This window comes from Aquarana catesbeiana, linkage group LG09, assembly GCF_042186555.1.
Source record: "Aquarana catesbeiana isolate 2022-GZ linkage group LG09, ASM4218655v1, whole genome shotgun sequence".
Taxonomy (NCBI): domain Eukaryota; kingdom Metazoa; phylum Chordata; class Amphibia; order Anura; family Ranidae; genus Aquarana; species Aquarana catesbeiana.
In genome coordinates this window covers 311,139,241-311,200,188 of record NC_133332.1, presented here as the reverse complement: position 1 = coordinate 311,200,188, position 60,948 = coordinate 311,139,241, and the positions used below count along the sequence as shown (strand labels likewise).

General features: G+C 46.8%; 2 protein-coding genes across 3 annotated transcripts; one reads left to right on the top strand and one right to left on the bottom strand.

Annotated features, from left to right (window-relative positions):
- Positions 1–816: 816 nt before the first annotated feature.
- Positions 817–42,795, bottom strand: MORN5 (MORN repeat containing 5). 2 transcript variants are annotated; one of them, XM_073600663.1, is made up of 6 exons: positions 42,542–42,795; positions 39,384–39,531; positions 36,790–36,901; positions 34,593–34,724; positions 9,442–9,556; positions 817–967 (listed from the first exon to the last, which is right to left on the bottom strand). In XM_073600663.1, the coding sequence occupies exons 1-5, from the start codon at positions 42,586–42,588 to the stop codon at positions 9,447–9,449; spliced, it is 549 nt and encodes a 182-aa protein (XP_073456764.1). In that variant the 5' UTR covers positions 42,589–42,795; the 3' UTR covers positions 817–967; positions 9,442–9,446. The 2 variants fall into 2 exon arrangements, with proteins under 2 accessions (XP_073456764.1, XP_073456763.1); XM_073600662.1 differs by lacking the exon at positions 817–967 and having other exon boundaries at positions 9,315–9,556.
- A 15-nt stretch (positions 42,796–42,810) lies between these two features.
- On the top strand, positions 42,811–53,980 carry NDUFA8 (NADH:ubiquinone oxidoreductase subunit A8). Its single transcript, XM_073600664.1, has 4 exons — positions 42,811–42,942; positions 45,769–45,932; positions 51,069–51,234; positions 53,737–53,980. Exons 1-4 carry the CDS (start codon positions 42,892–42,894, stop codon positions 53,872–53,874), a joined length of 519 nt encoding a protein of 172 aa, XP_073456765.1. The 5' UTR covers positions 42,811–42,891; the 3' UTR covers positions 53,875–53,980.
- Positions 53,981–60,948: the final 6,968 nt, after the last annotated feature.

The window sequence follows — 60,948 nt, the reverse complement described above, 5'->3', positions numbered from 1 at the left end:
GTGGAGATGGGTTTTGCTGCATGTTATTACCAGGCCACAGTCCTCAGGATCGCCCCAGTAGAAGGTAAGCAAGCTGGGGTCCAGTAGCAGATATAGCAGGTAGTGATCAAACAAAAGCGTAGTCAGTAAACAAGCCAAAAGTCAGTAACAAGTGGTTGGAGGTTGGGATCAAGCAGAAACGAAGTCAGTAAACAAGCTAAAGCTCGGTAACAAGTGGTTGCAGGTTGGGATCAAGCAGAAACGAAGTCAGTAAACAAGCTAAAGCTCGGTAACAAGTGGTTGCAGGTTGGGATCAAGCAGAGGCAAAGTCCGTAAACAAGTTAAAGCTCGGTAACAAGTGGTTGCAGGTAGGGATTAAGCAAAAGCGTAGTCAGTAAACAAGCCAAAGGTCGGTAATGAGTGGTTGCAGGTTGGGATCAAGCAGAAGCGTAGTTGAAGAACAAGCCAAAGGTCGGTAACAAGTGGTAGTAAAGAAACAGCAGCAGGAGTGACAAGAGCGAAATATTGCCTGGAAAGAACACAATAATCTGGCAAACAGGAAGCACAAAGGCGTGGCTTAAACAGGAAGTTCAAGGGAGGAGCGAAGAGTTCAAGGTTCATCAGAAACAAGGTACAAGGTAATATTGTCCAAGGAATTGTTCGGGGGGCTGTCCAGCATCTCAGGTGGCTCAGCAAGAATAGATACTGCCAGACACAGCAGAGGTTGCAGGTTCAGAGATGGGTCCTGACACAACCGCTCTATGCGTGAGCCCTGTCAGGTGAAATGTATTAGCGGGGAGGTCCCATGGGTGGGGGACTGTTATTGTGGTGGTCAGTTCCAATAAACCAGAATCTCTGTGATTTTATCGGTGTGTGGAGGCTTGTATCTTTCTTCCTATGTGTTTGGAGTGTGGAGGGCTCCGTATACTGCCGGCACCCGGAACTCGAAGCAGTGTAAGAGGATTCAGCTTGGTGCTGAAGAGGAAACCTTCAGGAAAGAAAGAAAGAAAAAGAAAGAAAGAAAGAAAGAAAGAAAGAAAGAAAGAAAGAAAGAAAGAAAGAAAGAAAGAAAGAAAGAAAGAAAGAAAATAAAATAATTACACAATTTTCTAAAAAAAAATGTAGATAAAAATTATTTTAAAAATATACAGATAGTCTTTGGACCTTTTAGTTATTTTTTATTATTTTTTTTGTGTGTATTTTGTTTTCTTTCATTCTGTCTTAAAAAAATCCTCAAAAATTATTTAAAAAATATACAGATAGTCTTTGGATCTTTCGATTGTTTTTTTAAGTCTTTTTTGTGCATTTTGATTTCGTTCTTTCTTTAAAAAATCCTCAAAAGTTTTTTAGAAAAAGTACAGACAGTCTTTGGACCTTTTAGTTGGTTTTTTAAATCTTTTTTTTTTGTGCAGTTGTTCTCTTTCTTTTCTAAAAAAAAAATGAAAATAACCCTGAACAATAATTTTAAAAATATACAGATAGTCTTTGGACCTTTTAGTTGTTTTTTTATCTTTTTTGTGCATTTGTTCTCTTTCTTTCCTAAAAAAAAAAAATCTCCTGAAAAATTATTTGAAAAATATACAGATAGTCTTTGGACCTTTTAGTTATTTTTGTATTATCTTTTTTGTGTGTATTTTGTTTTCTTTCATTCTGTCTTAAAAAAAATCCTCAAAAATTATTTTAAAAATATACAGGTAGTCTTTGGACCTTTTGAATGTTTTTTTTTCATCTTTTTTGTGCATTTGTTCTCTTTCTTTCTTTAAAAAATCCTCAAAAGTTATTTAAAAAAAAAATACAGACAGTCTTTGAACCTTTTAGTTGGTTTTTTAAATCTTTTTTTTTTGTGCAGTTGTTCTCTTTCTTTCCAAAAAAAAAATAAAAAAAACCCTCAACAATAATTTTAAAAATATACAGATAGTCTTTGGATCTTTCGATTTTTTTTTTTTTTTTTAGTCTTTTTTGCGCATTTTGTCTTCTTTCTTTCTTTAAAAGAAATCCTCAAAAGTTATTTTAAAAAAATACAGATAGTCTTTGAACCTTTCAGTTGTTTTTTTTTATCTATGTTTTGTGCATTTGTTCTCTTTCTTTCCTAAAAAAATTAAAAATAAATAAAAAAACCCTCAAAAATTATTTTAAAAATATACAGATAGTCTTTGGACCTTTTGATATTTTTTTTTTTTAGTCTTTTTTGTGCATTTTGTTTTCTTTCTTTCTTTAAAAAAATCCTAAAAAGTTATTTTAAAAAAACATAGATAGTCTTCAGACCTTTTAGTTGTTTTTTTTTTTATCCTTTTTTGTGCATTTGTTCTCTTTCGTTCCTAAAAAAATAAAAAATAAAAAAAAATAATGTTTTTTTTTTTTTTTTTGAGGATTTTTTTTTTTTTTATCATTACAGCATTCATGATCAAGATCTCCAAGTTTTACTAATTTTGCCTTGCAGTTCTGGGATTTAAAATAAGAGGGCAATTTAGGAAAGGTTTTAGCGAGAGCAAAATCTGCAATTTTGCAGCAAGATCAATTTTCGACTGAAATCCACCAATCATCTTTTAGCGGGTGATGAATCTTTAACTCTATATTTATGTCAGACGGCCTCTGTTTTTGATTTATTCCTCCCCTCTGATATGTCCATTTGTTAGAGGAGTAAATAATTGTAGTGACTGGCGGGGGTACTTTTCCTGTGCTGGGGTAAGCCCTATAATATTTATGGTGGTCTATTCGGCGATAAGACGCTGCTCCTTCTGCTCTGCGAGGATTTACCCTGAAATTATAGGATTAGCCTGTCAAAAAATTCAGCTCACTTGGATTTAGGGTTCAAATCACCAGGCTCGCACGGCGAAACATCTCGCCGCAGACAACGCTAATTAAAAAAAAAAAAAAACGATGCCGCCGTTTAAAAAGTTGTATTTTTTTTTTTTTTGAAATGACTAAATTATTAAAATCAGTGCTGGCTAATTTCCGAGAGCTCGGGGAGGTTGGATGGAAGGTCAGCGGAGGTTCTTCCTCTACGAGGATATAGACGGCGGGGTGATTTAGAGGAAGGTTTCCAATTACATGAGGTCAAGGTCTACGCATTCTGATTTTCTCAAAAGGAAAAAAAATCCTGAGGGGGGCCTATAATAAATCCCAACACACTTATTACATGGTGGGTAGGATAACCAAGAATAAACAAGCCATCAACAAGCGAAAAGAAATGATTATGGGCAGGCCGTACCATTAAAGGCTGATATCGTTTTACAAGGTAATGTGGTAGTACCGTGAAAAATGATTGTGCCTCTAAACCCAAGAGCAATTATGTAATGCAGGGCACTCCAAACTTTTTTTTAAAAAAAAGGGCCATTTTACTGTCCCTCAGACATTGGCCAGTGGGAGTGCCTCAGTGTCGGTGGGAATAAAAAAAAAAAAGACTGCCCCATCGTTTCTGTCAGTGGGAGGAATAGTGCCTCATTATTGGTGTCATTGGGAGGAATAGTGCCCCATCATTCGTGCCTGTGGGAGGAATAGTGCCCCATCATTGGTATCAGTGGGAGGAATAGTGCCACATCATTGGTGCCGGTGGGAGGAATAATGCCCCATCATTAGTATTAGTGGGAGGAATAGTGCCCCATCATTGGTATCAGTGGAAGGAATAGTGCCCCATCATTGATATCAGTGGGAGGAATAGTGCCCCATCATTGATATCAGTGGGAGGAATAGTGCCCCGTCGTTGGCATCAGTGGGAAGTATAGTGTCCCATCACTGGTGTCAGTGGGAGGAATTGTGCCCCATCATTGGTATCAGTGGGAGGAATAGTGCCCCATCATTGGTGTCATTGGAAAGAATAGTGTCCCCATCATTGGTATCAGTGGGAGGAATTGTGCCCCATCATTGACATCAGTGGGAGGAATAGTGCCCCATCATTGGTGTAATTGGAAAGTATAGTGTCCCATCATTGGTGTCAGTGGGAGGAATTGTGCCCCATCATTGGTGTCATTGGAAAGAATAGTGTCCCATCATTGGTATCAGTGCGAGGAATTGTGCCCCATCATTGGTGTCAGTGGGAGGAATAGTGCCCCATCATTGATGTCATTGGAAAGGATAGTGTCCCATCATTGGTGTCAGTGGGAGGAATAGTGCCCCATCATTGGTGTCATTGGAAAGAATAGTGTCCCATCATTGGTATCAGTGGGAGGAATTGTGCCCCATCACTGGTATCAGTGGGAAGAATAGTGCCCCATCATTGATGTCATTGGAAAGGATAGTGTCCCATCATTGGTATCAGTGGGAGGAATTGTGCCCCATCATTGATGTCATTGGAAAGGATAGTGTCCCATCATTGGTATCAGTGGGAGGAATTGTGCCCCATCATTGATGTCATTGGAAAGGATAGTGTCCCATCATTGGTATCAGTGGGAGGAATTGTGCCCCATCATTGATATAAATGGGAGAAATAGTGCCCCATTGTTGGTATCAGTGGGAAGTATAGTGTCCCATCATTGGTGTCAGTGGGAGGAATTGTGCCCCATAATTGGTGTCATTGGAAAGAATAGTGCCGCCATCATTGGTATCAGTGGGAGGAATTGTGCCCCATCATTGGTATCAGTGGGAGAAATAGTGCCCCATCATTGGTGTAATTGGGAAGAATAGTGCCCCATCATTGGTGTCATTGGGAAGACTAGTGCTCCATGATTGGTTTCAGTTGGAGGAATAGTCCCCCACTGTTGGTGTCATTGGAAGGAATGGTGCCTCATTGCTGGTATCAGTGGGAGGAATAGTGCCCCAAGGGCCAGGTAAAGGTATGAGAAGGGCCGCATCCGGCCTACGGGCCACAGTTTGGAGAACACTGATGTAATGTTTTACAGCTTACCAGACCTTAGATGTGATGGCTGCATTTATTTTCTTTTTTTTTTCCCCTAGGGATCCTGCCAGTAACACACCTCCTGTCCTAGGGTAACAACACTAACTCTGCAGCCTTTCTCAACCAGAGTTCCATAGAACACTAAAGCTCCTTCAGAGGTTGCTAGGGGTTCCTTAAACTGTGTCTAATTGACCTTCCATTTGATGGTGCCTTCATAGATCCATGATCATTACCTCTTAGCAAAGCCAGTAGAATGACACCAATGATCTTTAAAGCTGTCTGTAAGGGTGGCATTCCAACCACCACTGTAATGGGGGCATTCTTTCCAAAGGCCACCAATATAGGGGGGGTATAGGGGGAATTTTTCTAATGAACCAATCCATAGTAGGGGTTCTCGGAGACGTGACAATAATTTCAAAGGTTCCTCTGGGGTAAAAAAGGTTGAGAAAAGCTGCTCTATTACATCCTTTCTCAACTCTTTTTTACCCCAGAGGAACCCCTACAATAATTTTCAGGTCTTGGAGAACCCTTATTAAAACCAATTCATCGGGGGTCAATGGCAAAACTGCCTCTTATGCCCTGCACACACGGGCGGACTTTTCGGCAACAAAGGTCCAACAGTCTTTCCGATTGACTTTCGAACGAACGGACTTGCCTACACACGATCACACCAAAGTCCGATGGATTCGTACGTGATGAAATAAGGAAGTTCACAGCCAGTAGCCAATAGTTGCCCTAGCGTCGGTTTTCGTCCGTCGGACTAGCATACAAACGATCGGATTTTTCGATAGGAACTGGGTCCGGCGGAGTTCCGACGTAAAGATTTGAAACACGTTCCAAATCTAAAGTCCGTCAGATTTTCGACAGAAACAGTCCGCTGAAGGTCCGATGAAGCCCACATACGGTCGGATTGTCCGCCGGATTCGGTCCGTCGGACCAGTCCGGTCGAAAAGTTTGCTCGTGTGTACAGAGCATAACATTGGTGGTCAGCAGGAAGAATGCAACCATAACAGTGGCGGCCAAATTGCCACCCATACAGATAATTGGGGTCACGCTGCTGGCTTTGCCAAGTGACATTGGTCCCACATCCGTAATTATACAAACACTACAGAAAAGCTACAAGAGGTCTTTACTGGTACCACATAGGAGACAAAAGAAATAATTTTAACAACTTTTTTTTCCAGGAGAAAAGTTTTGGTTCCAAAAAACACAAACAATCTTACTCACCTAGGTGGATGCAGCATCGGTCCGAGATCAAGAACTGAGTAATCAAACACCAATGATCGCTCAGTTCTCGGTCTTCAGTCTGCAGAGAGCCGGTGACTGTCTTTGCTCTGCCCCTCCAGAGCTAAATGGACCACCGGGCTGTGCAGGGTTTGGGAACGGCTGGCTCAGCTTCTCAGTGGCTCGCTGAGAGGCTGAGCCAGCTGCTGGTCCAGGCATCTGGGTGGACCGCGACATTAAAGTCGGGATCTTTCCAGAGACTGGACCGTCTGAGTGACATCAGCCGACAGCGGGCTAAAAACAGGTAACAGGAGTGTACTGGAACGAAGTGCGCGCCTGTGAGCCATAGGAGAAGTACGGTAGCTTTGGTCAGACTTCTTCTTTAATGACAATATTTAGAAATATGTTGGACCAAATGACAATATTTAGAAATATGTTGGACCAAATGGCCTAAAAACATCATACATTGGTACATGGTAATACTGTACATACGTACATGTAAAGAAATTCTAGTCCAGATGGAAAGCCAACAATCTTTCACCAACCAAACATACACTACAAGTAAGCGCTTGTGTAGGTTCACTTGATCCCAAGTGAGGCATCTATTAATTATTCAATCGGTTACTATAGCTCTTTGGAATGGATATATCCTTATGGTGATAAAGGGAACTCAGGCAAAGACAATCACATATTCCAGGGGGTAAAAAGAAAACCCAAAGTACAAAAAATAGGACCCACGATAAGTCCTATTTTTTGTAGTTTGGGTTTTCGTAGTTTGGGTCTCCGCTCAGGCTAACAAGATCTGAGGAGTTGGATGCCGCTGATTAGTGAGGGTGCAGGCTAAAGAGAGGTCCGCCCAGACCCAAAGTACGAAATAGGAAGAGATAGCCCGACTGCCCCACACATCACCCGGCCCGGGTGGTTAGCAGGTAAAAGCAGCCTCAGCTTAGGCCACGGCCCCAACACGTTTCGCCCCCACCTCTCCATGATTAAGCCCCGGGGGCGGGGCGAAACATGTTGAGGATGTGGCCTGGGTGAACCATGCTGAAGTTGCCTTTACCTGCTAACCACTCAGGCCGGGCAAGGTGTGTGCCAGCCGGGCTATCTCTTCCTATTTCTACAAAAAAGAGGAGCCTGCTAATACGATCATACATCTCTCAAATGTGGGAGTCTGATCTACTCCAGGTGTCTGCTGGTGGCATTGTTCTGGAACGAGACAGGCACCATCAAATATAAGGTTGATCGGTTTCAGCTCAAGGAACCCCTGGCAACCTCTGGAGCAACCCTAGGCTTTTGCTGAACCCTGGTTGAGAATGGATGCTCTGTATCTATGGAAGAGCAGTTGTTGTGTTGTCCACCAAGGACAAGGTTACAAAACAAATCCCTGACTTCTCTTCTTTATAACATGAGGGGGGAGGGGGTCCGTACTCTACTGAGATAGCTGACAAAAATATAATTGATACTTGCCAGAACAGACAGGCAAGTTATCGGTTCACAAGATTTCTGGCAGGATCAACAGGTATTTTAAGGTACTTGTAACAAAACTATTTTAATGGTATATTGTACAGACCAGATTGATCTTCCACCTGACTTTGCACCAACATCACTTGTCAGAGCTAGTAAATGGGACCAATGAAGCCTTTCTCTTTATCTATAAAGGTAAGTGTAGCACAGACCTCTGATGGGCCCCGCAGATTTGGCCCAGATTCTGCTCCCAAGTGGGTTAAAGGCAGCCAGGCACACAGCAGCATGGACAGTCTCGCAAGCTCAATAACCAGGCAGGGAATGTCTTTTTAAGATTGAATTCTTGTTGAACTTGGTTGGGTCAGCAGGGTGAACTTTGGGATACTCCACATTCAGTACACTAAGTAGCAGAGGACACTTACTGCCTTGACTACACTCTTCAGGATAATTGCCCTCTTGACTGACAATAGGAGAAGAAGCAATTCAGGGACTCAATACAATACAGCAACACTGGAGCAAATACTCAAAGGATTAAGGCAGCGAACAGTCACTAGGATCTCACACTCCGGCCTACACTCACAATGTCCCTGTGTTCTTGGATACCTCCATCCATCACCAGCCAGACACTTCTCCCGTGAGCTCCCAGGCCAGATCCTCAGTGAACCCCCTTTTTGATTTGGCTCCAGCTCATCTCAGAAAGTAGTCCGCCAGCTCCCACTGAGCTGGGACCTTGATGAACTCCTGCAGACGTCAGCTATTCTGCCCAGAAGGGCCCTCCTGGACAAGAACCTTGCTGCTCCAGGCGCTAAACTATTTATTAATTCCTCTGCCACTTACTGGGCATCCTCTTCCCCAGGGATTGGCTGTGACCACATGAATATTCAGGCCCAGGGTCTGCCTCTTCCAGCCCACTCCATTCTAGAATCTACTAGAAGGCTGGGGGAAGCAGTTGACCCTGCAACCAGTGAGACCCAGAAAAGCCAAAAAAAAAAAAAAATCACACATTGTTTAATTATAGTGGAGCTAAAGAACTACATTTACCTGAACCTCCCTAGCAAACTAAACTAGGAGGGTGCTACATAAGTAACCGCTGACACCAGTGATATTTTTAGTTATCTTAAAGGATGGCATTCTTTCCACTGACCACCAAGGTAAGGGGTTACTGCTCCCACCAATCCAAGAGGACACCTCTTCCGCTGACCTTTAACTTAGGGGACCCTTCCCGACTGACCACCAAGGTAAGGGGGTCCTGATCCCATTGACCACCAATCCAAGAGGGTACCTCTCCCGCTGACCTTCAACTTAGGGGGCCCTTCTCGACTGACCACCAAGGTAAGGGGGTCCTGATCCCATTGACCACCAATCCAAGAGGGCACCTCTCCCGCTGACCTTCAACTTAGGGGACCATACTCGACTGACCACCAAGGTAAGTGGGGTCCTGATCCCATTGACCACTAATCCAAGAGACCACCTCTCCTGCTGACCTTCAACTTAAGGGACCCTTCTCAATTGACTGCCAAGGTGAGGGGGTCCTGCTCCCACTGACCATCAATCCAAGAGGACACCTCTTACGCTGACCTTCAACTTGGTGGACCCTTCTCCACCGACCAGCAAGTGATCATTGCACTAACCACTAATGTAGGGGGCACTTTTCCACTGACATCCAATGTAAGGGAGCACATCACCAGTGACCACCAATGCACGGTAGCACTTTTACCAATGGCCAAGCCACATTGTATGTTCTACTGATCAGACGCACAATACCTAATACACAATATACAATGTATTCAATACACTTGATACACTTCAAGAATTGTTTGAAAATTGCATATTTATTGAAACGTCAATACTTGTGTACGCTAGAGACAACATATATTTGGTGGTATGTCTGATCTTCAATATGCAGAAGATCAGTTCGTACATTTACGAACATTGCTTACAATAACTACTGAGATGACGTTGAGGTAGTGGTTGGATCATGTTTAAGTTTGTATCCTGTAATTTCGTCCCATCCCTTTCGACACGTCCGGATAATCCACTCATGTTCATCATCATCTGTAAAAACAAAAAGATTTATTCCAAAAACACCAGTGCAGGTATATAGTGATTCAAATACTATAAGTAGGGTATAAGAGGCATCAAAATATTCACAAATGTACCTAGAAAGTTCAATGAGAATTATGTAGATCGGCCTTTCCCGTTGGATATATTTCGGGGAACATTTATTTTTTGTTTTTTATTTAGTTTTTTTTAAATAAAGGACTTGTCAAAAACTGGTGTTGTATTTTTTATTAACGCTGACCTTTTTGTTTTTTGGTGACAAAGGACAGGGTTGCGGGGAAGAGGCCCTTGTTCCCATCAACACAGGGACAAGGTGCTTTGCCCCAAAGCATCCCCCACCCTATGTTAAGGGCATATGCCCTGGTATGGTTCAAGAGGGTGGGGGCTCACTTGCCCCCCCCCATTCCTGGCCTGCTGGGCTGCATGCTCGGTAAGGGTCTGGTATGGATTTTGGGGGAACGCCACACACTTTTTATTATTTTGGCATGGGGTTCCCCAAAGTACCCTCCCATGTTGAGGGCATGTGGTCTGGTATGGTACAGGAGGAGGGGGGCGCTCGCTCGTCCCCCCCCTTTCCTGGCCTGCTGGGTTGTATGCTCAGAAAAGGGTCTTGTATGGATTGTGGGGGACCCCACACCATTTTTTTTTTAATTATGAGGTTTCTCTTAAAATCCATACCAGACTTGAAGGGCCAGGAGACTTGAAGGGACGGGATCTGGGGGCCACCTTGTTAAAGGGGGCTTCCAGATTCCGATAAGTCACCCCCCCCCCCACATCCTCACAACCACTGGGCCAGGGTTGTGGGGAAGAGGCCCTTGTCTCCATCAACATGAGGACAAGGTGCTTTGCCCCAAAGCACCTCCACCCCATGTTGAGGTTATGTGGCCTGGTATGGTTCAGGAGAGTGGAGCCCCCCCCCCTTTTCCTGGCCTGCTGGGCTGCATGCTTGGTAGGGGTTTGCCTTTAATTTTAGGGGGGGCCCCATAGCATTTTTTTTTGGCATGGGGTTCCCCAAAGTACCCCCCCATGTTGACGGCACGTGGTCCGGTATGGGACAGGAGGAGGGGGGTGCTCCCTGGGTTGCATGCTCGGAAAAGGGTCTGTTATGGATTGTGGGGGGGACCCCACACCATTTTTTTTTTTAATTATGAGGTTTCTCTTAAAATCCATACCAGACTTGAAGGGCCAGGAGACTTGAAGGGGTGGGATCTTGGGGGCCACCTTGTTAAAGGGGGCTTCCAGATTCCGATATCACCCCCACAACCACTGGGCCAGGGTTGTGGGGAAGAGGCCCTTGTCCCCATCAACATAGGGACAAGGTGCTTTGCCCCAAAGCACCCCCCACCCCTTGTTGAGGGTATGTGGCCTGGTATGGTTCAGGAGGGGGGGTGCTGGCTCGTTCCCCCCCTTTCCTGGCCTGCTGGGCTGCATGCTTGTTAGGGGTCTGGCATGAATTTTGGGGGGAACCCCACAGCATTTTTTTTAATTTTGGCATGGGGTTCCCCAAAGTACCCCCCCCCCATGTTGAGGGCATGTGGTCTGGTATGGGACAGGAGGGGGGTGCTCACTCATCCCCCCCTTTCCTGGCCTGCTGGTTTGCATGCTTGGATAAGGGTCTGGTATGGATTGTGGGGGGTACCCCACACCATTTTTTTTTTTAAATTTTGGTGTGAGGTTTCTCTTACAATCCATAACAGACTTGAAGGGCCTGGTATAGATGGAGGGGGACCCACATTAAATTTCTGAATTTTAATTTGCCGGCAGTTCTGTTTTCATTCAGCTGTCAGTGGGGAAGCCCGCTGACAGCTGATGAGTCATCGGTTGTTAAGGACGTGGCGGCCGGACTTCCAGCCCGCTCCTTAACAACCAGCTATTCTTCTCACAGAATTTGAAACGGACGATCATTTTTCAACCGATCTGAATTCAAATTGTTCTGATCATTTGGAATTAGAAAACGAAACAAAATGAATGTCAACGAAATTAGTTACTATTTCATTCAGAGATTCGGATACATCCGAATCTCTGAATAACCAAAAATTCATCCAAATTTATATTCGGACCAAAATGAATTGCACGTCCAGCAATTTATACACAGTGGTGGTTACCATACGGAGTCACCAGATATCTGTGTATCCTATGTGGGAAATTGAAGGATCTACTTCCGAATTACCTTTCTAGCATATGCAAGTTCTACAACTTGAGGAACAAAGTGGCTTCTGGGGTGGCTGGCTCAAGCTGCCTAATTCAGCGCTACATTTACAGCTGTAAATTAGGTGGATTATTTATTGTATGAATGCTTATTTTAATGTCTGTCAAGATAGCGTATCTGGAAACTTTATAGCGAACATCTGGGATTCATATCTGTGTTTGCGGTGGAATCACATCTCAAGCTCCAAATCCCAATTTTTTTAGAAAAAGAAATGTGGCTTTTTTTTTGTATATTATCTGAATATAATTATTTTATACTTCTGAGCATAGTAGACTTTATTTTATCTCCGTATATGGGACTCAATATTTGTATTGAGTGCAACGGAAGGAGTTTCTTTTTAAAATATCATTATTATTATTTTTTATTCTCATTGAATGACACATTTAAAACATATTGCCATTTGAAATACAGAGCCTATCAGACTTAGCAACAAATTAGGTTATATAGAAAGTCATCAGAAATTCACATTGAAATTCACACACAAATCAGAATATTATATAAATAAATATAGCAGGGCCCTCCGTTCCCTTCTGTATTGAACTCTACAGAAATTGTGCTCCCCCCCCCCCCCCCTACATTGTAAAGCGCTGCGTAAACTGTTGGCGCTATAAAAATTGTGTATAATAATAATAATAGCAGCAGCTTAAGGGGATCTACTTAGGTTGGACTTGATGGACTTGTGTCTTTTTTTCGACCTCACTTACTATGTATTGGACTTTGGGACCCAGCAGAGACCTTCACACCCGCAAATGTGCAGGTCTCCCTGCACATGTACATGAGGAGTGGACGGCGTAATCAAGGAGGTCCATGTGCATGAATGTAAAAAGACGCACCACTGGGCTCTGCCTGGTTCCTAAAGGCCGCATCAGTGCATCTGTACACATTCTAGGCAATCAAAAATGGCAGCACAGTTGAAGGGGGGAAGGCAAATGTAAGGGGACTGAAGTTCCTCTTTAAGGGCCAGACCAATCCCCAATGGTGTCTTTAAACAGTCCACAGTCATTTGTAAGCAAGCTGTCTCCAGTGAACGTTTCCCTTAGTTTAGTTCAGTCGTTTTGAAGCACTGGACCATGGCCTCCCTCCACCCGGGGTCTCCAGCCAGCTTGCTCATCTCCTAACCTTCCACAGTGCCTCCCAGCTCCCATAGTGCCCCTCACCTTCCCACAGTGCCCTCAGGCTTCCTGAGAACCCTCAGCCCCAACAGTGGCCCTCTACCTCTCACAGTGCCCCCCCAGCTCCCATAGTTCCCCTCAACTTCCCACAGTGCCCTCAGGCTTCCTGAGAACCCTCAGCCCCCACAGTGGCCCTCTACCTCTCACAGTGCCTCCCCGCTCCCATATGCCCCTCAACTTCCCACAGTGCCCTCAGGCTTCCTGAGAACCCTCAGCCCCCACAGTGGTCCTCTACCTCTCACAGTGCCCCCCAGCTCCCATAGTTCCCCTCAACTTCCCACAGTGCCCTCAGGCTTCCCGAGAACCCTCAGCCCCCACAGTGGCCCTCTACCTCTCACAGTGCCCCCCGGCAGTACCCCCAGATTGCTGCAAAGCCTCCAACCCACCGGAGTGCCCCCAGCCTCCAACAGTTTCCCACAGTGCCCCTGGAATTAAATTGTCACACCTCATATGTTGCCAGAACACCACAGATCTTTGAGACTAGCATGATGATGTAGTCCTGCGAGGCTCCTAAATGTTGCCGTGATGTAATCATTTGAATAAACCTTTGGACACTATCTCAAAGATCCATAGTTTGCTGCCAATGTATACTTCCCTATTCAACTAAATGGGGTCACACTGCAACCAAACCACAGCGGTGTGAAACGTGGCGGAGGGGGCCGTCCCTTCCGGGAGAACACACAGTGATTACTTCTGCTGGCTATAGCCACTGGCAATAATCGTATGAAAAATCTGACATGGTGATTGTATCTAAGTTGATTGATCAATCCGCGTGGGCACAATTGGCCTTCCATACAGGATTCAAACCTCGGTCAGTCCTGCTGAATTGGCTGAGATTTGAACCATCTATGGCCGGCTTTAGGGACCTTAGATTGTAAACTTCTTGAGGGCAGGGACTGATGTGAATGTACAATATATATAATAACTCCATTCTCCCACTAAAGCATGGAGGGGGTAATATCCTGTTATGGGGGCATTTCTCTGCAGCAGGGACTGGAGCACTTATCAGGATCGAAGGAAAAATGGATGGGGCAAAATACTGTCAAATTCTTGAGGAAAATCTGCTGCCCCCCCCCCTGCTAGCAGAAAGTTGTCAATGGGAAGAAGATTTACCTTCCAACATGACAATGACCCAAAACACACAGCACCAATGACCACACAGTGGTTGAAGGAGAAAAAGGTAAATGTCCTAAATGAATTAACACCCAAGAGCTTGACGCCTGTAAAAGCTCCTTAAGCTTGTAAAAGGCTTAAGGCTTACCTAAAGGTATTGAAAATATCTCCTAAACCTGTACAGTTTAGGAGATATTTCCAGTGCATGCAGCCGATGACATCACTGGCGCATGCGCTCTGAAGGAACGGCCCACGTGTGCCGTTCCTTCTGAGCTGGTGCCAGGAACGGCGGCTCCCGTGCGCGGGAGTAACTTCATCGCGGTTCTGGCCAATCACAGCGTCGGAGCCCACGAACCCAGAACAACTCCGGGAAAGATGTTGGCCGTGACAGTGGTGTTCCGGGATCACTGCAACAGCTTTGTTTTAAGGTAAGTATTTCATAATGAGCTAGTAGTAGTAGTAGTAGTCTTGCAGGGTCTTTTTTTTTTTTGGGGGGGGGGGTTGCGGAGGTTTACAACCTCTTTAAGGCCTGGTTCCCAACTATGCATTTTTTATTGTGTTTTCAGTTTTTCAGAAACACACTACAGTCCATTTAACATGGTTTCCTATGGCTGTAGTTCACATCTGTGCATTTTATGGAATAGGCAAGGGACTTTTTTTCTGGTTTTTGGTTCCATAGACTTCAATGGATCAAAAGCCTGTATTGAAAAATGCAAAATGCACCTGCAATATGCAAACTGCAACCTGCATAGATGTGAATCAGGCCTTAATAAACTTCCTGTGTGCATGAGGCCTAATAGTTGTCCTGTGGACAGATTCTCCCACCTGAGCTGTGGATCTCTGCAGCTCCTCCAGAGTTACCATGGACCTCTTGGCTCTTCTCTGATGAATGTTCTCCTTGCCCGGCCGGTCAGTTTAGGTGGACGGCCATGTCTTGGTAGGTTTGCAGTTGTCCCATACTCTTTCCATTTTCGGATTGAACAGAGCTCCGTGAGATGATCAAAGCTTGGGAGATTTTTTTTATAACCTAACCCTGCTTTAAACTTCTCCACAACATTATCCCTGACCTGTCTGGTGTGTTCCTTTGCCTTCATGATGCTGTTTGTTCACTAAGGTTCTCTAACAAACCTCTGAGGACTTCACAGAACAGCTGTATTTATAATGAGACTAAATTACACACAGATGGAGTCTCTTTACTAATTAGTTGACTTCTGAAGGCAATTGGTTCCTCTAGATTTTAGTTAAGGGTATTAGAGTAAGCCCCCGTTTCACAGTGGGGGCTTACGACATGACATGTCAAATCGCATGCCAAATCACAGCCTATTGCCGGCACGGCACTGTCCCAATCGGGACCACACCGGCGCCGCACCGATTTCCAAAAGTAGTTCCTGCACTACTTTTGACGACCTCGGGGGTGATTTCAATAGACATCTGTGCATGAACCCGCACAGATGTCTTTCAAATCGCCCCCCACCCCGAACTCGCACTGAAATGCGGCTTTGAAATTGTGCGAGTTCAGCTGAACTCGCACGATTTCAAACCCGCCCTTCAGTGTGAACGAGGGCAAAAAGAGGAGCTGAATACAAATGCACGCCACACTTTTCACATATTTATTTGTAAACAATGTTGAAAACCATTTATCATTTTCATTCCGCTTCACAATTATGAGCCACTTTGTGTTGGTCTATCACATAAAATCCCAATAAAATACATTTACGTTTTTTGGTTGTAACATGACAAAATGTGGACAATTTCAAGGGGTATGGATACTTTTTCAAGGCACTGTATGTAAAGCACTGCGCAAATTGACAGCAATATATACAAGTGTGTCTTGCCTACAGTCAAGCATGGTGGTGGGAGTGTCATGGTCTTGGGCTTCATGAGTGCTGCCGGCACTGGGGAACTACAGTTCATTGAGGGAACCATGAATATCAACATGTACTGTGACATACTGAAGCAGAGCATGATCCCCTCCCTTCGGAGACTGGGCCGCAGGGCAGTATTCCAACATGATAACGACCCCAAAACACACCTCCAAGATGACCACTGCCTTGCTAAAGAAGCTGAGGGTAAAGGTGATGGACTGGCCAAGCATGTCTCCAGACCTAAACCCTATTGAGTATCTGTGGGGCATCCTCAAACGGAAGGTGGAGGGGCGCAAGGTCTCTAACATCCACCAGCTCTGTGATGTCGTCATGGAGGAGTGGAAGAGGACTCCAGTGGCAACCTGTAAAGCTCTGGTGACCTCCATGCCCAAGAGGGCTAAGGCAGTGCTGGAAAATAATGGTGGCCACACAAAATATTGACACTTTGGACATTTTCACTTAGGGGTGTACTCACTTTTGTTGCCAGCGGTTTAGACATTAATGGCTGTGTGTTGAGTTATTTTGAGGGGACAGCAAATTTACACTGTTATACAAGCTGTACACTCACTACTTTACATTGTAGACAAGTGTCATTTCTTCAGTGTTGTCACATGAGAAGAGAGAAGAAAAGATTTACAAAAATGTGAGGGGTGTACTCACTTTTGTGAGATACTGTAAGTACCTGCAATAAATAAATAAAATATTATTATGTTAAATGAAACTCTCTATCCAGAATCTCTTTAAAATGCAGCGCGCCCTGCCGAACGATCCATTACAATGGCGGTGCCACTGCAAAGTATGCCTATCCTGTAGCCCATACATACACCAGAACTTAAACAGTTACTGTTTGTATATAGTGCTTCCAGGCAAAGAGAGCGATTGCCGGGGTAATTGCTGCAGTTCCGAGGCTATTCGAATCCGTGCAGCTGCAACCTCTTCAGCGGTAACCCGTGAAACAAGACAAACTGGGCTTATTATACTGAATAAGCCTTCAAGCCACTCCCTGATTGTTAGTAATTGGTGGCAATGGACTTAACAGCCACTTGACTATCCTTTTCACATTACCTGGTGGTTCAGCCAACAATTTGAATGACAAAATGTATGTTTCTTACTGCAGCTGTCTCTGCTCTGATCTCCTTGCCTTTGAGCCCCCCATAAAAAAAAAAAAAAAAGAAAAAAAAAAAAAAAACCATCACAAACTATGCCTGGAAAGCAAACAGCATCAATGTTTAAGGAGCAATTATTTCCTAGGTATTGATTAGCGCTGGCAAATGTAAGTCTTATAATGACCGTTCAATTTTCAATATGATAATGGGGTGACATGGACTGCTTTATAATGCTTTATTCCTAAACAGCGACGGTTTAAGGTTTATTATAGATGGGAATTCTAACCTCAATTTTCCAGCTCTAGTGGATAATTCCAACAACCAGCCTGTGTACCTGTTCTATCCAATTCTATTTAAAAGATAATCGGCACTTTGTTTAACATTTATATGCGACGGACCGGCTAGGAAATATCAGACATTGTGTTCTGCCAATTATGGCCGAAGGCCAGACTGAGCGATCATTGTGCAAAATAAAAATGGAAATCATTTTTACTGAAGAGCACGTAAAAAAAAAAAAAAAGGTCCCCTTCTTCATGTACAACTCACCTACTGTTGGGGCCCATTCACTCTATGAGGTTGGCGCATAAAACATTTGCTGTATGAATGTCAGGGCTGAATTTAGCCGAACTGATCTGGGGGTGCGGTAAAGAAACACTAGTATGTATTAGGTTGTCATTAGGTTGGGATGATTAAACAGAACATGTGTCCCCTTATATCAGGTGTCCCCATCAGAGTGCCCCCTTACAGCAGGGTCCCCATCAATGTCCCCCCTACACCAAGTATCCCCATCAGAGTCCCCCTTTACATCAGGTGTCCCCATCAGAGTGTTCCCTTATATCAGGTATTACCATCAGAGTGTTCCCTTATATCAGGTATCCCCATCAGAGTGCCCCCTACATCAGGTGTCCCCATCAATGTCCTCCTTACATCAACTTTTCTAATCAGCGTGCCCCCTTAAATATGAATAGTTACCCCATCAGAGTGCTCCTTTACATAAGGTGTCCCCATCAATGACCCTCTTACACCAGGTGTCCCCATCTGAGTTTCCCTTTACATCAGTGTCCCCATCAGAGTGCTCCCTTACATCAGGTGTCCCCATCAATGTCCTCCCTTACATCAACTGTTCTCATCAGAGTGCCCCCTTAAATACGATTAGTTACCCCATCAGAGTGCCCCCTTACATTAGGTGTCCCCATCATAGAGCTCCCTTACATCAGGTGTCCCTATCAGAGTCCCCCCCCCCCTACATCAGTTGTCCCCATCAGAGTGCCCCCTACATGAGGTGTCCCCATCAATGTCCTCCTTACATCAACTGTTCTCATCAGAGTGTGCCTTAAATATGATTAGTTACCCTGTCAGAGTCCCCCCTTACATCAGGGTTCACATCAGAGTGTTCCCTTAGATCAAATGTCCCTATCAGAGTGCCCCCTACATAAGGGTCCCCATCAGAGTGCCCTTTAAATCAGGTGTCCCCATCACTGTCCCCCCTACACCAAGTATCCCCATTAGAGTCCCCCTTTACATCGGGTGTCCCCATCAGTGTTCCCTTATATCAGGTATCCGTATCAGAGTGCCCCTACATCAGGTGTCCCCATCAATGTCCCCCCTTACATCAGGTGTCCCCATCAATGTCCCCCCTTACATCAGGTGTCCCCATCATAGAGCCCCCTTACATCAGTGTGTCCCCTTATATTAGGCGACCCCATCCTAGAGCCCACTTACATCAGGTGTCCCCATCAATGCCCCCCCTTACATCAATTACCATCAGAGTGCCCACTTAAATATGATTAGTATAACCCCTTTACTATGGGTATCCCCATTAACCGTGCTCTCCTACATAGATTGTCCCCATCAGAGTGCTCCCTTACATCAGTAAGTCCCATCACAGTGCCCCCTTATGTGGATTGTCCCAATCAAAGTGCCCCCTTACATCAGGTGTCCCCATCAGTGTTCCCTTATATCAGATATCCCCATCAGAGTGCCCCTACATCAGGTGTCCCCATCAATGCCCCCCCCTTACATCAACTGTTCTCATCAGAGTGTCCCCTTAAATATGAATAGTTACCCCATCAGAGTGCTCCTTTATATCAGGTGTGCCCATCAATGCCCTCTCCCCTACACCAGGTGTCCCCATCAGAGTCTCCCTTTACATCAGGTGTTCCCATCAGAGTGTTCCCTTACATCAGGTGTCCCCATCACAGTGCTCCCTTACATCAGCTGTCCCCATCATAGAGCCCCCTTACATCAGGTGTCCCCATCAGAGTCCCCCCTTACATCAGGGTCCCCATCAGAATGCTCCTTTATGTCCCCATCAGAGTGCCCCCTACATCAGGTGTCCCCATCAATGTCCCCCTTACATCAACTGTTCTCATCAGAGTGCTCCCTTAAATATGATTAGTTACCCCATCAAAGTGCCCCCTTACATCAGGTTTCCGCATCAATGTCCCCCCCTTACATCAACTGTTCTCATCAGAGTGCCAACTTAAATATGATTAGTATACCCCCTTTACATTGGGTATCCCCATCAACCGTGCTCCCCTACATAGATTGTCCCGATCAGAGTGCTGCCTTACATCAGTAAAGCCCATCACAGTGCCCCCTTATGTGGACTGTCAAAATCAGAGTGCCCCTTACATCAACTGTCTGCATCAGAGTGCTCCCTCACATCAAATGCCCCCAAAAGGCTGGCTCAAGGATGGGTGGATCCACTCTCAGTGACCTGAGGGGCTCATCTAAAATCTGTCTCTTTGAGTCATCAGTTGTACGTGTCAAGACCTTAGACCAATTAGAGCGTAGGGCAAAAGACGCTCTGGAGACTGGTCTAGCAGTGTAGAAGAACGGAGGATTGGGTAAGGAAATCTTTAACAAGTCCTCAGACCGAAACAGGCAATTAACCATGGCAGTGTGGGAACAGTCCCAATGCAAGAGAGAGATTTCAAGGTTTCCAGGAGTGGGGCTTTAAAGCCCCACCCATGGCCGATAATAAACTTACCCATGCAGTGGGACCCTCTTGCACTGCATGCGTAAAATGCTTGTCTGGCTAGGGAGCATAGGAATAAATACAGATTTTTAACGTATTCCTTGCTCCTCTGACAGCTTGTGCCCTCCTCTGCTGCCCAACACTTCCAGGATGTGCCCAAAAGGATCCCAAGGGATCATTTTCAAGTTTCCCTGAGTTAGGCTTCAACACGAGGGCTGTACCGAAAGTAAAGCAAAAGTGGTGTTGGTAGAGTAACTCTTCCTCTATAGTAACTCTTCTTGTTTTTCATTACAGGTAAATAATGGATTCCAAGCAGAAGCAATTTGCTGTCATTGAGTTCTTGATGAAGGAGGGGGTGCAGGCTGTCCAACATATACAGAAGGCTACAGAATGTTTATGGAAATGACACCACTGATGAGAGTCACCAAAGACAAGACATTGCTCTTCTCAATGGTGTTATCTCTGTAAACATTCTGTAGCCTTCTGTGGATGTTGGACAGCCTGCACCCCCTCCTTCATCAAGAACTCAATGACAGCACATTGCTTCTCCTTGGAATCCATTATTGACCTGCAATGAAAAAGAAGAAAAAGAAGAGAGCAGGGGTGGGCAATTAATTTTCCCAAGGGGCCACATGAGAAACTTGGACTGTTGCGGAGGGACTCCACTTTTTTTTACATGCTCCTGGCACTTAAAATAATTTCCGCAAGCAAGGCCGAAGTCAAGTGACTAGTGGGGCCACTTACAGTGGGGGAAAATAATTATTTGATTCCCTGCAGATTTTGTAAGTTTACCCACAGACAGAATATCAACCAAAAATCCCCCCAAAAAAACACATAAAACAAATGCTATAAATTAAGTTGCAGTTCAGTGAGTAAAATAAGTATTTGATCCCCAAGCAAAACAGTACTTGGTGGAGAAACCCTTGTTAGCAAGCGCAGAGGTAAAACATTTCTTGTAGTTGGTGACCAGGTTTGCACACATCACAGGAGGGATTTTGGTCCTCTCTTCTTCACAGATCTTCTCTAAATCCTAAAGGTTTCTTGGCTGTCGCTTGGCAACGCGAAGTTTCAGCTCCCTCCATAAATTTTCTATGGGATTAAGGTCTGGAGACTGGCTAGGCCACTCCATGACCTTAAAGTGGAGGTCCACCACAAAAAAAAAATTGCATCAAAAAACCCCTAAAAATATGGAGGAAAAAAAAAAAAAATTTAACTCACCTGAAATGGCTGTTGCTAGGCAGTCTTCCTAATCTGCCTCTTCCTACTCCGCAGTGATATTCAGTCTTCTCCTCCCCGCTTTGTCTTCTGGGAACTGTGTGTGTCCCACAACACTTTGAATCCCATTCACAAAGCGCTGCGCGACTCGCGCATGCGCAGTAGGAAACGGCCAGTGAAGCCGTAAGGCTCCACTGCCTGTTTCCCTTAGTTAGGATGGCGGTGCCGGGACCCGAGAGCCGAGGGACGGGTCGGCCTCTGGTGGCCGACATCGCGGGCACCCAGGACAGGTAAGTGTGCTTATTTAAAGTCAGCAGCTACAGTGTTTGTAACTGCTGACTTTTACGTTTTTTTTTTCCTGGCCGGAACCCCGCTTTAATGTGCTTCTTCTTGAGCCACTCCTTTATTGCCTTGGCTGTATATTTTGGGTCATTGTCATGCTGGAAGACCCATCCATGATCTATCTTCAGTGTTCTGGTTGAGGGAAGAAGGTTCTCATCCAAGGTTTTACCATACATGGCCCCGTCCATTGGCCCCTCAATGTGGCAAAGTCGGCCTGTACCTTTAGCAGAGAAACCGCCCCAAAGCATCATGTTTACATTTCTGTGCTTGACCCTAGGAATGGTGTTATTAGGGTCATAGTAGTTTTCTTCCTCCAAACACAGCGAGTCGAGTTAATGCCAAAGAGCTCAATTTTGGTCTCATCTGACCACAGCACGTTCTCCCAATCCTTCTCTGAATCATTTAGATGTTCATTGGCATGACTATACATGTGCCTTCTGGAGGTGGGGGACTCGCCATGTTTGGAGGATGAAAAATACTGACTATGACCCTTAGAACACCATCCCTACAAGCGCGAAGGTGGAAACATTATGCTTTGGGACTGTTTTTCTGCTAAAGGTACAGACCAACTTTGCCTCATTGAGGGGCCATGTATTGTAAAATCATGGAGAACCTTCTTCTCTCAGCAAGAACACTGAAGATGGGTCATGGATGGGTCTTTCAGCATGACAATGACCCAAAATATATCCCGCCAAGGCAACAAAGGAGTGGGTCAAAAAGAAGCACATCAAGGTCATGGAGTGGCCTTGCCAGTCTCCAGACCTTAATCCTATAGAAAATTTATGGAGGGAGCTGAAACTTCGAGTTGCCAAGCGACAGCCAAGAAACCTTAAGGATTTAGAGAAGATCTGTAAAAAAGAGTGGACCAAAATCCCTCCTGAGAATATGTGCGAACCTGGTCACTAACTAACATGGGCAAACAAAAAAAATTTTACAAAATCTGCAGGGGATCAAATAATTATTTTCCCCCACTGTACCTGTAGTGTGGAGAGTGGGACCTGGCAACACCTCCACACATGCCCTCACCCGCATCATATCCTTGTTGCCCACCTCCCACGGTTGGCCTCAGCAGCGCCACCCTTCCTACACAGCTGAGGTCGCTTGAAACAGCCAGAAGTGCAACTGCCACCATCTTGGTGGCTGGTGGACCAACGAGGGCGAAAGCACAGCCACTGACCGACTTGACTGGTAGGCCTGCAACCAGAGAACTCACACTCCCACATTTCTGATTGCCCTCATGAAGGTCGGACAAGGACAGCAAAGCGGCTGGACGTGTCCTGGAGACCATGAAATGCTCAGGTCTGGTAAAGAGGAAGAGTGAAATCTGAATGACCTATGTAAGTTAATAAAAAAGTTATGGTCACTTTTGCATTACTTTCGGTACACGTCTCGTAGGTTACTATTATATTTTGTATTCTTTCAGTTCTGCCTATCCTGCGTACAATGCAAAATGGACTTTGAGTCCATGCATGTCATTGTTTGTGTCACTGTATGATTTGGCTCAGTCTTCAAAATCACATAAAAAAGTTAATCTACATCCAGGGACAGAGGTTTAGGCACAGGTAGTAGGAAAGAAGAGTATTGTTTTGCTTTCCTAGTGAATTGTCTTCAGTGTGATCTTTGACACCATCCACCATTTAGTTCTTTCTGTAAAAACAAGCCACATCTGAACTCTGCTACGATGGACATCCTAAAGAAGCCCTCCCAGAGCTCAGCACAACTTCTGTTAAACCTGTTTTATTGAGACACCGCTGCAGAGGACTTCCTGAATGTTTCCTACCATCTGCTTTAGATACTTTACTGGGCTAGTCTGCAGCCTTGGAGTTTTCCTGCTCCTTCCTGCCCACCCTGTGCAAGTTGTTCTGGATGAGTTCCCTATCACTGCAAAACCCTTCCTCGCTTTCTTTGTTGTCTAAGGCATGTGTTTTTGTCTTCCGTTAGTTCATGGCCCTGTGCCTTGAACGGTCTCTTCTAGGTCTACTGTTTAAGAGCTGCTACATCGGTCAGAGGTTTAAAACCCACCGCTGTGCCATACTCTTACCGTTGATCAGGGGTCTCAAAACTTTCTAAACATAGGACCAGCTTACTGTCCTTCAGACTTTTAAAGGGTCAGACTATGGCCAGTGGGAGTATAAAATGCCACAGGCTTGGTGCTCAGTGGCAGTGGGAGTGCCTGTAGTCAGTAAGAGGTGGAATATTGCGCTATCAATTGTATCAGACGGGGGGGGGGATAGTGCCCCATCATTGGTATCAGTGGAAGGAATAGTGCCCCATCATTGCTATCAGTGCAAGGAATAGTGCCCCATCATTGGTATCAGTGGGAGGAATAGTGCCCCATCATTGGTATCAGTGGGAGGAATAGTGTCCCATCACTGGTGTGACTGGGAGGAATAGTGCCCCATCATTGGTGTCAATGGGTAGGAATAGTGCCCCATCATTGGTGTCAGTGAGAGGAATTGTGCCCCATCATTGGTATCAGTGGAGGAATAGTGCCCCGTCATTGGTATCAGTGGGAGGAATATTGCCTCATCATTGGCATCAGTGGGAGGAATAGTGCCTCATCATTGGCATCAGTGGGAGGAATATTGCCTCATCATTGGCATCAGTGGGAGGAATAGTGCCTCATCATTGGCATCAGTGGGAGGAATAGTGCCTCATCATTGGCATCAGTGGGAGGAATAGTGCCCCATCAATGGGATCAGTGGGAGGAATAGTGCCCCATCATTGGTGCCATTGGAATGAATATTGTCCCATTGTTAGTGTAAGTGGGAGGGACAGTGCCCCAGCATGACAGTGTCAGCAAAAGGAATAGCGATTCATTGTTGGGGTTGATGGGAGGAATAGTGCCCCATCTTTGGTGCCATTGGGAGAAATAGTGTTCTAACATCTAAATCAGTGGGGGAGGGAATCAGTGTCAGTTATTGGACCATTGGTGTCAGTGGATGGAAGAAGGCCTCACGGTTGCAGTCAGTGAGAGGAATTATGCCCCATTGTTGGTGTCAGAGGGAAGAATAGTGCTTCATTGTTTGTGTCAGTAGGAGGACTAATGCCTTGTTTAATGAGAGGAATATTGCCCCAAGGGCCCGATAAAAGCAAACAAAGGGCCGCGTCTGCTGACACTCTATGCCCACTCTCACCCCAACCACCCAAATCTGACATGAAAAACATGGTGCATTTGCAACTACTGCCTAAATACTAGAAGGCAAGTGATTGGCCACACAAGTGCGGTGCACATTACAAGTCAAACATGTACAGCCAGATCAAGAAGGCAAAGAATGGGTCCAGGGTGGTACATCCATATATCTATTTTTTTTCTTTTGCTCTACCGATTTCTCCTGTGGCTTTTTATCCCTCTTTTTCTCTCTCCTTTTTTTTTGAAGTAACACTATACTATATTATGCAATGTACAACGACGTCATCACGTGACTGTTTAAACAGCGGTTTTGTCATAGACAGGATATCATATAAACAAAGGGTATAACAACGAGTTCAAAGCCTATGTGAGGACATGGGATGCATGGGTGTTCCCGCTATATTGTTAATCATTACAGGTTCCTGTGTTTTTGGAACGCTCGCTGCTTATCTCAGTTGATATAATAGTTTCTGCATACCAGAACTTTTGGGATGAACGCCAACCTAAACTATTCATGAGCAGTTGTAAAACATGGTGTCAGACGGGACAGCGGGATAACGCTCACAAGATAAAAATCACTTTCATTGTCCACAACGCAATACAATCTTTATTTTGTACCAGATCAACATTTCTACCATTGATATACAGGGTATTCAAAGCTAAAATAGTGGCCTATCCAACATCAGAACGCATCAGGATGGATCACCGAGATGTCAGTACACAAAGCATTAATACCCAACTCAGGGCCACACCCTCTGCCCCAGTGCTCCCTCCCCAGCAGTGGGCAATGCCCTCTGCCCCAGTCCTCCCAACTCTAGGCTGCACCGTCTGCCCCAGAGTTCTCCCCAACAGTGGGCTATGCCCTCTGCCCCAGAGATCTCTCCAACTGTGAGCTTTGCCATCTGCCCCAGTTCTCCTACCAACTCTAGGCTACCCCCCCCCCGTCCCAGAGCTCTCCCTAACTGTGAGCTATGCCCCCTGCCCCAGGTCTCCTACCAACTCTAGGCTACACCCTCTGTTCCAAAGCTCTTCCCAACTGTGAGCTATACCCTCTGCCCTAGTGCTCCCCCAACTCTAGGCTACACCCCCCTGCCCCAGAGTTCTCCCCAACTGTGAGCTTTGCCATATACCCCAGTGCTCCTCCCAACTCTAGGCTACCCCCAGAGCTCTCCTAATTGTGAGCTATGCCCCCTGCCCCAGTGCTCCTCCCAATTCTAGGCTACACCCTCTGCTCCAGAGCGCTCCCCAACTGTGAGCTATGCCCTCTGACGCAGTGCTCCTACCAACTCTAGTCTATACCCTCTGCTCCACAGTTTTCCCCAACTGCGAGCTTTGCCATATACCCCAGTGCTCCTCCCAACTCTAGGCTACCCCCAGAGCTCTCCTAATTGTGAGCTGTGAGCTATGCCCCCTGCCCCAGTGCTCCTCCCAATTCTAGGCTACACCCTCTGCTCCAGAGCGCTCCCCAACTGTGAGCTATGCCCTCTGACGCAGTGCTCCTACCAACTCTAGGCTATACCCTCTGCTCCACAGTTTTCCCCAACTGTGAGCTTTGCCATATACCCCAGTGCTCCTCCCAACTCTAGGCTACCCCCAGAGCTCTCCCAATTGTGAGCTATGCCCCCTGCCCCAGTGCTCCTCCCAATTCTAGGCTACACCCTCTGCTCCAGAGCGCTCCCCAACTGTGGGCTATGCCCTTTGCCCCAGTGCTCGCCCCAAATCTAGGCTACACCCTCTGCCCCAAAGCTCTCCCCAATTGTGAGCTATACCCTCTGCCCCAGTGCTACCCCCAACTCTAGGCTACACCCCCCCGCCCCAGAGTTCTCCCCAACTGTGAGCTTTGCCATCTGCCCCAGTGCTCCTACCAACTCTAGGCTACACCCTCTATCCCAAAGCTCTCCCCAACTGTGAGCTATACCCTCTGCCCCAGAGCTCCCCCCAACTCTAGGCTACACCTCCCCGCCCCAGAATTCCCCCCAACTGTGGGCTATGCCCTCTGCCGCAGTGCTCCCCCCCAACCCTAGGCAACCCCCCCCCGCCCCAGTGTTCTCTCCAACTGTGGGCTATGCCCTCTGCCCCAATGCTCGCCCCAACTCTAAGCTATACCCTCTGCCCCAGAGTTCTCCCCAACTGTGGGCTATGCCCTCTGCCCCAATGCTCGCCCCAACTCTAAGCTATACACTCTGCCCCAGAGTTCTCCCCAACTGTGGGTTATGCCCTCTGCCCTAGTGCTCCTCCCAACTCTAGGCTACACCCTCTGCTCCAGAGCTCTCCCCAATTGTGAGCTATGCCCTCTTACCCAGTGCTCCTACCAACTCTAGGCTACACCCTCTGCTGCCACATGTAAACCATTCAAGTGATGATACTCCCTGTGGTGGTGTGTTTATGATGGCTTGCAATGCACTCTTCCTAATGCACAGGTTCCTGTGAAAGTGGCTGTATGTATAAGTGGGTGCTGAAGTGACCACAGACTGGAACTGTGAACAATCAGAATGAGGAATGTCACCAGCACACAACGGGTCTCCAAAAAATGGGTCCAAAGCTTTATTCAGTGATCACATTGTTACAGCATGTAATATGCCTGATGAAGGGGTCCTGTGAGGCTCCGAAACATTGCTGTTTGCTGTAACGATGTAATCACTGAATAAAGCTTTAGATCCATTTTTTGGGGACCCATAGTGTACTGGTGACATTCCTTGTTCAAGATGGCTTGGGCTCGCAGGAAGTGGGCTGAATGAAGCTAGGTGTCATTCAGCCCAAAAGAGAGAATTTTAGAAGGATGAGAGAACCACAAAGCTTGGGTAAGTCCAGTAATAATTTCATTTGACTGCTCCAGGGACCCTTTGGGATACCCGGTTGACAAAACTGTGACTATGCTCCAAAACGTGTTGGTTTTCGATTTTCTGATGTGAAATAAATTCTTACTGGACTTACCCAAGCTTTGTGGTGTTCTCATCCTACTAATGTTCTAGAGACTGCTCTAGGGACCCTTTGGGTTACCCTGGTTAACAAAGCTGCGACGAAGCTCCAAAACGTGTTGGCTTTTTGATTTTGTGATATGAAATTAATTCTTACTGGACTTACTTCAAATTTGTGGTGCTGTCCTCCTACTAATGTTGATTAGACTGCTCCTGGGACCTTTGGGATTCCCCAGTTGACAAAGTTGTGTTGAAGCTCCAAAACGTGTTGGCTTTTCGATTTTATGATGTGAAATAAATTCTTATTGGACTAATGCCGCATACACACGGTCGGATTTTCCGACGGGAAATGTTGGATGTGAGCTTGTTGTCGGAAAGTCCGACCTTGTGTATGCTCCATCGAACATTTGCTGTCGCACTTTCCGCCAACAAATGTTTGCTAGCAGGTTCTCAAATTTTCCGCCAACAAAACTTTGTTGTCGGAAATTCCGATCGTGTGTACACAAGTCCGTCGCACAAAAGTTCATGCATGCTCGGGATCAAGCAGAAGGAGCCGCACTGGCTAATGAACTTCTTTTCTCGGCTTGTCGTACGTCTTTTACGTCACTGCGTTCCCACGTTCGTAATTGTTGGCCAACATTTGTGTGACCGTGTGTATGCAAGACAGCCTTCGAACAAAAATCCACGGTTTTGTTGGCGGAAAAGTCAGATCGTGTGTACGGGGCATTACTCAAGCTTGGTGGTGCTTTCATCCTACTAATGTTCATTAGACTGCTCCAGGAGCCCTCTCGCATACCCTGCTTGACAGAGCTGTGACGAAGCTCCAAAACGTGTTGGCTTTTTCAGTTTTGTGGTGTGAAATAGATTCTTACTCAAGCTTTGTGGTGTGCTCATTCTACTAATGGTCATTAGACTGCTCTAGGAAACCCTTGGGATTGACGAAGAGCTGCCTCTACAACTTAAGACTCTGCCTTCTGCTTTCAGTCTACCCTGGGGTCCAGAGCTCCACCAACACAAAAGAGGACCAAAGACAAATTGTGGCATGGCAATTCTGCAAGGGGCAGCGTCAGAAAGAAAGCAAGTATTGCAGCAAAATCTGATTTTTATTTTTTATTTTTACTTTGGCTGGTTATTTACTAATTCTTGTAGAAAAGTGGATCTGGGCTTTAAGTAGTCAGTTGTGCTTTCTAAGGCTCTTAGAGGAAGCTCTCATAGGAACCCCCAAAGAAAGTGCTCTCTCCTGCAGAATAAAAGTAGGCTGTTGGGTTAATGTTTGCTTCCTACCAGTGAGAATTTGTCTTGGCTTTGACAAGTTATATACAACATGCTCTTGAATCAGTCCTCAGAGATCAGTAAGTGCTGCCTGTGGTGCAATGACTGTTCGCGAAGAGTTTCTCCAGCTAAGATGAAAAGTGTCAGGAGAGGCCTTAAGTAACGTTTTCTACAAAAACCAGGTTCAATTGAGTAATTGTGGCAAACTGGTCTGCAATTAGATTCAGAATAATCCCCCCCAGTCTTGTTTAGCAGGTAAAAAAAAAAAAAAAAAAAAGTCTCCCTATCCACGTTCCTATAATATAGGGTGAGGAATTGTTGGGATTTTCCAAATCAGCAACTTGCTGGTTTTCATTTTGATATCAATAAACATGATAACAAAACCTTGGCATGTCACTAACTATATCTCAATGAAAGAGTTGGGGGGGGGGGGGGGTATACCAGTTCTTTTAGAGAACTCCTGAAAAACCAATGTGAATTGATTTGGAATGGGGGGGGGGGGGGGTGTGGGAATGAGTTCAACTAATCCCCCCTAACTGGTCATGAATGGAGGAGTTGTTCATTTTATTGCTAAATGTAGACCCCCCCCCCCCCCCCCCAGTTAAATGACGCCGTGTCCAGGCTTTAGATACATCAAGTATTAACATGCTCCTAAAAAGAAAACCCTTTAAAACAAACCCTTGCTAACATCTATAGCTGCAGGCATTGTGCAACAACTCATTCTCACAGCAGAAGCACTTGTTCTCTGGCAGTTTAGTTCCTCCTCAAAGCAGTGTCTCAGCAGTTCAGCTCACCCTCCCAGCAGTGACTGCGCAGCTGGGCTCCCCCTCCCAGTAGTGACTCAACAGCTTAGCTCCCTACACCCAGCAGTGATTTGGCAGCTGGGCTCAACCTGCTCACCTTCCCAATAGTAAAACAGCAGCTCAGTTCACACAGCTCTCCCTTAACAGCAGCAATTTGGCAAATTCAGCTACCCCCGCCCTGACTCAATAGCTCAGCTTCCCCTGCCCTCCTCCTCCCAGCAGTGACTCCGCAACTCAGTTCCTGATCCCAGCACTGACTCAGCAGCTCAGCTCAGCTCACCCTCACCCCCCCTCCCAGCACTGACTCAGCAGCTCTGATACCAATGATGGGGCACTATTCCTCCCACTGACACCAATGATGGGGCACTATTCCTCCCACTGATACCAATGATGGGGCACTATTCCTCCCACTGACACCAATGATGGGGCACTATTCCCCCCACTGATACCAATGATGGGGCACTATTCCTCTCCCTGATACCAATGACGGGGCACTATTCCTCCCACTGATACCAATGATGGGGCACTATTCCTCCCACTGATACCAATGATGGGGTACTATTCCTCCCACTGATACCAATGATGGGGTAGTATTCCTACCACTGATACCAATGATGGGGCACTATTCCTCCCTCTGATACCAATGATGGGACACTATTCCCGTCACTGATACCAATGATGGGACACTATTCCTCCCACTGACACCAATGATGGGGCACTATGCCTTTCACTGATAACAATGATGGGGCACTATTCCTCCCACTGATACCAATGATGGGGCACTATTCCTCCCACTAATACCAATGATGGGGCACTATGCCTCATCCTACTGACCACAGGCACTACATGAAGGCCTCTGACCACCAAACATGAGACATTGTCCGAACACACAAACGCAATCCTAAAGTCTGAAGGACAGTACATTGGCCCTTTGCTTGGAGACCCCAGATGTAGTCCTTTCCTCCCAAGCCTGACTATCCCTGGCCCATCCCTTTTCATTCACGCATTTCAGTTCTTGCAATCATGGCGGCTCAGCGTCACATGTGGGTGGTCTCTATGCAAATACAACCTGCCTAGGAACACCCAGCCCTCCAGACTGGTGGGACCACCCATCAAGGCCTTGTAATATTTGCATAACCCCTTTCCAAGATCCAGCCCAGTGCTTCAATCAGAACTGGAGACTCTCAATAGGAGTACTGATCCCTCCTACCAGCCATAATCTTCCTCCATTCCATTGGAGAAGCACAGAGATCTAGTGATGACATCACTGGTCCTAATATAAGCTAATGTCATGAAAATGGAAAGGTTTTCTTTGGGGTAGGGAGTCGAAGAAACTTCAACATTCACCACTAAAGAATATTTCCAAAGGAAATAATTTTGCTGTCCTAACATTAACCCCCCCGGAGATGGGCTTTAAAACCCGGCCATTAATAAGGCGAGCAAATGGGTCGTTTTTCCCTAATTTTCGTAAAGAGTGTGCGCTGAGAGCAGTTAATTGAAAGCACGGCTCATCTGGAGCTTAATTGTTTAAGCCTAAACCAAATAAACATCCAGAACTTCAAATGATGATGATATATTAGGCAGGAACCCCGCCGCAGGATTTCGCCGATCACAAGCCAAAGTGCTCCTTTTCAGGCTCAGGTTCTGCAGATCTTACAAAAAAAAGCACAATATTATGACAGAGAAATTACCGCGCTGCGAAGAACTTCACTTCTCGGCAACAATTTTCAGTTTTAAATTGGTTTTCAAGCAATAAACAAAAATGGTCTGGGCAGTGAAAACCGGGTCCAGTCAATGCCATCTGGTATATTTGTTTTTTTTTGTGAGATATATATATATATATATATAATTTTCTTTTCTTTTTTTTTTTTTTTTTTTATATATATATACCTAATATAATTACATAGTTACATAGTTAGTCCAGTTTAAAAAAGACAAAAAGTCCATCTAGTTCAACCATAAAAAAAATTAAAAAATATAAAAAAAAAAAAATAAAATAAAAAAAATCATACAATCCTATACCCACAGTTGGTCCAGGGGTTTCAATAAAAATTATAATATAATTTTATATATATATATATATATATATATATATATATATATATATATATATATAATTTTTTTTATATATACATAATATAATTACATAGTTACATAGTCAGGTTGAAAAAAGACACAAGTCCATCTAGTTCAAACATAAAAATATTATATATATATATATATATATATATATATATATATATATATATAAAAATAAAAAATAAATAAATAAAATAAAAAATATCATACAATCCCATATACACAATCCTGTAATTCAATAAAAATTATAATATAATTTTATATATATATAAAATTATAATATAAAATGTGTATATATATATATATATAATTTCTATTGAAACTAAGGCCTTCAGAGGCCGGTGTCTTGCCGAGAAAGTTCCCCCGTCGGATAAGGAACCCCCTGTACTGCGCAGGCGCAGAGCTTGTACGAACGACTACGACGGAGCCACCGAAAATAGCCGAAGCTGAAAACCTTGAGTCAGCTGTACACGGCGCCTGCGCCCTGAGTCCAGGTTCAAGCCCCACCATCCAAGTGGACATAGAGGTAGAATAAAAAAAAGTGCAGAGCGAAGTGAGGCCGTGCCCGAAACGAGGCGAGGGAAACGAGCCTGCGAGGGGACCTGTTACAGGCGCCGTGTACAGCTGACTTACAGCTATTCAGCTTCGGCTATTTCCAGCGGCTCGTACTGCGCAAGCGCTGCGCCTGCGCAGTACAGGGGGGTCCTTATCCGCCGAGGAGAACTTTCGCGGCAGAACACCAGTACATAGGGCACAAAGGCATAATAAAGGTTAACAGAGTGCTCAATAAAAAAAGTAAGGCAACAAGAATTCAAAAAAACAGTCACACCGTCTGGTATATTTGGCAAGTGTGTGAGAGAGCACTGGACCAATAGAAATGGGATATTAGTATTTTTGGATTTAACCCAGAAGGTGTCCTCCTGATAAACAGTGAATGAGCGGTGTAGACTAGACCTTCACCACTTGAATACCGGGCACTTTCACCCCCTTCATGCCCAGGGCCAACTTTGAACGACAATGGCCCAGTCGTGCAATGCTGTACCCAAACTAAATTTTTATCATTTTGTGGACACAAATAGAGTTTGAATTTGGTGGTATTTAATTACCACTGGGTTTTTTATTTTTAGCTAAATAAATGAAAAAAGAAAATTTAGAAAAAAAAATTATCATGTTTTTAAAAAAATGTTATTGCATTTTTTTCCTTTTTTTTTTTTTTTTTTTTTTTTTAATGTTTTTTTTTTTTTTAATTTTTAACACACTGTGACCATAGCAATATATTATTACCATAGTAATATTGTACTACTCTGTGGAAGTGATCAGGATTTTATTTTATTTTTTACACATTATGATTGCTTAAAGCAGTGAATTTCATTGCTATAAGCAAGCATTTTACTGAATGAAACTGATTCATTCAGTGTGTATTGTTGTGTTTAGCTGCGATTGGCCAGAGCTAATCACATGGTACAGATGGGGTGTGATTGGCCCTGTCTATACCATGTGAGCACATTGACCAATCACATCTAGCAACACAATTGTACACAATGAACGGCATGAAAGGAAGCCATTCACTGTTTACAGCTGTCACGTGACCTGCTGTGATTGTCACATGGTACCAGTAGTGAGCCGGTACAGTGATCAGTCATCGGCTGTGCGACAGATTGCGCCGCTGCGCTGCCCCACGGCCGTCCACTCAGGAAAAAAAGTTTATAGCAGGGATATGCAATTAGTGGACCTCCAGCTTTTGCAGAACTACAAGTCCCATGAGGCATACCAAGACTGACAGCCACAAGCTTGACACCCAGAGGCATGATGGGACTTGTAGTTTTGCAACAGCTGGAGGTCAATTGCATATCCCTGGTCTATAGCCTATAGCAGATTGATGACGGGCGAGAGGGGGTTAAAAGGCAGAGTGCAAAGTGTCTGCAAACCCGTCCGTCATGCAAGCGATAGCAGCCTCAGCCTGGCTCTGTCCAAGCCACACCACCAAAGCATTTTGCCACACCCACTGGGCTTAGTCATTGAGGTAGCTCATGACTAAATCCTGTGGGTGGGGGCGAAACGTGTCGGTGTGTGGCTTAGACGGACCTGGGCTGAGGCTGCTCTCGCTTGTGTGACGGATGGGTTAGCATGGTGTACGACGATCGGGACGATTTCTTTGCCTTTACAGTCTGCATAGCGTCAGCACGGACTTCTCCCCCAGCCTGCACCCACGGCGGAATTTGCCGTCCCGGTTACAGAAGCCTGAGCACAGACCCAAAGCTTCTATTTAGGTTCAGAGTAGACTAGACCTTGTTCTGATCTTGGGCTGCTCCATCTCTTATTCTGACATTCAGGGGATATAAAGTTTTGGGATGAGTGTTGAGGAGCACCCAGGATAAAAGTTTAGGACTCTTCAGCGCCGGTTCACACCAGAACAGGGGGAAAGGTGCATTCTGTATGCGTTTCCTGCATTGTGTTTAAAATGCGACTGCCTTGGCGATCTGCTGTGGGTGCCAACACAGTGTTAAAGGCACCCCCAAATTGCAGCACGAGACTGCATGGTGCCGCAGTGCATACTTCCTGCACAGCCAGATAGAGCTCCCATATAGGCATTTTGATCGGTGTGTTTAGCTGTTTGCCCAGAGTTCCCCCAAAGGTGCTCAGAAGGGTTGAGTTCAGTTACTGGTGTTGGATGAGAAGACCTGACCCGAAAGGTGTTCAGTAGGGTTTAGGCCAGGTACTGATATTGGATGAGAAGACCTGACCCCAAAGGTGTTCAGTAGGGTTGAGGTCATGCTCAGCTTTAACAATAGAAAACAGAATGCAACAATCTTATAGTCTGACCTGCATTTCGAAGGAATCTGTGCTGGTAGTCATTCACCACACGACTGACTGGGTCATAAAATCCATCACCGCAATCATAACAGCCTTCCGGAATTTGTCGAGAGGGATCTAAATTTGTGAGCTGGGAGCGACCTAAGAGGGAAATAAGAACAAAAGGTTGCTGATTTCTCCTTACACAGGTTTAAAGTGGTTGTAAAGGCTTCAGGCTCATGCATTCTCTGCATTAATGTAAAAATTAAAAAAAAATACTTTTATTTGTAGCTATAAACACCTGACTATCACACCTATATGAGCTTGTTGGACATTCCATTCCAAAACCATGAACCTCATTAATATGGAGTTGGGTTCCCACCTAACCACAAACACCACTCTACTGGGAAGACTTTCTACAAGATGTTGTCTGTGAGAACCTGAGTTTATTTATGAGGTTGGGTACTAATGTTGGAGAAGACCTGGCACACAGTCGGTGTTCCAATTCATACCAAAGGTGTTCAGTAGGGTTGAGGAGTTGGATAAGAAGACCTGACCCCAAAGGTGCTCAGAAGGGTTAAGTTCAGGTACTGGTGTTGGATGGGAAGACCTGACCCCAAAGGTGTTCAGTAGGGTTCAGGCCAGATACTGATATTGGATGAGAAAACCTGATCTCAAAGGTGTTCAGTAGGGTTGAGGTCAGGTATGGATATTGGATGAGAAGACCTGGCACACAATGGACATTCCAATTCTTCCCAAAGGTGTTCAGTAAGGTTGAGTTAAGACCAGATCCTAAAGGCATTCAGTAGGGTTGAGGTCAGGTACTGATGTTGGATGAGACCTGACCCCAAAGGTGCTCAGAAGGGTTAAGTTCAGGTGCTGGAGTTGGATGAGAAGACGAGATCTTAAAGGTATTCAGTAGGGATGAGGTCAGGTTTTGTTGTTGGATGAGAAGACCTGGCACACAATGGGCATTCCAATTCATCCCAAAGGTGTTCAGTAGGGTTGAGTTCGGGTACTGATGTTGGGTAAGGAGACCTGATCCCAAATGTGTTTAGTAGGGTTCAAGCCATGTATTTATATTGGATGAGAAGACCTGATCCCAAAGGTGTCCAGTAGGGTTAAGGTCAGGTACTGATGTTGGATGAGAAGACCTGATTCTGAAGGTGTTCAGTAGGGGTGAGGTCAGGTATTGATGTTGGAGGAGAAGACCTGATCCCAGAAATACTCAGTAGGGTTGAGGTCAGATACTGGTTTTGGAAGAGAAGACCTGACCCCAAAAGTGCTCAGTAGGGTTGAGGTCAGGTACTCATTTTGGATGAGAAGACATGATCGCAAAGGTGCTCAGTAGGATTGAGTTCAGATACTGATGTTGGGTAAGGAGACTTGATCCCATAGGTGTTCAGTGGGGTTGAGGTCAGGTTCTGATGTTGGATGAGAAGACCTGATCCCAAAGGTGCTCAGTAGGATTGAGTTCAGGTACTGATGTTGGGTAAGGAGACTTGATCCCATAGGTGTTCAGTGGGGTTGAGGTCGATCCCAAAGGTGTTCAGTAGAGTTGAGGTCAGGTATTGATGTTGGATGAGAAGACCTGGCACACAATGGGCATTCCAATTAATCCCAAAGGTGTTCAGTAGGGTTGAGGTCAGGGTTCTGTGCAGGCCACTCCAGTTCCTCCACACCAAAGTGCGCAACCCCTATCTATATGAAACTGGCTTTGTACACAGGGGCACAGTCATGCTAAAACAGAAAAGAGCCTTCAACAGAACGTTGGTACAAGGTTGGAAGCGCGCACCTGCTACAATTTCTTTGTATGCTGTAGCATTAATAGTACCCTTCTCTGGATACAGCTGAACTCATAATTTTGGTCTGCAGAGGCCAGAGCATTCCCAGCCCCCACAGCAGCACCTAAAGGCAGGTACCTATTGTTCTTAATAAAAATCTGGCCTTAGATTTGATAGATTGGAGTTTTGCTGCCCAATAATAGACCATGTAAAGGTTAAGTGGAGAGTGACAACAAGCACTCCTAATTGTCAACGCTGATTTGTACCGTGTATGAAGATATGTGCATGATCAACAGCCAAGGAAGGCGTCCACCACCATTAGCCAGCAGAGTCGGAGAAAAGGTCTCAGCAGGGTGGCGAATTGCACGAGGACAGACAGATCTCTCACCGCCCGTCAGTCCTGGTGGGACAGGGACACAGGATGATATTGAATGAAACTTTACCTGCAGGTTTTAATCCATGGCAAATTTCAGTATAAAATCTTCTGTCGTAGCCATCACAGTACGGCCATTTCTCCTTTTCATACTGAAGTCCGTCAGCAAAAGTGTATTTTCCCTGTTGAATTTTGAAAAAGGATTAAACAGAAACAATGTAACCTGCATGAAAACTCAAACCGTTTCTCCAGCCAAAAGCAAAAAGGTGTATGTGTGTGGTGTAGTACCTCTAATAAACACTGATATCATGGCCATGTTAACCTCAATTTATAACCCATTGCAAAGACCTGTTGATCCTGCCAGTATCCAGCTGTGTTATATTTCTGGTGGAATGCCGATAACACTTTCTAGTCGCCATTGAAATTCTTGCCACCCAATGAAAAGTACCAAAAAAGCCCCCTATAGCTCCTCCCACCCAGCTTGCACTGTTGACTGCACCTACAGTAAGCCACTTGCTGTGACATCACTCCCCAAAAGTCCCCGCTCCCCGCAGCATTGTAAGTAATACTCTCATTCATTGCAATGATTCAAGTCCTTGCACACCTCAGCGTTGTCGGCCCTCCAGTGGCGACCTGTCCATAAGCTAGTCACAAAAAAAAAAAATGTGCACCGGACACAGTGCACTATGGGCAGCGTGACGTCTATGCAACCATGCGATTGCAGGTGAGACGCTTAATTTGTCTGATTTTCTGAGTGTTTGTGGCACAAAGCAATGCGATGCAACACTCCTTTATTGGTCATTCTCCCTGTTGTGTGGTTTTCCTATTGGCACCGCCGTAGGACATGGGCAGTGTTTTTCTCTGAGCTGCGGCATCACTTCCGGTTTCTCTGTGCCAGTGGGAAACCAGAAGTGACGCGGTGGCTCCATGGATGGAACGCATGGCCCGAGCGGCGCCTTCTTTCATCTCTCGGCTGGATTGGTAGGTTCTGAGAGAGTGCTGGGCTGTATACCCTATCTGCGGTGCTGGGCTGTATACCCTATCTGCGGTGCTGGGCTGTATACCCTATCTGCGGTGCTGGGCTGTATACCCTATCTGCGGTGCTGGGCTGTATACCCTATCTGCGGTGCTGGGCTGTATACCCTATCTGCGGTGCTGGGCTGTATACCCTATCTGCGGTGCTGGGCTGTATACCCTATCTGCGGTGCTGGGCTGTATACCCTATCTGCGGTGCTGGGCTGTATACCCTATCTGCGGTGCTGGGCTGTATACCCTATCTGCGGTGCTGGGCTGTATACCCTATCTGCGGTGCTGGGCTGTATACCCTATCTGCGGTGCTGGGCTGTATACCCTATCTGCGGTGCTGGGCTGTATACCCTATCTGCGGTGCTGGGCTGTATACCCTATCTGCGGTGCTGGGCTGTATACCCTATCTGCGGTGCTGGGCTGTATACCCTATCTGCGGTGCTGGGCTGTATACCCTATCTGCGGTGCTGGGCTGTATACCCTATCGGTGGTGCTGGGCTGTATACCCTATGGGTGATGCTGGCCTGTATACCCTATGGGTGATGCTGGCCTGTATACCCTATGGGTGATGCTGGCCTGTATACCCTATGGGTGATGCTGGCCTGTATACCCTATCAGTGATGCTGGGCTGTATACTCCTGACTCCATAGGTGGAACAGAGGGAACGGAGTGGGTGGATTCTATAAGGGGTGGGGCTTATGAGAAGAGGGAGGGGTCTAAAAGGAAGGGCGTGGGTCTGGTGCCCTCCCATCCTAAAACTTCACCAGCCGCCCCTGAGGCCCTCCCCTCATTCATTGCAATGACTCAAGTCCCTGCCCACCTCAGCGTTGTCGGCCATCCCCTTATTCATTGCAATGATTCAAGTCCCCGCCCACTTCAGCGTTGTTGGCCCTTCCCTCATTCAGTGTAATGATTCAAGTCCCCCGCCCACCTCAGTATTGTCAGGTTCACCCCATCCCCCTCAATCAGTGCAATGATTCCACTCCCTGCGGACCTCAGCATTGTTGACCGTCCCCTCCTATATTGCTATGTCTCAAGTCCCCACCCACCTCTGCGTTGTGGGCCCTCCCCCTATTCATTGCAATTATTTCATTCCCTGCCCATGGCAGTGCTGTTGGCACCTCCCTGATTTACTGTTATGGCCCGTTCACACTTGCAGTATGCTAAAACAGTTACTTTTAGTGTTTGTCAAAGTGTCAATTTTGCTGGGCAGTGAACGATGACCTGGGTTGTTCTTTACAGAGAAAAGCCAGTCCGCACACATGGTGAGAATAAGTCCCTGTTTATATAATAAAAATACACCAGAAAATGAGAACACATAGTCCTTCACCACGAAATGTATTTGAAAAACACCACACCTCTATGACTAATCCCTGTAGGCAGGACGAAACGCGTCGGTGGGTGTGGCCTGAGAGAAGCCTAGGCTGAGGTTGCTTTCTATTTCAATTTGCTGCACAGGCTGTTGAGGTGTGCAGTGTCTTTCAACTACACTTTGTACACGAGGCCTGGATGGGCCCTATGGATGCCGGCACCCAGGTACGGTGGGTTACCGGAATGGATTGAATGGCCGCTTGGAGCAGCACCCCAAGTACACAGACGGGGTCACACAGTCCTTCACTGTCACTGAATGTATCTTACCTCCAGCGCTATACCGCAATCCCACTGAGCTTCATATTTACTTCCATTCGGGAAGTACAGAGTTCCTCGACCATGGAACATTCCGTCCTTCATCTCTCCTTCATAGCGGGTTTCTGTAGGGAGGGTATATTCTCCTTTACCCTCCAATCTATAGGAGGGAAAAACTAAATAGTTACAGTCTATCCAAACCCCAAAACAAAAACATGTAACATATTGCGCATTACCAATCCTCTCTTTTTTTTTTTCTTTCTTTCTTTTTCACTCCATCCCTCTTTCTTTCTTTCCTTTTCTTTCCTTCTCTCTCCCTCCATCCCTAATTCTTTTTTTCTTTCTTACTTTTACTTTTTTTTTCTTTCTCTCTCCCTTCCTTTCTCTCCCTCCATCCTTCTTTCTCCTTTTTTTTCTCTCTCCCTCCATCCTTCTTTCTCTTTCCCCCCGTCCCACTTTCTTTCCTTCCCTTTTTCTTTCCTTCTCTCTCACCCATCCCTCTTTCTTTCTCTCTCCCTCCGTCTCTCTTTCTTTCTTTCTTTCTCTCTCCCTCTTTCTTTCCTTTCCCTTTTTCTTTCTCTCTCTCCATCCCTCGTTATTTCTGTCTCCCTCCATCCCTATTTCTTTCTCTCTCCCTCCATCCTTCATTCTTTCTTTCTCTCTCCCTCCATCCTTCTTTCTCTTTCCCCTGATCCCTCTTTCTGTCCTTCTCTTTCTCCCTCCGTTCCTCTTTCTTTCCTTTCCTTTCCTTCTTTCTTTCTCCCTCCCGCTCTCTCCATCCCTCTTTCTTTCTCTCTCCATCTCTCTTTCTTTCTCCCTCCCTCCCTCTTTATTTCTCTCTCCCTCCATCTCTACTTCTTTCTTTCTCTCTCCCTCTTTCTTTCTTTCTTTCTTTCTTTCTTTCTCTCTCCCTCCACCTTCTTTCTCTTTTTTTCCTTCTCTTTTTCTTTCTTTCTCCCTCTTTCTTTCTCTCTCCCTTTGTCCCTCTTTCTTTCTTTCTCTCACCTTCCATCCTTCTTTCTCTTTCCCTCCATTCCGCTTTCTTTCCTTCTCTCTCCCTCCATCCCTCTTTCTTCCTCTCTCCCTCTGTCCTTCTTTCTTTCCTTCTCTTTCTTTAATTCTCTCTCTCCCTCCATCCCTCTTTCTCCCCCCCCCACCCCTCTTTTTTTCCTTCTCCTTTCCTTCCTTCCTTTTTACTTTCTCCCTCCCGCTCTCTCCATCCCTCGTTATTTCTGTCTCCCTCCATCCCTATTTCTTTCTCTCTCCCTCCATCCTTCATTCTTTCTTTCTCTCTCCCTCCATCCTTCATTCTTTCTTTCTCTCTCCCTCCATCCTTCTTTCTCTTTCCCCTGATCCCTCTTTCTGTCCTTCTCTTTCTCCCTCCGTTCCTCTTTCTTTCCTTTCCTTTCCTTCCTTCTTTCTTTCTCCCTCCCGCTCTCTCCATCCCTCTTTCTTTCTCTCTCCATCTCTCTTTCTTTCTCCCTCCCTCCCTCTTTATTTCTCTCTCCCTCCATCTCTACTTCTTTCTTTCTCTCTCCCTCTTTCTTTCTTTCTTTCTTTCTTTCTCTCTCCCTCCACCTTCTTTCTCTTTTTTTCCTTCTCTTTTTCTTTCTTTCTCCCTCTTTCTTTCTCTCTCCCTTTGTCCCTCTTTCTTTCTTTCTTTCTCTCACCTTCCATCCTTCTTTCTCTTTCCTTCCATTCCGCTTTCTTTCCTTCTCTCTCCCTCCATCCCTCTTTCTTCCTCTCTCCCTCTGTCCTTCTTTCTTTCCTTCTCTTTCTTTAATTCTCTCTCTCCCTCCATCCCTCTTTCTCCCCCCCCCACCCCTCTTTCTTTCCTTCTCCTTTCCTTCCTTCCTTTTTACTTTCTCCCTCCCGCTCTCTCCATCCCTCATTATTTCTGTCTCCCTCCATCCCTATTTCTTTCTTTCTCTCTCCCTCCGTCTCGCTTTCTTTCCTTCTCTTTTTTTTCCCTTCTCTCTTACTCCATCCTTCTTTCGTTCTCTCTCCCTCCATCCTTCTTTCTCTTTCCCCTGATCCCTCTTTCTTTCCTTCTCTTTCTTTCTCTCTCCCTCCATTCCTCTTTCTTTCCTTTCCTTTCCTTCTCCCTCCCGCTCTCTCCATCCCTCTTTCTTTTGTTCTCCCTCCCTCCCTCTTTATTTCTCTCTCCCTCCATCCCTATTTCTTTCTCTCTCCCTCTTTCTTTCTTTCTCTCCCCCTCCACCTTCTTTCTCCTTCTCTTTTTCTTTCTTTCTCCCTCTTTCTTTTTCTCTCCCTTCGTCCCTCTTTCTTTCTCTCTCCTTCCATCCTTCCTTCTCTCTCCCTCCATCCCTCTTTCTTTCCTTCTCTTTCTTTAATTCTCTCTCTCCCTCCATCCTTCTTTCTCTCCCCCCCCCGCCCCTCTTTCTTTCCTTCTCCTTTCCTTCTTTCTGTCTCTTTCTTTCTCTCTTCATCCCCCCCCCCCCCGCTCTCTCCATCTCTCTTTCTCTCTCCCTCCATTCCTTTCTCTTTTTTTCTTTCCCTATATATTACCACATTCTCCACTATGTAAGTCACCTCTGACTCTATTTAACCACACACCCTTTAAGCCAAGCCCAATTTTTTGGTGTCATTTAAACCACGCCCATTTTCCCCCTCCTACTAGACCACGCCTACAAAATGAATCCCCCTCCCCTAATTAAAATAATACTCCGCATACAGGGGGAAAAAAAGTGTCGCTAAAAATGTTTTGAGAATGTTGGCAAGTATGTTTAGGCCTGCGCCCTCTTTGCGTTACGTGGGCGGCAAGAGGTTAACCACATCAGCCGACATCCTTTTCCTCTTTGTTTACATTCAGCTGCGGGTCAGGGACTCTCCCAGCTGGCAGCTGAATGCGACTTGGGGATAGGGCACTGGTTGCTAGGACTCCTGCCGGCATCTTAGCAACCGGCGAGCCTTGAGCGGGAAGCTGTAACATTCACAAGCGCAATTGGCAGGCTGATTGTGTCCAATACCTGACCCCCCCTTCATGCAATGGTTTCTCCCACTGCCTCATGTGTCACTACAGGTGGGAAGAACCATTGAGTGAGAACAGGGGGGGGTGCAGCTATTTTCACTCAGTGTCTGTTTATTTCTCCCCCACCCTCACATGAACTAATCCCCATCCCGCCCCGCTCACACGGCTCTCCCCGTACCTGTCCTCCCTCATCTCCCCTCGGTACCGGCTGCCCGTGTACTCCATCCTCAGGCCGCGGCGTTACCAGGGCAACGCAGGACGCCTCACTACGTAAAACCGGGGTCACGTGACGCCACCGGCGGCTCGGAAATTCCCGACGGAACAAATTTAGACAAACCGGACACTGGCCGCGTCAGAGACCGACCACAAATATAACGGACGCGGATTATTCCGAATTCTATCATCCAGGTTAGTTTTTGAGGTAAAGGGGGGACAGGGCGTGATGACGTTGCGCGTCGCGACGTGCAGTGAGAGGAGACGGTGTGGCGCATGCGCGGGTGAGCTGACCTTCCCGGGACAGAGGCGGCCATGCCCGGGACTGTGGACTTACCTCCAGCGGAGGAGCTGGAGGTCCGGGAGGTGGGTGAAGTGTGTGGGGGATGGGGGGGTATACAAAGCCTGGAGAAGGTGGGGGAGGGGAGTGTTAGGGGGTATAAGGTGCACAATATGTTATCCTGTGTCTGCAGGACGTTTCCTATACAGGTGATAAGAACATTATAATGAGGTCCTGTCACCTTCTCTATTCAGAGGATAAGTGACAGGGGCCCTTTAAGGTGCAGACTGGCCACCTGAACCCCCTCAACCAATCACAGGACACGCTTCTCTGTCCAATCAGCGCTGTTCAGCCCGGCCACTTACATCTCAGCAACCAATGACAAGACGCACCTCCACGTCCTGGCGACCAATGGCAGTACGCACCTCCACGTCCGGGCGACCAATGGCAGGACGCACGTCCGGGCGACCAATGGCAGGACGCACCTCCACGTCCGGGCGACCAATGGCAGGACGCACCTCCACGTCCGGGCGACCAATGGCAGGACGCACCTCCACGTCCGGGCGACCAATGGCAGGACGCACCTCCACGTCCGGGCGACCAATGGCAGGACGCACCTCCACGTCCTGGCGACCAATGATAGGACGCACCTCCGCATTCTAGCAGCGACCAATGGCAGGACGCACGTCCTGGCGACCAATGGCAGGACGCACGTCCTGGCGACCAATGGCAGGACGAACCTCCACGCCCTAGCGACCAATGGCAGGACGAACCTCCACGCCCTAGCGACCAATGACAGGACGCACCTCCACGCCCTAGCGACCAATGACAGGACGCACCTCCACGCCCTAGCGACCAATGACAGGACGCACCTCCACGCCCTAGCGACCAATGACAGGACGCACCTCCACGCCCTAGCGACCAATGACAGGACGCACCTCCACGCCCTAGCGACCAATGACAGGACGCACCTCCACGCCCTAGCGACCAATGACAGGACGCACCTCCACGCCCTAGCGACCAATGACAGGACGCACCTCCACGCCCTAGCGACCAATGACAGGACGCACCTCCACGCCCTAGCGACCAATGACAGGACGCACCTCCACGCCCTAGCGACCAATGACAGGACGCACCTCCACGCCCTAGCGACCAATGACAGGACGCACCTCCACGCCCTAGCGACCAATGACAGGACGCACCTCCACGCCCTAGCGACCAATGACAGGACGCACCTCCACGCCCTAGCGACCAATGACAGGACGCACGTCCTGGCGACCAATGACAGGACGCACGTCCTGGCGACCAATGACAGGACGCACGTCCTGGCGACCAATGACAGGACGCACCTCCACGTCCTAGCGACCAGTGACCTAGCCACCTGCGACCTAACAACTACGTGCAGCCCTGTTACCTGCATCCTATCAACCCATAATTGGCCCAGTCGCCTATGTCCTCTCGCTCAATGATACCAGTCAGTTTGGCCAACCTGCACCCTAGCAACCAGCGACATTGTGCAGCCCAACAATTAGCATCCTAGGAACCTGGCCACCTGTGTCCTTTCAACCAAGGACAATAAGCCGCCTGCGTCCTAGCAACCAGTGACACTTTGCGTCTCAGTCGCCCACGTCCTAGCAACCAAGGATGATGTGCATCCCAGCCGCCTGCGTCCCAGCAACCGATGACACTGTGCTGCCTGACCATATGCATCCTAGGAACCAATGACCCTGTGTGGCCTGTTCACCTGTGTTCTAACAACCTACAAAAATGTGTTGCTTGCGTCCTAGCAACCAATGACACTGTGCAGCCCGACTATGTCCATCCTAGGAACCAATAACACTGTGTGGCCTGGCCACCTGTGTCTTTATCAACCAAGAAAAACGTGCCGCCTGCATCCTAGCAACCAATGACATTCGGTGGCCCGGTCACCTGAGTCCCAGCAACCAATGACGCTGTGCGGCCTGGCCACCTGTGTCCTTTCAACCAAGGATAAGCCGCTTGCGTCCTAGCAACCAGTGACACTGTGCGTCTCAGTCACATGCGTCCTAGCAACGAAGAATGATGTGCAGCCCAGCCACCTGCATCCCAGCAAGGAATGACACGCCTGACTATATGCATCCTAGGAACCAATGACCCTGTGTGGCCTGTCCACCTGTGTCCTATCAACCAAGAAGAATGTGTTGCTTGCGTCCTAGCAACCGATGACACTGTGCAGCCCGACTATATCCATCCTAGGAACCAATGACGCTGTGCAGCCTGGCCACCTGTGTCCTATCAACCAAGGGTAATGTGCCACCTGCTTCCTGGCAACCAGTGACACTGACACTCAGTCACTTGTGTCATATCAACCGAGAATAATTTGAGGCCGGCCACCTGGGTCCTAGCAACCAGTGACTGTGCAGCCCTGCATCCTGGGTTCTATTGTCCATTGACACTGTGCAACCCAGCCACCTGCATCCCAGCCTTGTATGACACTCTCCAGCCCTGCAACTTGCATCCCAGCAGCCAGTAACCTTGTGCGGCCAGGACACCTGCGTCCTAATGGCCAATGAAAAGACAGAAAGGGTTGAGCTGGGGAATTTGGAGGGAACCTTCTAGCTGGTGCACCCCTTCTCCCAGGTACGCTCACTAAACCTGAGCTGGTGACATCAGAGTTCAGGATGGGTAATGCCTACAAATCGGGCTTCTCTCATGGGAGGAGCAGAGAAGCTGGAATGCAAGGATTAAAGAAGAGGTTTTATATTCCTGTACGATTTTATTGAGCAAGCTAATACAGGTATTTAGACATCAATGGATGGACCTGTGGTGCTTTTTTGTTTTCTTTGCAGTTATATTTTTTGGTTTTGTATGTGTGTTTTTTTTTTTTTTTTTTCTTATGTTCTGTTTTAATACCAGTTTCTATAACTCTTCAGATCAATGTGAGTTCTGCCGTGCTGAAGGCTGCTGCCCACCACTATGGGTCTCAGTGTGACAAAGCCAACAAAGAGTTCATGTTGTGTCGCTGGGAGGAGAAGGACCCAAGAAAATGTCTGAAAGAGGGCAAGAGAGTCAATGAGTGCGCCATGGAGTTCTTCAGGTATTGTCTGATCACATCCTTTAATGATCTGTCCGACTTGTGCCTCTGCCATTTGCTACAGGGTCATGAACCTCACAGGGGCAGACAACATTGACATTTTAGTTTTGGATGGGATTTGCCAACTCCTCTTGCTTAACCACTTCCTTACCGCGCCATAGCCAAAAGATAGCTACAGCGTGGCTCTGTTGTTCCGGGAGGGCGTCCATGGAAATCCTTCCGGAACCACCACCACTGGGGTGCGCTTCCAGCGTGCTCTATGATCGCTGTGTCCCTTGGACACAGCTGATCACACAACGGGGTAACAGGCCAATCACAGCAGCCCTTTACCATGTGATCAGCTGTGTCCAATCACAGCTGATCACAATGTAAACAGACTGGCCGCTTATTGGCAATACTTTCCTCATGCATAACATGTACTCAAATGATCAGTGCAGCCGCCTCGTTTGCCCGTCAGTGCAGCCTCCTCGTTTGCCCGTCAGTGCAGCCGCCTCGTTTGCCCGTCAGCGCAGCCTCCTCGTTTGCCCGTCAGCGCAGCCTCCTCGTTTGCCCGTCAGCGCAGCCTCCTCGTTTGCCCGTCAGCGCAGCCTCCTCGTTTGCCCGTCAGCGCAGCCTCCTCGTTTGCCCGTCAGCGCAGCCTCCTCGTTTGCCCGTCAGCGCAGCCGCCTCGTTTGCCCGTCAGCGCAGCCGCCTCGTTTGCCCGTCAGCGCAGCCACCTCGTCACATTTCAGTGCAGCCGCCTTATTGCCCATTAGTGCAGGAAAAAGTGCAGCCGCCTCGCTTGCCCGTCAGCGCAGCCGCCTCGTTTGCCCGTCAGCGCAGCCGCCTCGTTTGCCCGTCAGCGCAGCCGCCTCGTCGCATTTCAGTGCAGCCGCCTTATTGCCCATTAGTGCAGGAAAAAGTGCAGCCGCCTCGTTTGCCTGTCAGCGCAGCCGCCTCGTCGCACATCAGTGCAGCCGCCTTATTGCCCATTAGTGCAGGAAAAAAACGTTACTTATTTGTAAAATTTTATAACCGAAACTAAAAAAAAAGCTGTTTCTTTTTTCAAAAATGTCGATCTTCTTTTTTTCGTTTGTTTAGCAAAAAATAAAAAACCCCAGTAGTGATTAATTGAACCACTTCAGCCCCGGAAGATTTTTACCCCCTGCCTGACCAGAGCACTTTTTGCAATACAGCGCTTTAACTGACAATTGCGCGGTCGTGCGACGTTGCACACAAACAAAATTGACGTCCTTTTTTCCCCACAAATAGAGCTTCCTTTTAGTGGTATTTGATCACCTCTGCGGTTTATATTTTTTGCGCTATAAATAAAAAAAAAAGAGCGACAATTTTGAAAAAAAAAGCAATATTTTTTACTTTTCGCTATAATAAATATCCCCAAGAATATATAAAAAAAAAAACTAAATTTCTTTCTCAGTTTAGGCTGATATGTATTCTTCATGTTTTTGGTAAAAAAAAAAAAAAAAAAATCCCAATAAGCGTATATTGATTGGTTTGCGCAAAAGTTATAGCATCTACAAAATAGGGGATAGGTTTATGGCATTTTTATTATTAATTTTTTTTTTTTTTTATTAGTAATATAAAGGGTGGCGATCTGCGATTTTTATCGTGACTGCGACATTATGACGGACACATCGGACACTTTTGACACTATTTTGGGACCATTGTCATTTATACAGCGATCATCTCTATAAAAATGCACTGATTACTGTGTAAATGACACTGGCAGGGAAGGGGTTAAACACTAGGTGGGCGATGAAGGGGTTAAGTGTGTCCTAGGGAGTGATTCTAACTGTGGGGGGGGAGGGGCTACCACTGACATGACAGCGATCACTGCTCCCGATCACAGGGAGCAGTGATCTCTGTCATGTCACTAGGCAGAACAGGGAAATGCCTTGTTTACATAGGAATCTCCCCGTTCTGCGGCTCCGTGACACGATCGCGGGCCTCCGGCGGACATAGAGTCCGCAGGACCCGTGGGCACGGAGTACACAGCGGGTTATTTAAAAAAAAGATAAAAATGTAATGTGTACAGTGTTGCATGACCGCGCAATTGTCATTCAAAGTGTGACAGCGCTGAAAATTGGTCTGGAAGAGGGAGAAAGTGCCCGGTAGGCAAGTGGTTAAAGTGGAACTTTACCCATAACGGGTAAGAAACATAAATTCTACAATAATATTAATACTACCAAAACCAGTGTGTGCTGTAAATTTGCCTCCAGCATTGTTCCTGTTTCTTCTTGCTGGAGGCGGCCATTTTGCTGAAGCCCAGAGCCCCTCAACAGCAGTAAATGTTTAGGCTGTTGGCAATTCAGCCTCTAGTGGCTCCTATTTTTGGCACTGTGCCAAAAAATAGCAACTGAGCATGTTCCGAGCAGGGTGAGACAATGTATTAATGGATTTTATACTGTATAGGCACCTACTTTTTATGTTTTACATAGCTATACCTGCAAAAGGGGCCAGCCTGATGGGATCTAGTACGATTTAATGTTCTGACTAAAGTTCCACTTTAATTAGCCATTGAATTAAAGTGGAACTAAAGGCAAAAAGTTTTTCATTTTGGATAGGGAAAGGGAGGGTTATAACCCCTGTCAGGTATATAATAATGGTATTGCCATCTGTGTCCCATTGGGGAGATTTCCCTTCACTTCCTGTTCCATAGCTAAAACAGGAAGTGAGAGGAAGTCCAATGCCTGGTCGACACTATTGGAAGATTTCCCCTCTATTAATGGTTTGGTGATAACCCAGATTTACTTTCGGTGATAAGGTAAGCAGGACAGTTAGAGAGGGTTAATCTCCTTAACAGGGGCAACAGGAGACGGTCAGAGACTGCAGACATGATGCAGGAGATGGTCAGAGACTGCAGACATGATGCAGGAGACGGTCAGAGACTGCAGACATGATGCAGGAGACGGTCAGAGACTGCAGACATGATACAGGAGATGGTCAGAGACTGCAGACATGATGCAGGAGACGGTCAGAGACTGCAGACATGATGCAGGAGACGGTCAGAGACTGCAGACATGATACAGGAGATGGTCAGAGACTGCAGACATGATGCAGGAGACGGTCAGAGACTGCAGACATGATGCAGGAGACGGTCAGAGACTGCAGACATGATACAGGAGATGGTCAGAGACTGCAGACATGATGCAGGAGACGGTCAGAGACTGCAGACATGATGCAGGAGACGGTCAGAGACTGCAGACATGATGCAGGAGACGGTCAGAGACTGCAGACATGATGCAGGAGACGGTCAGAGACTGCAGACATGATACAGGAGACGGTCAGAGACTGCAGACATGATACAGGAGATGGTCAGAGACTGCAGACATGATACAGGAGACGGTCAGAGACTGCAGACATGATACAGGAGACGGTCAGAGACTGCAGACATGATACAGGAGATGGTCAGAGACTGCAGACATGATACAGGAGACGGTCAGAGACTGCAGACATGATACAGGAGACGGTCAGAGACTGCAGACATGATACAGGAGATGATCAGAGACTGCAGACATGATACAGGAGATGGTCAGAGACTGCAGACATGATACAGGAGATGGTCAGAGACTGCAGACATGATACAGGAGATGGTCAGAGACTGCAGACATGATACAGGAGATGGTCAGAGACTGCAGACATGATACAGGAGATGGTCAGAGACTGCAGACATGATACAGGAGATGGTCAGAGACTGCAGACATGATACAGGAGATGGTCAGAGACTGCAGACATGATACAGGAGATGGTCAGAGACTGCAGACATGATACAGGAGATGGTCAGAGACTGCAGACATGATACAGGAGATGGTCAGAGACTGCAGACATGATACAGGAGATGGTCAGAGACTGCAGACATGATACAGGAGATGGTCAGAGACTGCAGACATGATACAGGAGATGGTCAGAGACTGCAGACATGATACAGGAGATGGTCAGAGACTGCAGACATGATACAGGAGATGGTCAGAGACTGCAGACATGATACAGGAGATGGTCAGAGACTGCAGACATGATACAGGAGATGGTCAGAGACTGCAGACAGGATACAGGAGATGGTCAGAGACTGCAGACAGGATACAGGAGATGGTCAGAGCCTGCAGACATGATACAGGAGATGGTCAGAGCCTGCAGACATGATACAGGAGATGGTCAGAGACTGCAGACATGATACAGGAGATGGTCAGAGACTGCAGACATGATACAGGAGATGGTCAGAGACTGCAGACATGATACAGGAGATGGTCAGAGACTGCAGACATGATACAGGAGATGGTCAGAGACTGCAGACATGATACAAGAGATGGTCAGAGACTGCAGACAGGATACAGGAAACGGTCAGAGACTGCAGACAGGAGATGGTTTAACGTTCACGATGATAACATTACTTTATTCAAAAAGGTTTTATTTTTATGCTGTTATGTTTAAATATTGTGGGGTTTTTTTTTTGTTTTGTTTTTTTTACTTTTTTGCTGTCGCATGGAACATCTTTTGATAATCCTAAGCAGTGACAGGTCCTCTTTACTGAGACATCTGGGGTCTATTAGATCTCTCTGCCTTTTGAAAGCTTTGGATCAAACCCGGATCGGTTTGATTGGAAGCTTTCCCCAGTTAGAAAACAAAAGACTAAAACTGAAAGTGACAAAGTACTTGTCGCTTCCGGTTTTGAATACCATAGAGATGATTGGGGACATTCTGGGGTCCCCAATCACCTCTATGGTATGCCAGCCAGCTTTCAGTGCTACATACAGTATACAGCGCTGTGTTCTAGCTGTATGACCTGAACTTCTTGTCTGGAATAAAATGGAGTCGGACTGAGCGCTGCTCAGCCAGTTTGCAGGGAAGTTTGCATTCTATGAATTAATACAAGCCTTCCTGCGATTTGGCTGAGACAAAGATCATGATGTCAATCCCTCCTGCCTCTCCAGCTCAGCCAATCAGAGCAAGCTTTGTATTTGAATGCAAAGCGCTCTGTGAATGACTGAGCAGCACACCCCATATAGGGAAAGGTAACACAAAGGTTGCTCATTTTATTTATTTATTTATATATATATATATATATATATATATATATATATATATATATATATATATATATTTTATTATTATTAATTTTTTTTTTTTTTTTTTTTTTTCCAGAAAAGTTAAAGCCCACTGTGCGGAGCCTTTCACAGAATATTGGACTTGTCTCGACTATACTGGCCAACATGAACTCCGCCATTGTCGTAAACAGCAGCTCGCTTTTGATAACTGTGTCTTTGACAAGCTGGGCTGGATACGCCCGGACCTGGGGGAATTGTCCAAGGTGAGATTTTTTTTTTGGGGGGGCTGGAAACCGCGCTGGACCGGTTCATACAGTTACTGATCGTTATTGGGTGGTTCTGCGGGTATGTGGTATTGGTGGTGATCTCCCTTTTGGAGGCTTAGGATGCTACCTTACTGAGTTTAGAAACTATGCTTAAATGAGAAGGAAGGAGCACCCAGTGTCCGAAATATGCAACTCGCGGTGGGCGAATACAGTCGTTTATTGAAAGTGTGAGAACGTACAGATCGAGCCAGTGAATTTGAGGGGAATTACCTTTCAGGGCTGGGATCAGCCCTTCCTTCTCTGAGCTGGCCGCTCAGCTGTCGGCTAATTGCCAGCTCCTATCTCTCCACAGTTACTCATCTGTTGATGATCCTGCTCATCAGTCCTGCCTACTTAAGCCGTCCAGTCCAGATGAGCTCTGCCTTCGCCTTGGTCAACATCACAGAAATGATCTCCTGCGATCCTGTTCAAGACTTGCTTTGCTGAAATCCATTCTGGCTCCAGATCCTGCTTGCTGTTCCACTACATTGATCCCTGACGTTTGGCTTGTCTGACTATCCGTTCCGGTTACTGAACTTTGGCTGTTTTGACTACGTTTTGTTCTTTTTTTTTTTTTTTTTTTTTTTTTTTTTACAGTTAAATCACACTTGTTTAATAATAAAAGTAAAAAGAACAAACGTAGCCAAAGTTCAGTAACCGGAACGGATAGTCAGACAAGCCAAACATCAGGGATCAATGTAGTGGAACAGCAAGCAGGATCTGAAGCCAGAATGGATGTCAGCAAAGCAAGTCTTGAACAGGATCGCAGGAGATCGTTTCTGTGATGTTGACCAAGGCAAAGGCAAAGATCCTCTGGACTGGACGGCTTAAGTAGGCAGGACTGACGAGCAGGATATCATCAACAGCTGAGTAACTGTGAAGAGATAGGAGCTGGAAATTAGCTGAGCAGCCAGCTCAGAGAAGGAAGGGCTGAGCCCAGCCCTGACATTACCCCCCCCCCCAGGCCTTTTGCCTCTGCATTACATAAGCTGTATTTGCCACCACAAAAAATTCTGGTACTGTCTTGAAGTCCATCTCCACCCTGAAGAAGGGAGAAGACAGCCCCCCCCCGAAACGGAATGGCGAAAATGGATGGAATTCAAAGTAGTACCAATAATTTTTTTGTAATAGCAAATTTAGGCATTGTGTAATGCAGAGGCAAAAGGCCTCGAGGGGGACAGGGGCGGCAGATCACCACGAAGTGTACAATCTCATGCATTTAATTTACGGTTTGTATTCTCCCACCAAGGGTTGCATTATTTCGGACACCGGGTGCTCCTTCTCATTCAGCCCTTGGTGGGAGCTTACAATCATTTATTGAAAATGTGAGACTAGAAATCGAGCCGAGTTTGGGGGGGGAATTTACATCCCCCCCCCCCCCCCCCCCCGAGGCATTTTGCCTCTGCATTACATAAACTAACATATACCGCCACAAAAAATTCTGGTACTACCTTGGAGTCTATCCATCTCCAACGAATAATCGCACCAACTGTTGTCACCCTCTCACCAAGCTGCTTGGCGATGGTCTTGTAGCCCATTCTAGCCTTGTGTAGGTCTACAATCTTGTCCCCAACATCCTTGGACAGCTCTTTGGTCTTGGCCATGATGAAGATATTGGAATCTGACTGATTGCTTCTGTGGACAGGTGTCTTTTATACAGGTAACAAGCTGAGATTAGGAGCACTCCCTTTTAAGAGAGTGCTCCTAATCTCAGCTCGTTACCTGTATAGAAGACGCCTGGGAGCCAGAAACCTTGCTGATTGATAGGGGATCAAATACTTATTTCACTCACTAAAATGCACATCCAGTTCTAACTTTTTTGAAATGCGTTTTTCTGGATATTTTTGTTCCGTCTCTCACTTTTAAAATCGATCGTTAAAAATAGACTGATCGTTTCTTTCGGTGGGCAAGCGTACAAAATCAGTAGGGGGATCAAATACTTTTTCCCCTCACTGCATATCTTGCATTACTGTAAAAGAATGCAAAAAAGCCATTAAGAAATTTTGAGGGGGGGGGGCTTATCCGTGCTCCCCATATATAGAAGGCTTGGTCACCAAGACCAGACGCACATTGATGATGTCAGTGTTTCATAAAACTTTATTGCTTCACGTGAACATGCCTGGGACCTCCCCTGCTGATGCATTTCACCCTATAGCGTGCCTTAATCATAGAGATTCCAGTTGGGACTTTTAGCATGTAAATCCAGAACAATAAAGTTTTATGAAAATCCTGCAACCAGAGAATGCAAAACATTTAGAAGATTACACCAGCTGTAACGCAATGCACAGGAAGGGAGAGGTGTGAATGGGCCCCTGGGGACGGTATTGTTGCAGGGTTACAGTCAACACATAATAATATCCTACTTTTAGCGAGCAAAGCTCTATTGTTCCTGTAAAAAAAAATATATATATATCTGGTCATTAAGACGTTGCTTCTTCGTTTTTTTTTCTTCCACATTAGGTCACAAAAGTGAAAACTGACCGACCTCTTCCAGAAAACGTATACCAGTCGAGGGAGAGACCGTTACCCAATCCTCCTATTGAAGGAGAGTTAAAGCCGTCCAGATTTGGTAGTAAGCTCTTCTTCTGGCCCTGGTGAATGGTTTGGTGGATCATGTGCACTTCCTGATATCCTTCGCTGGTCTTCCTTCCTCGGACCAGTTTTATTATCTATTGTAGAACCGAATAAAATTATGAACCTGAAATGTGTCTGCTTTTGTCTTATTTTAGTCTCTTTTCCAACCAAATGATGGATACAGCACGGTCGCACATTTCCGGGAGGGCGTCTATCGATGTCCTCCTGTGATCACGCTTCCCGTGCCCATCGGCAGGGACCTGTGATCAGCTGTGTCCTAAGGTCACAGCAGATCACAGATCGGGGTAAAGAGCCAGTCGATCACAGATCGGGGTAAAGAGCCAGTCGATCACAGATCGGGGTAAAGAGCCAGTCGATCACAGATCGGGGTAAAGAGCCAGTCGATCACAGATCGGGGTAAAGAGCCAGTCGATCACAGATCGGGGTAAAGAGCCAGTCGATCACAGATCGGGGTAAAGAGCCAGTCGATCACAGATCGGGGTAAAGAGCCAGTCGATCACAGATCGGGGTAAAGAGCCAGTCGATCACAGATCGGGGTAAAGAGCCAGTCGCAGCCAATCGCAGATCGGGGTAAAGAGCCAGTCCCAGCCAATTGCAGATCGGGGTAAAGAGCCGATCACAGATCGGGGTAAAGAGCCAATCCCAGCCGATCACAGATCGGGGTAAAGAGCCAGTCCCAGTCGATCGCAGATCGGGGTAAAGAGCCAGTTCCAGCCGATCGCAGATCGGGGTAAAGAGCCAGTTCCAGTCGATCACAGATCGGGGTAAAGAGCCAATCCCAGCCGATCACAGATCGGGGTAAAGAGCCAATCCCAGCCGATCACAGATCGGGGTAAAGAGCCAATCCCAGCCGATCACAGATCGGGGTAGAGAGCCGATCACAGATCGGGGTAGAGAGCCAATCCCAGCCGATCACAGATCGGGGTAGAGAGCCAATCCCAGCCGATCACAGATCGGGGTAGAGAGCCAATCCCAGCCGATCACAGATCGGGGTAGAGAGCCAATCCCAGCCGATCACAGATCAGGGTAGAGAGCCAATCCCAGCCGATCACAGATCTGGGTAAAGAGCCAATCCCAGCCAATCACAGATCGGGGTAGAGAGCCGATCACAGATCGGGGTAAAGAGCCAATCACAGATCGGGGTAGAGAGCCAATCCCAGCTGATCACAGATCGGGGTAGAGAGCCAAACCCAGCCGATCACAGATCGGGGTAGAGAGCCAATCCCAGCCGATCACAGATCAGGGTAGAGAGCCAATCCCAGCCGATCACAGATCTGGGTAAAGAGCCAATCCCAGCCGATCACAGATCGGGGTAAAGAGCCGATCACAGATCGGGGTAAAGAGCCAATCACAGATCGGGGTAAAGAGCCAATCACAGATCCGGGTAAATAGCCAATCCCAGCTGATCACATATCCGGGTAAAGAGCCAATCCCAGCTGATCACAGGTCGGGGTTAAGAGCCAATCACAGCCGATCACAGGTCGGGGTAAAGAGCCAATCACAGATCCGGGTAAAGAGCCAATCACAGCTGATCACAGATCGGGGTAAAGAGCCAATCACAGCTGATCACAGATCGGGGTAAAGAGCCGATCACAGCTGATCACCGTGTAACCAGAATGTGCCAGTTATTGGCAGTCTTCTCCTCACGCTGACCGCACTTGAGAAGAGGAGAGTCAGTAAACAGCATTCCACACAGGGGACATCTACAGGGATAATAAGGGCACTGAGCACCATTGTCCTGATTATCCCTGCAGTCCCATCAGTGCCTCCTCATCAGCGCACATCAGTGAAGGAAAAAAATTACTTTAAAAAATTTTAGAACAGAAACTAAGAAAAACGTCTTTTTTTTTTTTTTTCAAAAGTTCCAGTCTTTATTTTTTTGTTTTGTTTAGAAAAAAAATAAAAACCCCAGTGGTGACTAAATACCACCAAAAGAAAGCTCCATCTGTCTCAAAAAAAATATAAAAAGTTTGTTTGGGTACAGTGCTGCATGACCGTGCAATTGTCATTCAAAGTGCAACAGTTACCACTGAGCCGAGGATCAGCAGATCTGGGGGTTACTACTGAGTGGAGGATCAGCAGAGCTGGGGGTGACTACTAAGCTGGTGATAAGCAGAGCTGGGGGGTTACTACTGAGTGAAGGATCTGCTGAATGAGGACACTAATCAACTGGGGATCTGCCAAGCAGGAGTACAGTGCATCCGGAAAGTATTCACAGCGAGTAAATTGATACCCAACATGTCACGCTTCAAAATTGCGCCCGCTCGTGGAATGGCGACAAACTGTTACCCTTAAAAATCTCCATATGTAACATTTAAAGTCTACAGGTTGCATGTTTTGAGTTAAAGTGGAGGTCTAGGGCTAGAATTATTGCTCTCGCTCTAACGATCGCGGTGATACCTCACATGTGTGGTTTGAACACTGTTTTCCTATGCGGGCGCTACTCATGTATGCATTTGCTTCTGCACACGAGCTCGGCAGGACGGGTTTAAAATTTCTTTTTTTTCTTATTTATTTTACCTTTAATTTTTAATTTTTACACTGTTCTTTTAAAAAAATGGTGTCACTTTTATTCTTATGCAATGCAAACATCCTTTGTAATAGGAAAAAGGCAAGACAGGACCTCTTAAATATGAGATGTGGGGTCAAAAAGACCTCAGATTTCATATTTACACTAAAATGCAATAAAAAAATGTTGCATAAAATGCATTAAAAAAAATTTAAATAAATTAAATGTCATTTGAAAAAAAAAAAGTTCCTTTAAGAGCTATGGGCAGAAGTGATGAGCTGGGGGTTACCACTGAGCAGGGGGATCAGCAGAGCTGGCGGGTTACCACTGAGTGGGGGATCGGCAGAGCTGGCGGGTTACCACTGAGAGGGGGATCAGCAGAGCTGGGGGGTTACCACTGAGAGGGGCATCGGCTGAGCTGGGGGGTTACCACTGAGAGGGGGATCGGCAGAGCTGGCGGGTTACCACTGAGAGGGGGATCGGCAGAGCTGGGGGGTTACCACTGAGAGGGGGATCGGCAGAGCTGGCGGGTTACCACTGAGAGGGGGATCGGCAGAGCTGGCGGGTTACCACTGAGAGGGGGATCGGCAGAGCTGGCGGGTTACCACTGAGCGGGGGATCGGCAGAGCTGGGGGGTTACCACTGAGAGGGGGATCGGCAGAGCTGGGGGTTACCACTGAGAGGGGGATCGGCAGAGCTGGGGGGTTACCACTGAGAGGGGGATCGGCAGAGCTGGGGGTTACCACTGAGGGGGATCGGCAGAGCTGGGGGGTTACTACTGAGAGGGGGATCGGCAGAGCTGGGGGTTACCACTGAGAGGGGGATCGGCAGAGCTGGGGGTTACCACTGAGCGGGAGATTACTGAGGTGGGGATACTATTGACCTAGAACCCCTTTAAAACAAATATAATATCAAAACACACAGGCATTTTCTAAACTTCATGAAAGTATCAAAAAAGCATTACAGAAGCCTCAAAAATACAAGTCCAAAGCGAGGCTTGGAGAGCAGCTAGTGGATTACAGGGAAGTCTAAAGCGAGGCTTGGAGATCACTCACACAGCTCAAAGGACATTTGTATGGACTCTAATCTCATGCTATATACCAGGCATATGCAATAAGCGGACCTCCAGCTGTTGCAAAACTACAAGTCCCATCATGCCTCTGCCTCTGAATGTCATGCTTGTGGCTGTCAGAGTCTTGCTATGCCTCATGGGACTTGTAGTTCTGCAACAGCTGGAGGTCTGCTAATTGCATATCCCTGCTATATACTGTAATCTGCGCCACTATCCTTTGTATTTCTTTGGAGGATCAGCAGAGCTGGGGGATACCCCTGAGCGGGGAATCAGCAGAGCTGGGGGTTACTACTGAGCGGGAGATCGGGAGAGCGGGGGGTCACTATTGAGCGGGGGAAGGGCAGAGCTGAGGGTTACTACTGAGCGAGGGATCAGCAGAGCTGAGGGTTACCGCTGAGCGAGGGATCAGCAGAGCTGGGGGTTACTATTGAGAGGGGGATCGGCAGAGCTGGGGGTTACCACTGAGTGAGGGATCAGCAGAGCTGGGTGTTACTACTGAGAGGGGGATCGGCAGAGCTGGGGGTTACTATTGAGAGGGGGATCGGCAGAGCTGGGGGTTACCACTGAGCGAGGGATCGGCAGAGCTGGGGGTTACTATTGAGAGGGGGATCGGCAGAGCTGGGGGTTACCACTGAGTGAGGGATCAGCAGAGCTGGGTGTTACTACTGAGAGGGGGATCGGCAGAGCTGGGGGTTACTATTGAGAGGGGGATCGGCAGAGCTGGGGGTTACCACTGAGCGAGGGATCGGCAGAGCTGGGGGTTACTATTGAGAGGGGGATCGGCAGAGCTGGGGGTTACCACTGAGTGAGGGATCAGCAGAGCTGGGTGTTACTACTGAGAGGGGGATCGGCAGAGCTGGGGGTTACTATTGAGAGGGGGATCGGCAGAGCTGGGGGTTACCACTGAGCGAGGGATCGGCAGAGCTGGGGGTTACTATTGAGAGGGGGATCGGCAGAGCTGGGGGTTACCACTGAGTGAGGGATCAGCAGAGCTGGGTGTTACTACTGAGAGGGGGATCGGCAGAGCTGGGGGTTACTATTGAGAGGGGGATCGGCAGAGCTGGGGGTTACTATTGAGAGGGGGATCGGCAGAGCTGGGGTTACTATTGAGAGGGGGATCGGCAGAGCTGGGGATTACTACTGAGAGGGAGATCAGCAGAGCTGGGGGTTACTATTGAGAGGGGGATCGGCAGAGCTGGGGGTTACTATTGAGAGGGGGATCGGCAGAGCTGGGGATTACTACTGAGAGGGAGATCGGCAGAGCTGGGGGTTACCACTGAGCGGGAGATTACTGAGGTGGGGATACTATTGACTTAGAACCCCTTTAGAACAAATATAATATTAAAACACACAGGCATTTTCTAAACTTCATGAAAGTATCAAAAAAGCATTACAGAAGCTTCAAAAATACATTAAAAAATGCACATTGAAGTGGTGGATGTGCTGGAAAAAGTTGCAGTGCATGCTGTATTTTTTTTTTTTTTTAAACTAACATGTAAGCACCGCAACGGTTCACCGAAACGCGTTTGTTTTATTTATTTATGCATATGTAAACTGCGCTTGACGAAGCGTTCGACCGCCCGCGGCATAAAACGAGGCCTCGTCGTATACAGGCGGGATGAAGGACAGACGGGGCCGAAAGGGTTAACACAAACAGCGCCTTTTTAACCAGTTAGTTGCCTCCTTGATTGGCTTTTTTTTTTTTTTCGAATAATCAAGACGGATTGTGAATGAAATTGTAGATTGTGAAAACATAACGAAGCCCGGGGGGGGCCGTCTAAGCCGGAGAATTAATGAGAGAAGGCGAAGACATATCCTAAGGACAGAGAGTCATTGTGGACGGAGGAGCGCCAATTAGAGAAGGATCGCTCTGACTCGCTGATCGCCGCCGCGTTCCACCGACCTCATGCATCAATAAGCCACGTTGACAGCACGGCCGGCTAAACATCTGGGCTGCGGGGGGTCTAAGTGCTTTCAGATGCTGGCGGGGTGAACTCCATAGTCATGTACGGGCCGGGGAAACGCGCTGTCATCAACTCAAACATGATGTCATTTTCATTTTCCTGATAAATGAAGGCGAAATTTTAGTTCTAAGTAAATATGTTTAAAGCGGGGGGGGGGGGGACGAAGACTCCAAACTTTTGGGGATTTTGATGTAAAGGGATGGACTCTGATAGGGACCCTCATAAAAGGGAGACTCTGATAGGGACCCCCGATGTATGGGGGGGATTCTAATGTGGACTTTGATATAAGGGGAATCTGACGCAAGGGAGGGACTCTAATTGCAACCTTGATGTAAGGGAGGGGGACTCTTGATGTGGAATCTGATGTAAGGTGGGACTCTGGTGTGGAGTCTAAATTTATAGGACACTCTGATGGGGACCCTCATATGAGGGGGGAATCTGATGTATGGGGGACTCTAATGTGGACTCTGATGGAAGAGGGTGCTCTGATGGGGACCCTCATAATGTATGCAGGGACTCTAATGTGGACTCTGATGGGGACCATTCTGATGTATGGGGGACTCTAATGTGGACTCTGATGGGGACCATTCTGATGTATGCAGGGACTCTAATGTGGACTCTCGTTGGGGACCATTCTGATGTATGGGGGACTCTAATGTGGACTCTGATGGGGACCATTCTGCTGTATGGGGGACTCTAATGTGGACTCTGATGGAAAAGGGTGCTCTGATGGGGACCCTCATAATGTATGCAGGGACTCTAATGTGGACTCTCATGGGGACCATTCTGATGTATGGGGGACTCTAATGTGGACTCTGATGTGGACCATTCTGATGTATGCGGGGACTCTAATGTGGACTCTGATGGGGACCATTCTGATGTATGCGAGGACTCTAATGTGGACTCTGATGGGGACCATTCTGATGTATGGGGGACTCTAATGTGGACTCTGATGGGGATCATTCTGATGTATGGGGGACTCTAATGTGGACTCTGATGGGGACCATTCTGATGTATGCGGGGACTCTAATGTGGACTCTGATGGGGACCATTCTGATGTATGGGGGACTCTAATGTGGACTCTGATGGGGACCATTCTGATGTATGCGGGGACTCTAATGTGGACTCTGATGGGGACCATTCTGATGTATGCGAGGACTCTAATGTGGACTCTGATGGGGACCATTCTGATGTATGGGGGACTCTAATGTGGACTCTGATGGGGACCATTCTGATGTATGCGGGGACTCTAATGTGGACTCTGATGGGGACCTTGCTGTGAGGGAGGGGGCTCTGATTTTGAGTTTACTGTAAGGGGGGATGCTGATGGAAACTCTGATGTGAGGGCCGACACTGGTATGATTTAAAGGGGACTCTGATGTGGACCCTGATGTTACGGGAGACTCTGATGTAAAGGGGGGAACTCTGCTGTATAGTCTGATGGGGGTGCTCTGGTGTATAGTGAAACTCTAATGTGGATTCTGAAGTAAGGGGGGAATCTGATGGGGACCCTGACGTGAGAGGGGCTCTTG

Bases quoted from the DNA above. Each gene is read 5' to 3' on its own strand.
- MORN5 (XM_073600663.1), bottom strand. From the start codon at position 42,588: ATGGAGTACACGGGCAGCCGGTACCGAGGGGAGATGAGGGAGGACAG. The intron at 39,532-42,541 runs GTACGGGGAGAG...TCCCTCCTATAG, and splicing joins GGGGAGATGAGGGAGGACAG to ATTGGAGGGTAAAGGAGAAT. The intron at 9,557-34,592 runs GTCAGACTATAA...TTGTTTTTACAG, and splicing joins CAGATTCCTTCGAAATGCAG to ATGATGATGAACATGAGTGG.
- NDUFA8 (XM_073600664.1), top strand. From the start codon at position 42,892: ATGCCCGGGACTGTGGACTTACCTCCAGCGGAGGAGCTGGAGGTCCGG. The intron at 42,943-45,768 runs GTGGGTGAAGTG...ATAACTCTTCAG, and splicing joins AGGAGCTGGAGGTCCGGGAG to ATCAATGTGAGTTCTGCCGT. The intron at 45,933-51,068 runs GTATTGTCTGAT...TTTTTTTTCCAG, and splicing joins TGCGCCATGGAGTTCTTCAG to AAAAGTTAAAGCCCACTGTG.